This window comes from Coregonus lavaretus, assembly GCF_964263955.1.
Source record: "Coregonus lavaretus genome assembly, chromosome: 26".
In the NCBI taxonomy this organism is placed as follows: Eukaryota; Metazoa; Chordata; class Actinopteri; order Salmoniformes; family Salmonidae; genus Coregonus; species Coregonus lavaretus.
The window spans coordinates 38,846,179-38,915,445 of record NC_140013.1 but is presented as its reverse complement, the minus strand read 5'-3'; the positions used below and the strand labels follow the sequence as shown (position 1 = coordinate 38,915,445).

General features: G+C 43.7%; 1 protein-coding gene and 1 pseudogene across 2 annotated transcripts; one reads left to right on the top strand and one right to left on the bottom strand.

The window, feature by feature from the left end:
* The first annotated feature begins 1,177 nt into the window (after window positions 1-1,177).
* On the top strand, window positions 1,178-6,937 carry LOC311101346 (extracellular calcium-sensing receptor-like; annotated as a pseudogene). Its single transcript has 11 exons — window positions 1,178-1,406; window positions 1,506-1,797; window positions 2,049-2,291; window positions 2,457-2,555; window positions 2,724-3,039; window positions 3,123-3,295; window positions 3,451-3,681; window positions 5,582-5,705; window positions 5,800-5,993; window positions 6,111-6,389; window positions 6,509-6,937. The product of its transcript is annotated as an extracellular calcium-sensing receptor-like (transcript).
* Window positions 6,938-41,939: 35,002 nt separating this feature from the next.
* Window positions 41,940-60,969, bottom strand: LOC311102033 (uncharacterized protein; the record flags this gene model as incomplete). The annotated part of the gene is made up of 20 exons (XM_084143250.1): window positions 60,857-60,969; window positions 60,471-60,765; window positions 59,611-59,697; window positions 59,367-59,474; window positions 58,635-59,261; window positions 57,979-58,209; window positions 57,470-57,593; window positions 56,911-57,383; window positions 56,383-56,805; window positions 50,103-50,335; window positions 49,702-49,993; window positions 49,167-49,409; window positions 48,909-49,004; window positions 48,425-48,740; window positions 48,169-48,341; window positions 47,783-48,013; window positions 47,530-47,653; window positions 47,242-47,435; window positions 46,846-47,124; window positions 41,940-42,368 (listed from the first exon to the last, which is right to left on the bottom strand). Exons 1-20 carry the CDS (start codon window positions 60,943-60,945, stop codon window positions 41,940-41,942), a joined length of 5,067 nt encoding a protein of 1,688 aa, XP_083999376.1. The 5' UTR covers window positions 60,946-60,969.
* Between the last annotated feature and the right edge of the window lie 8,298 nt (window positions 60,970-69,267).

Here is a 69,267-nt window from a genome sequence, read left to right as displayed (position 1 = left end):
CTGTACAGACTACAGAGTCATGAGAGGCACTAAGAATAGCTTGCTGTTTGCAATTATATCCCACCACCACCTGATGTAACTGGTACAGCTCAGAGAACACTGAATGTTTAGAGGAAGAAATCTCTCCTCTCTTCTCTCTCTCTCTCTCTCTCTCTCTCTCTCTCTCTCTCTCTGTCTCTGTCTCTGTCTCTCTCTCTCTCTCTCTCTCTCTCTCTCTCTCTCTCTCTCTCTCTCTCTCTCTCTCTCTTTCCTCTCTCTCTCTCTCTCTCTCTCTCTCTCTTTCTTTTCTCTCTTTCTTTCTTTCTTTCTTTATTTATTTCTTTCTTTCTTTCTTTCTTTCTTTCTTTCTTTCTTTCTTTCTTTCTTTCTTTCTTTCTTTCTTTCTTTCTTTCTTTCTTTCTTTCTTTCTTTCTTTCTTTCTTTAGTTCTCTCTCTCTCTCTCTCGTTCTCTCTCTCTGTCTATATCTCTCTCTCTCTCTTTCTCTCCATGCATTTCTCTAATCCATCTAATCACAATTTCACTTTTTAATTTAAGGAAATCATTCATATTACAGTATGATGTAACATCTGTCCTCAATGGAGCCATCAGATGTTGTTGAAGAACAGATACTGTATCTCCTGTGCTATTACATTACCTTCAATAACATCAACCTCATAGGCTTTCTCCAATTACCCCCAATTACCTGTTCCCAAAGTTATCCTCCAATAACAAGCCCCAATTTAACACCATCCTGCCCCTCCCGTCCCTACAAGCACCCCCTGGTGGCTGTGTACTTGTTTTTTAGCCGGGGGCTCATTTTTCCCTATATCAACAGCTCCCCTTCTCTCCTCTTCCTCTCCCTCTTTCACTCTCACACTCTCTGAAGGAGATGACAGACTGACAGACATTCCATCCTCTCTCTCTCTGTCTGTCTGTCTGTCTGTCTGTCTGTCTACAGGATCAGGTTTACTGTTGCTAGGTAGGGCAGAGGTAGAACAAGGTTTTGTGTGTCTATAACTGTTGTTTCATACATGTCTGGTGACAGGTGTCTGTGGTGTATGGTGTATCTCTTCATTGATAGCCACTTTTTGTTCATGTCATTCTATCTACTCAGTGTTCTGTCTGTAAGGTCTTGGTTTGATCTCTCCTCCAGGTGACGGTACTCTCCCAGTCCTCGGCCTTGTCTCTCTCCAGGTGATGTGCCTGTGTGGCTGGCTGGGGCTGCTCTACTGCCTCCATGTCCCTGGGTCTGTCTGGGGTCTGGCTGGAGATGGAGGGGGGGCTTGTCGGCTGATGGCTAAGCCCGTCTCCGGCAGTGTTTATCGGGCAGGAGATGTTGTCATTGGGGCCTGTTCCCCATCCATGTGGAAGCCCCTCTGCCAGAGCAGGAGTTCAGGAGCATTACGGGAAATGCTACATGTACAATGTACGCAGCTTGTGTGATAACAGCTTTGTGTCATTGTGTTTTCACTTGTGTACAGTGTATTCAGTTACCTCCTATCTTCCCGTTTCTTCCGTCTGTCAGTTTCAACCAGCGTGCTTACCGCTGGCTCCAGACTATGATCTTTGCAGTGGAGGAAATTAACCGTGACCCAACCCTCCTGCCTAACCTCACCCTGGGGTTCCTGGCTGCTGACACATGTCTGGCAGAGGGCACCACCCTGGGGGCAGCCCTAGCCATGGTGACCGGCCAGGAGGCCTCCGTGGCGGGCACAGAGTGTGGCGCAACCCCTGAGGTTCCCGTCATCATCGGGGATGCCCGCTCCTCAGCCTCCATTGTGGTGGCACAGACCCTCGGGCCATTTGATTTACCCATGGTGAGGCTTAGGGTTGGATTACAGACTGGGTTGTGATGAGATGATGACGCTCTTCATGTTACATACATCTAAATGACTCTCTCTCTAACGTTTACTTTCCCACTCCCTCTGTTCTATGCTCTCTGCCTCCTACAAATGACAATTATCCTTGACACTCTCTCTCTCTCTCTCTCTCTCTCTCTCTCTCTCTCTCTCTCTCTCTCTCTCTCTCTCTCTCCCTCTCTCTCTCTCTCTCTCTCTCTCTCTCCCAGGTGAGTTACTTTGCCACCTGTGCGTGTTTGAGTGACAACTGGAGGTACCCCTCGTTCTTCCGTACGGTACCCAGCGATGCCTTCCAGGCTCTGGGCATGGCCAGGCTGCTGCGTCGGCTGGGCTGGGTGTGGGTGGGGCTGGTGTCTGGGGATGGTGACTATGGCAAGTTTGGGGTTCAGGTGCTTCTCCAAGAGCTCCAGGGGTCTGGGGTGTGTGTCGCCTACTCTGAGGTCATCCCCAAGGTACGACCTCACTCTGATGATCTGACAATATACACTTTCTTTTGCGCTCTCTTTCTCTCTCTCTCTCTTTTACTCTGACCCCCCCTCTCTTCTAATCTAACAGAAACCCTCTCTCTGATTTTCTCTGACTCTCTTCCCTCTCTCTCACTGATGGTCATCCCCAAGGCACCGTCTAAGAGACAGATCAGGCACATCGTGGACACCATCAGAGGATCTACTGCCAGAGTGGTGGTGACATTCGTAGGATTCACGGGTGATTCAGGGGTGAGCAGTGACTGGTCAGAGTATTGTTCATTATTTGTTAAACAGCTGTAGCAGTGTCCTTGTGTCTTACCATGTATTGATGCCCTTTATAGACACAAGCATTTCCTAATTGATAATCTTGTATTTCAGCTGAACTGTCTTGATCTTTTTAACCATCTCATTCTCCAGGCCTTGATGGAAGAGGTTATCCGTCAGAACATAACAGATAGGCAGTGGATAGCCTCAGAGGCCTGGGTAACCTACTCTACTCTCTCCACCCCTAAAAACCTGCCCTCTCTTGCCGGGACGATCGGTTTTGCCCTGAAGAAAGCTGTCATTCCCGGCCTGGGGCCTTTCCTAACACGCCTCCATCCTGATGGGGACTACCAGAAGTCTGATCCCTTCCTGAGGGAATTGTGGGAGGAGATGTTTGGCTGTTCTCTGGGGGTTGAACTCAGCGTGACCCAGTCGTCCAGGCGACAGTGTACTGGGTCAGAGGTCATACGTGAGGGAGAGTTTACACCTAAAACTCTGTTTTTGTGTCCTGATTCCCCATGTTGTCTCAGTAAAATAAAGTGTCAATCCTAGGTGAGGGGGAGAGCCAGTACGCTGACGTGTCTCAGCTGAGAGCCACCTATAATGTGTACAAGGCTGTGTACGCCATCGCTTACGCCATACAGGACATGTTGGCCTGTCGACCAGGGGAGGGAGCCTTTAATGGTGGACAGTGCCCTGATATCAGGAAGCTTCAGCCCAGCCAGGTGACAATGCCATATTAATCTGTTTTCATGTTAACAGCACTAATGTTTCCAGTCAGGATACAGTGAAAACACTTTGTAAGGTTTGAGTACTAAAGGCCCACAGCCACAGTTGGTTCTATCTCTTAATACTGTTCCAATGCCCTTTTCTCTTTGAGATTGTTCATTATCTGAGGGGAGTGAACTTCAGCACTCCTGTGGGGGAATCTTTCCACTTTGACATGAATGGTGATCCGCCTGCCTCTTATGACATCATCAACTGGCATGTAACCCCCAAGGGGACGGCAGAGTTTGTCCAGGTCGGCCATTTTCTGACCTCTGAGGGATCGGAAGGCCAGTTTCACATCGATATGGAGAAAGTGGTGTGGGGTGGGGGCAGCGGAGATGAGGTGAGAACTGTTCAGTTTGGTTTCTCTGAGGCAGAGAGGAGTGTGTGTGTGTGTGTGTGTGTGTGTGTGTGTGTGTGTGTGTGTGTGTGTGTGTGTGTGTGTGTTTGTGTGTGTGTGTGTGTGTTTGTGTGTTTGTGTGAGTGAGAGAGACTTATTTAGTATATCACCATGAGGCAGACATACAGCAAAGAAAGAGACAAAAAAAGACCAACCAAATAACAGGAGAATTTTAGCTCTGTCATCAACATGATACTGAATGTTAGCTCAGAGAGAAAGCTCTGTCATCAACCTGATACTGAATGTTAGCTCAGACAGAAATCTCTGTCATCAACATGCTACTGAATGTTAGCTCAGACAGAAATATCTGTCATCAACATGCTACTGAATGTTAGCTCAGACAGAAAGCTCTGTCATCAACATGCTACTGAATGTTAGCTCAGACAGAAAGCTCTGTCATCAACATGCTACTGAATGTTAGCTCAGACAGAAAGCTCTGTCACCAACATGCTACTACATTTACATTTACATTTTCGTCATTTATCAGACACTCTACTGAATGTTAGCTCAGACAGAAAGCTGTGTCATCAACATGCTACTGAATGTTAGCTCAGACAGAAAGCTCTGTCATCAACATGCTACTGAATGTTAGCTCAGACAGAAAGCTCTGTCATCAACATGCTACTGAATGTTAGCTCAGACAGAAAGCTCTGTCATCAACATTTTTAGAAATTGCGTAATTCAAATCTGGTATTGGAATAAGAGAAAACATAATCAAGAGATATTCAATCCAAGCTAAATTTATTATATGCAAAATGTATGTATAATAAGTATGAAGGTTCGTATACGGGCTCACTGAAAAACCACACAGGGCAGACAGAGAACTAAAACATTGTTTACAGGTTCTTTCTCAAATACTCTGACAGAGAGTTTTCACCTCTTCTGTTGGCCAATCAGAGTAAAGGACTGAGTGTGGTTTAGACTTTACTCAGCCAATCCGTTGGCGCACGGGTTGGTCCCAACCCCTCGGCGCTCCACCCCTTGGCGCTCCACCGTTCCCAGGCATAAGTTGAACCTGCAGAGTCAGCACTTTTTTGCAGTACCCATGTCCTTGGAAGGTTCACAGATCACAAATAAGCAGTGTTCGTATCTATGAGAAATACAAGTCTTATCTATCCTTCCCCTAATGTTCCTTACATGAATCACAGCCTGTTATGTGAAACAATTTATATCAGTACAGTTCAAACCTATGCTCCTCATTAATGCATTCCTTCTAAGCTATTCATCACATACAGATCCAATTATGAGAAAAATAGAACCCAACAACATGCTACTGAATGTTAGCTCAGACAGAAACCTTTGTCATCAACATGCTACTGAATGTTAGCTCAGACAGAAATCTCTGTCATCAACATGCTACTGAATGTTAGCTCAGAGAGAAAGCTCTGTCATCAACATGCTACCAAGTGTTAGCTCAGACAGAAATCTCTGTCATCAACATGATACTGAATGTTAGCTCAGACAGAAAGCTGTGTCATCAACATGCTACTGAATGTTAGCTCAGACAGAAAGCTGTGTCATCAACATGCTACTGAATGTTAGCTCAGACAGAAAGCTCTGTCATCATCATGCTACCAAGTGTTAGCTCAGACAGAAATCTCTGTCATCAACATGCTACTGAATGTTAGCTCAGAGAGAAAGCTCTGACATCAACATGCTACTGAATGTTAGCTTAGAGACAAAGCTCTGACATCAACATGCTACTGAATGTGAGATATTTGTGTGGTCATATTCCTGACATAGTCTCCAGAGGGGCCCAGCGAGCCTGCCTGTGTGTGTGTGTAATGATGATGATGATGATGATGATGAAGATGATGACTGCATCCCCTCCATCCTCTGGTAGGTCCCTGTGTCTGTATGCAGTGCTGCCTGTCCCCCTGGTTCCAGGCATGTGGTACAGAAGGGGAGGCCTGTGTGCTGCTTCGACTGTTTGTCCTGCACTGAGGGAGAGATCAGCAACACAACAGGTAGTCTATCAACGGTTCTGATTCCAATTCATATTTTTCCTGAATCCTGACTGGTCCTGATTTGGAACCCTTCTTCTTCTTCCTTCTCTATCAGGGTCAGTTGAGTGTATTAGGTGTCCAGAGCGGTTCTGGTCCAACCCTGACCGTACGGCCTGCATACCCCAGCTGGTGGACTTCCTCTCCTACAGCGACACCATGGGTGTCATCCTGTCCGTCATCTCAGTTTCCGGGGCAACACTCACAGCCGGTGCCCTGGCCACCTTCCTCTACCACCGTCACACGGCCCTGGTGAGTTGAATCATATGATCATATATAGAGGTACTGGACAGAGATGAGATTGTGTCATATAAGGAGGATATTTCTGATGTAACTCAGTCTAAATTATCTTTCTCTGTCTCGTTCCAGGTGAAAGCCAACAACTCTGAGCTCAGCTTCCTGCTCCTGCTGTCACTCAAGCTCTGCTTCCTGTGTGCGCTGGTTTTCATTGGCCAGCCGAAGCCATGGACGTGCATGCTGAGACACACCCTGTTTGGTATAAGCTTTGTGTTGTGCATCTCCTGCCTGCTCAGCAGGACTGTGGTGGTGCTGGTGGCCTTCAGGGCCTCTCTGCCTGGAGAGAACCTGATGAGATACTTCAGCCCCGCCCAGCAGAGGATGGGTATCTCACTCTGCACACTCATCCAGGTGAACATCTAGTTTTTACTATATTCTATTGGAATGTAATTGTTTCCTTCACTGACCATATTATTTGTTGTTATGGTAACTGCGCTTGCTATTTCCTTCCAACACTTTACCTTCCACAGGTGCTGATCTGTGTGCTGTGGCTGACCCTAGCTCCACCCCGACCTGCTGAGAGAGGGGGCAGAGAGGGTCGGGGGCCGAGAGTGGTCCTGGAGTGTGAGGTGGGCTCTGTGGTCGGCTTCTCTCTGGTGCTGGGCTACATCGGCCTGCTGGCCTCTATCTGTCTCCTCTTAGCCTTCCTGGCCAGGAAACTCCCAGACAACTTCAACGAGGCCAAGTTCATCACCTTCAGCATGCTGATCTTCTGTGCCGTGTGGATCTCCTTCATCCCAGCCTACGTCAGCTCTCCTGGGAAGTACACAGTAGCTGTAGAGATCTTTGCCATCCTGGCCTCCAGCTTTGGGCTGCTGTTCTGTCTGTTTGCTCCAAAATGTTTCATCATCCTCCTGAGACCAGAGAGAAACACCAAGAAACACATGATGGCTAAATAGAAAACACCAAGAAACACATGATGGAAAAATAGAAAACACCAAGAAACACATGATGTCCAAATATGAACGTACACATGTTCATATCATGATTTAGGGCCCGTTGATATTCAATTCAACAGGGGGAATGTCCTCTGTTTGAAAACATTAATTTCCTGCTATATCTTCACTATATTGCTTTGTTAATATTAGTATGTGTTCTTATAATGTGTCAGAATGAAATACGTCTATATAAACTCAACAATACCAATAAAGATGACATAGTGTCTACTCATGGTGGAAGAGTTAGTATTGTGTCTGACAGTCTGACAGCACTGACAGACCCCCTACACATGATTCCTTCATCACCCAGTCAGTGTGTGTGCGTGTTTGTGTGTGTATGGGTGTGTGTGTCCGTCATCATACACTAAAATGGATTCAGGCACATTCTACAGTCTGCTTACCCACTGTGGGAGCCCCTCCTCTCTCCATCTCTCCCTCCTCTCCCCATCTCTCCATCTCTCCCTCCTTTCCCCATCTCTCCCTCCTCTCCCTCCTCTCTCCATCTCTCCCTCCTCTCCCTCCTCTCTCCATCTCTCCCTCCTCTCCGCATCTCTCCCTCCTCTCTCCATCTCTCCCTCCTTTCCCCATCTCTCCCTCCTCTCCCCATCTCTCCCTCCTTTCCCCACTTCTCCCCATCTCTCCCTCCTCTCTCACTCCTCTCTCCCTCCTCTCCCCATCGCTCCCTCCTTTCCCCATCTCTCCCTCCTCTCTCCCTCCTCTCCCCATCTCTCCCCATCTCTCCCTCCTCTCTCCTTCCTCTTCCCATCTCTCCCTCCTCTCCCCATCTCTCCCTCCTCTCTCCCTCTTCTCTCCAGCTCTCCCTCCCTCCTCTCTCCATCTCCCTGCCTTTCAACCACAGAGCCCCCCCAGAGACACAAGCGCTCCCCTTGTCCTGCTACCTCGGTACACATACAGTGGGGCAAAAAAGTATTTAGTCAGCCACCAATTGTGCAAGTTCTCCCACTTAAAAAGATGAGAGAGGCCTGTAATTTTCATCATAGGTACACGTCAACTATGACAGACAAATTGAGAAAAAAAAATCCAGAAAATCCCATTGTAGGATTTTTAATGAATTTATTTGCAAATTATGGTGGAAAATAAGTATTTGGTCACCTACAAACAAGCAAGATTTCTGGCTCTCACAGACCTGTAACTTCTTCTTTAAGTGGCTCCTCTGTCCTCCACTCGTTACCTGTATTAATGGCACCTGTTTGAACTTGTTATCAGTATAAAAGACACCTGTCCACAACCTCAAACAGTCACACTCCAATCTTCACAATGGCCAAGACCAAAGAGCTGTCAAAGGACACCAAAAACAAAATTGTAGACCTGCACCAGGCTGGGAAGACTGAATCTGCAACAGGTAAGCAGCTTGGTTTGAAGAAATCAACTGTGGGAGCAATTATTAGGAAATGGAAGACATACAAGACCACTGATAATCTCCCTCGATCTGGGGCTCCATGCAAGATCTCACCCCGTGGGGTCAAAATGATCACAAGAACGGTGAGCAAAAATCCCAGAACCACACGGGGGGACCTAGTGAATGACCTGCTGAGAGCTGGGACCAAAGTAACAAAGCCAACCATCAGTAACACACTACGCCGCCAGGGACTCAAATCCTACAGTGCGAGACGTGTCCCCCTGCTTAAGCCAGTACATGTCCAGGCCCGTCTGAAGTGCATTTGGATGATCCAGAAGAGGATTGGGAGAATGTCATATGGTCAGATGAAACCAAAATATAACTTTTTGGTAAAAACTCAACTCGTCATGTTTGGAGGACAAAGAATGCTGAGTTGCATCCAAAGAACACCATACCTACTGTGAAGCATGGGGTTGGAAACATCATGCTTTGGGGCTGTTTTTCTGCAAAGGGACCAGGACGACTGATCCGTGTAAAGGAAAGAATGAATGGGGCCATGTATCGTGAGATTTTGAGTGAAACCCTCCTTCCATCAGCAAGGGCATTGAAGATGAAACGTGGCTGGGTCTTTCAGCATGACAATGATCCCAAACACACCGCCCGGGCAACGAAGGAGTGGCTTCGTAAGAAGCATTTCAAGGTCCTGGAGTGGCCTAGCCAGTCTCCAGATCTCAACCCCATAGAAAATATTTGGAGGGAGTTGAAAGTCTGTGTTGCCCAGCGACAGCCCCAAAACATCACTGCTCTAGAGGAGATCTGCATGGAGGAATGGGCCAAAATACCAGCAACACTGTGTGAAAACCTTGTGAAGACTTACAGAAAACGTTTGACCTGTGTCATTGCCAACAAAGGGTATATAACAAAGTATTGAGAAACTTTTGTTATTGACCAAATACTTATTTTCCACCATCATATGCCAATAAATTCATTAAAAATCCTACAATGTGATTTTCTGGATTTTTTTTTCTAATTTTGTCTGTCATAGTTGACGTGTACCTATGATGAAAATTACAGGCCTCTCTCATCTTTTTAAGTGGGAGAACTTGCACAATTGGTGGCTGACTAAATACTTTTTTTCCCCACTGTACACACCCCAACGGGAAGAGTTACTACCCAGTAGCACCACCACAACGGGTAGAGTTACTACCCAGTATAACCACCACAACGGGTAGAGTTACTACCCAGTAGCACCACCACAACGGGTAGAGTTACTACCCAGTATAACCACCACAACGGGTAGAGTTACTACCCAGTATAACCACCACAACGGGTAGAGTTACTACCCAGTATAACCACCACAACGGGTAGAGTTACTACACAGTATAACCACCACAACGGGTAGAGTTACTACACAGTATAACCACCACAACGGGTAGAGTTACTACCCAGTATAACCACCCCAACGGGTAGAGTTACTACCCAGTATAACCACCACAACGGGTAGAGTTACTACCCAGTATAACCACCCCAACGGGTAGAGTTACTACCCAGTATAACCACCCCAACGGGTAGAGTTACTACCCAGTATAACCACCACAACGGGTAGAGTTACTACCCAGTATAACCACCACAACGGGTAGAGTTACTACCCAGTATAACCACCACAACGGGTAGAGTTACTACCCAGTATAACCACCCCAACGGGTAGAGTTACTACCCAGTAGCACCACCACAACGGGTAGAGTTACTACCCAGTATAACCACCCCAACGGGTAGAGTTACTACACAGTATAACCACCACAACGGGTAGAGTTACTACCCAGTATAACCACCACAACGGGTAGAGTTACTACCCAGTAGCACCACCACAACGGGTAGAGTTACTACACAGTATAACCACCACAACGGGTAGAGTTACTACCCAGTATAACCACCACAACGGGTAGAGTTACTACCCAGTATAACCACCACAACGGGTAGAGTTACTACCCAGTAGCACCACCACAACGGGTAGAGTTACTACCCAGTATAACCACCACAACGGGTAGAGTTACTACACAGTATAACCACCACAACGGGTAGAGTTACTACCCAGTATAACCACCACAACGGGTAGAGTTACTACACAGTATAACCACCACAACGGGTAGAGTTACTACCCAGTAGCACCACCACAACGGATAGAGTTACTACCCAGTATAACCACCACAACGGGTAGAGTTACTACCCTGTATAACCACCACAACGGGTAGAGTTACTACACAGTATAACCACCACAACGGGTAGAGTTACTACCCAGTAGCACCACCACAACGGGTAGAGTTACTACACAGTATAACCACCACAACGGGTAGAGTTACTACCCAGTATAACCACCACAACGGGTAGAGTTACTACCCAGTATAACCACCACAACGGGTAGAGTTACTACCCAGTGTAACCACCACAACGGGTAGAGCTCCACCACAACAGTCCACATTTACGTCTCCAGACAGTCTGCATCACAAAGATTCACTCTTTTACCTCTAATACAATACAGTGTATCAGCTTATCTTAGATATCCATGTTCAGAACAGTAGCAGCATTCTGGGTCCAGTAAGATATCAGGGCCTCAGGTCATTATCAGGGAAGTTTCTCTGTGCCATCAGAGGCCCCATCCATTAGAGAACCAATTAGAGAACCCATTAGAGGCCCCATTAGAGGCCCCATCGGAGGCCCTGGTATCACTATCAGTCCTACAGGGGGAACAGTACACACTGAGCCCAGGTGAATGGTCTTATTGTCTTTCACCACAGTGAACAGGTGAAAGAAAGGAGGTAAAGAGACTTGCGAAGAGATGATCATGTGGGAGAGGAAGGAGAGACATTCCTTGGTTGCCCTCGCACCCCAACACATAGATCTACAGTCCCTACACAGTTCTACCGAGCCTATGCAATGGCTGTCTTCGATTGCGAACAGCTTAAGGCCAGGAACACATTTAACTGTTTATGAAATCTCTCAAGTCATATTACAAGACATTCAGAAAGTTCTAACATCAATAATGAAAGATTATCTCTCAATGAATGATTCATTTCATGGAATGTGGATTAAGGATCCCCTCCTTCTCCTCCTCTCATCCTCCTCTCTGTACTCCCCAGTTTAACTCATCAGATCAACTCTAGGGTAGATGATGTTCTCTTCCCCTCTCCTCGTCTGAATCAAACCAGCTCTATGGGGTCTGATGGACTACTCTACCAGCTCTAGGGTAGATGATGTTCTATGGGGTCTGATGGACTACTCTACCAGCTCTAGGGTAGATGATGTTCTATGGGGTCTGATGGACTACTCTACCAGCTCTAGGGTAGATGATGTTCTATGGGGTCTGATGGACTACTCTACCAGCTCTAGGGTAGATGATGTTCTATGTGGTCTGATGGACTACTCTACCAGCTCTAGGGTAGATGATGTTCTATGGGGTCTGATGGACTACTCTACCAGCTCTAGGGTAGATGATGTTCTATGGGGTCTGATGGACTACTCTACCAGCTCTAGGGTAGATGATGTTCTATGTGGTCTGATGGACTACTCTACCAGCTCTAGGGTAGATGATGTTCTATGGGGTCTGATGGACTACTCTACCAGCTCTAGGGTAGATGATGTTCTATGGGGTCTGACTCTACCAATCATCATTAGCTCAGGAAACGATGGATATGTTGCTGATATAAGCAATGTGGGTGGAGCCTGGATAGTGACGTAAATCTGATTGGATGAGCTCTATGACTGATGACAGATGATCTTGACTGAATGACCCTCATTGGAGCCATACTGTACATCTGAGATCTCACGGAACAGAGGTCAAGTTAGGGGTTAGGGTCAGGGATTTGGTCAGCATCAGGGTCAGGGTCAGTCGCAGAATTTCACTGCTGTCAGACTGTTAGTGAAGGAGAGGTCATTATATGGTTAAATCTCTGTGTGAGAAATATCCAAAACATACCTCTCGCTCATTCATTTGGGCAAACACTAAATTATCCAAGAGGTAAACAAACACATTTTTCCACTGAACCCCTTTTCCCAGAACTTCCTAACACTATGGACAGTGTGTTTCAGCTTTGCATACAGTACATACCTCCTCTACAAGGACACTACAGTACCGACCTCCTCTAAAAGGACACTACAATCACAGCTGATTCCCACTGTTAATTGCATTTATTATATTTGCCTGCGGCTGCAATTGCTACAGTTGGCTTTACACAATTCAACATCTTGGAACAAAGCTGAACCTTGATTACATCTTATGTGACCCTTATAGACTAAATTAAAGTGGGCTGACGTGCATTTTCTGAAGTTGCTCCTGTATTTTCTACATAATTAGATGACAATAATGGTTGCTATTTTCCCATGGTTTAAACAATGACTTTTCCATTTTAGTGCCCTATTAAGTTTGTGTGCTGCACTGATCATATTTTGTTTAAATACTGTACCTTCTGGTTCAGGTTAGGAACCTGGAATGGTTTATAAGTCCAGTATGGTATAGTATGTACTCCTGAGTGGCGCAGTGGTCTCTAACTGTGCCACTAGAGATCCTGGTTCGAATCCAGGCTCTGTCGCAGCCGGCCGCAACCGGGAGACTCATGGGCGACACACATTTGGCCCAGCGTCGTCCAGGGTAGGGGAGGGAATGGCAGGGCAGGGATGTAGCTCAGTTGATAGAGCATGGTGTTTGCAACGCCAGGGTTGTGGGTTTGATTCCCACGGGGGGGCAGTATAAAAAAATATGTATTCACTAACTGTAAGTCGCTCTGGATAAGAGCGTCTGCTAAATGACTAAAATGTAAATGTAGTACTGTATGTGTTGATGTATAACTGTAGGTCATACTGGGATATCACTGCCATCTGCTGGAGAGATAGGTGATACTGCTCCCTGCTGGTGAGATAGACATTACTGTTCCCTACTGGTGAGATAGACATTACTGTTCCCTATTGGAGAGATAGACATTACTGTTCCCTACTGGAGAGATATACATTACTGTTCCCTGCTGGTGAGATAGACATTCCTGTTCCCTACTGGAGAGATATACATTACTGTTCCCTGCTGGTGAGATAGACATTACTGTTTCCTACTGGTGAGATAGACATTACTGTTCCCTGCTGGTGAGATAAGCATTACTTCATGAGAGGGTAACTACAATATTATGATACACTTTATTACACACGTATACACACACAAACAGGAAGCTCTTCGTCACCAGGACACCCACCCACACACACACACATACCACACATCAAGAGACTAAAGAGTTCATCATGAAAGTGATTACTAAAGGTTAATTTACAGTTTTTTGTAATCGCTTTGGTACTATTTTCACAACTCTTAGTACAAAACTCCAAACTGGTCACACTTGTAACACAGCCAATTTTTCATTCAAAACCTGTCATAATTTTTTACATTTTACATTTTTAGTCATTTAGCAGACGCTCTTATCCAGAGCGACTTACAGTTAGTGAGTGCATACATTATATATTTTTTTCATACCATTGATTCAAAATATAAGTTTACTGTGAAATGTAATGAGAACATTGGTTTAATCATCAAAACACAACCTAATGATATATTTTCAATTTAATCATTTTAACTACCAGTTAATCCAATAGCAAACAATGCAATATACGTGTTTCAAATCACCCTTAGAAGTCCTGAAAGTAATATACTACAGTACTGTAAATTACAGTAGATTAAACAGTTTTCATATTAGGCAATACACTTACATTACCCAACAAAATGGACAGAAAATCTATAATTTCCATAACATCTATCCAATGTGTAATCAAAAGTGTGATCAATCAATCATACATGCAAAAAAAACATTACATTTTTCAGATATAATTGCAACATACAGTAGGTGTACTGTCTGTAATCAAATGTAAAACATTAAATTAAACAAATTAAATGAATGAAAATAAACATAGCTTTTAGCACGCATTAATTTGCATTAAAACTGTCTTGAGCATTTGGCCATAAATTCTCATCCACATCACAGTGAATGTCCTCATTGTTCATGCATCGGCGGGATGGCCAGAAGGAGGGTGGCACAATCATGGGTATGGCGATCGTACACCTTCCACCTCCATGCTGAACACAATTGTGGTCCTCTGTAGCATGGCGCTTGTAACGCCAGGGTAGTGGGTTCGATCCCTGGGACTACCCATACGTAAAAATATATTCGCACATGACTGTAAGTCGCTTTGGATAAAAGCGTCTGCTAAATGGCATATTATTATTATTAATTCTTCAATATGGTTGAGGAAAGAAGAGTATGGGGGCAGGTAAAGGGTCACGAATCGGGGATGGGCCCGAAACCATGCCTGAACCACCGCTGCATGGAAGAACCTGACATTGTCCCACACAATGACATAGGTGACCCCTTCACCTTGACAGGCCTGCTCAATTTCATTTAGAAACACAATGAGGTGTGCAGGTTGTAGGATCCAAGTTAAGGCCTACGTCCTAATCGGGCTGTTATGGTGACCGTATTACCACCACACCGGCGGTCACGAGTCATGATGGCAGTCAAATTCCACATGACCGTTTAGTCACAGTAATTAGGCTTCTCCAAGCTATGATGCTGCTGATGGTCATTAGTAGCCTACACAACTTTCTTTGAACAAATCTAATCAAACACTTCATGAGAGTCCATGAGCTCATGTTGCACAACATTTCTATAGGCTATGCAATTGCATGAGAAAACAGAGTTTTGATGGCCTCTATTAAAAAGAGGAGGATCCCATAAGGTTTACATAGGCTAGGCCTACTACATTTTATTAATAAACGTTCCTAATATTAAGGACATTGCTTCGCTTTAACACAGGAACATAGCCTACCTGGCTGGTATGAAAATGAACCATGGGAAAAGCATCCTCCATTCGCTTTTTTAGTGCATAGATGACATGTATTTTTTTCCCATGCCCCTGTGGTGCATGATAATGGTCCATTCTAAATCAAAACGCATTTCACACATACATTATTTAGTATATGTAAATACAACATTAAATTAAGAATAGTCTGATGGGTGACAATATTAGCCTATCACTTGTGAATTATGTATTATCACTTGTGAATGATGCCCAGCTTGTGCATTAAGGCAAGAAACAGCTCATACCTTTTTTTTTGCGACTTTCTCAAATCATAGTCACACACCTTCTGTATCCTTGCCCATAGGCCTATATGCTTTGATACGTTTTGTATCACAACTAAAGTGGCCAAATAACTTCTTAAAATTAAGCACATTCAGTGGTGACCCGTCATCAGGGCAGAAGGGGCCGAGCCCCAGCTGTTTTGAGCCCAACCTGTTTAGCAAAAAAAAAAAACGAAATTATGTTTTGTTTCTTTTGCCTGTTTTGCCTGTTATTTTAGCATTAATACGTGTCACATTTCAGTTTGCAAACAATGTAAAAAATAAAATAATTGAGTTAATAAAGCTGCATACAAACATGGTCTCTTTTTTGCTTTCTTGAGTAAGGCAGCTCCAAAATGCAGGTGTTCTGTTCCCATGTTCTGAATTGTGTCGCTGTACATTTCAAAAGTGCTGAACAAATATTGACTACGTCCGTCCTAGCTCGCTCATTAATGACTTAATCCAAATTACGGATTACCTCTTATCCTTATCCACTCATCGTCCCCTTATGCCATAGTTTGCACATCTCAATTGTCAGTTGAAACCACGTTTGTTTAAGCAAGTCAGTCATATCAGCTATGTTTTATTTTAAAGGCAGTAAATGAGGCTGAATGAACTGTTTCGCTGCCAGACCAGGCTCCGCTGATAGCCAGGTGTAGCAGTGGTAATGTGTTGGGACTGCTGTTGGGACTCTGCTGTTGGGACAGCTTTATGTAGGCCCGAACAGGTTGTGGGCACCATTTGTCACCGTTATAGTGCAACTAATGTATTGTTTCGTGTTGTGTTATGTAGTGTAGTGGCTTTGCGGGCATGCATCCCAATATTTTTTTGGGGAGTTTGCCCCACCAAGATTTTTACATGCTAAAATCGCCACTGAGCACATTAATCCGCTTTACAATGGGTGTAGAGCCTAACTGGCATTCATAGGCTGCGTGTGAGTTTCAAGTTTGGCAAAGATAATTTTCACCATAAAAATGCACCTTTATAATGCTAATTTATTGCATTTTGGAACATTCACGCTTATACCTACTGCCGTGTGCGCATCGCTTCGCTTATAACGTGGAAAAATACCCTAATAGTTTATCTACATTTTAAGCTAAACGATCAGCCTCATTGCTTTTTTAGAAGGTTTTTTAATGCGAGTGGTTGTGTTAATTTGGGATCTATCGCATCCCACAGCTGTCGCAGAGTATGTTTGGAGTATTTATTTCTTGCACAGAATAGAATAGGTCAACTTTTGTATTATGGGGGATAGTAGATTGACATAGGCTAGTGCTTTTGCTGTTCGTTAGGCCTACTTATCTTGTTGGCTGACGACAAGTAGGCTAAATGTGGGCAGTTTGAACATCTTCAATACGCGCCTCGGAATTCAATACGAGGGACATGCAGTTGTTTCCTGGATGTGTCAGTCTTCATTCACTTGTAGCCTACTTCTTAGCTGAAACGCCTGTGAGAAGGACCCGATCACGTGAAGGGCATTGGCTACAACTGAGAGAGCCATGTGAGTAAGAGGTGCTTTGGAGCACGCCAGCCTGGAGAAGGGATAATTATTATAAAAAATAATTATTATATAATAATTAATTATATTCAGCCCAAGGGCACAATAGCCACTTTGGCCACAAAAGGCATGGATTTGTTATGGGGCATTAACTATATATTTGTCTGTCGTGACAAGGTGGATGCCGCTGGGAAATTCGAGGCCTGGTGAGAATATTATCAAGTGCTTGTCAAATTGTGAATGAGAGACTGATGAAGTGTGTGCTATAGCAATATTGATGTTACTCATATTGATGTTCCACAGGAAACAGAAACCAATTGTTACTTACTGTCTTCATGTACTTGATGTGCTGGTTAACAACATGCATAGTAAAGTTTGCTTAACTATATATCTTTGTCTGTCGTGACTACAACACAAAGCATGTTGAAACATGGTGGCAGCGGTACTCAAAATAACCTGGATCTCATCGATGTAAATTAAGAATACATCCCAGGCGGCAGTTTGGAAAAGTGCCGCGTTTACAAGCTAGTCATCGCGCCGAACGTCAACGCTAGCTGGCCATCGTGAGTGACTCTATGCTAAAAGCTAACTTGCTATTGGACACAAGCAGATTCATGAGTAGCTAACATTCCATTCTACAAATATATCGCCATGGAAAATGCACTGAAACCTCCAGGAAAAATATTAATGATTGTAATTTAGCACTGACCTGGAAAAGATGGAAAGAGGAATTAAATGTGTACATGGCTCTTACAATGGGAAAAAAAACCTGATGACTACAAAGTGAAGCTACTGTATTATCTCATTGGGGAAAAAGGCAGAGAGATTTGTGAGACTGTGTAGGGCAGTACAAAAAACAATCTCTTTGTTGAGGAAGTAATTGCAGCACGATGCATTTTGTGATCCGAAGAAAAATTAAACAATTGAGAGATATAATTTTTCCATGCGAAGTCAGGGCCAAGAGGAGAATTTAGACAAATATCTCACTGAATTGAGGACTCTAGTGGCCTTTACATTGGAGTAATCACAGACTCTCTTATCAGGGACAGGATTGTGTGTGGCACGTGTTACCCACACTTAAGAGAGCGCTTACTCACAGAGACTGATCTCTGCATTCAGATTGGAAGAGCTGCAGAACTGTCCAGACAGAGAGCTAAAGTCATAAATGTGCAGGACCCTGTAGCAGTGCATGCAGTAACACAGAAAGAGAGACAGAGAGGGAGAGGAGACCCTACAGAAGGACAGAGCATTATACAATGCAGATACTGTGGACGGACACATGAGAGAAAAAAATGAAAAATGCCCTGCATATGTACAAAAATGTAAATCCTGTGGAAAACACAATCACTTCTCTACGGTTTGCAAAAGTGCAGGGGCCAGCAAGAGAAACAGAGTCCTGGCAATGGAAAATGCATCAGCTGACGCAGAGAGCGGTGAGGATGTTCTCTGCATCACACTAGGGCCAAAGTCAAAGAGCATCAACGTGGTACAGGAGAAAACCACAGACCCCACAATGCAGCTCTCTTTGCAACCATGCTGGTCAACAAAAAGTCAGTCAGATTTGAGCTAGATTGTGGTGCTAGTTGTAATGTTATCCCTAGACTCCCGAGTGGCGCAGTGGTCTAAGGCAGCTGTGCCACTAGAGATCCTGGTTCGAATCCAGGCTCTGTCGTAGCCGGCCGTGACCGGGAGACCCATGGGGCGGCGCACAATTGGCCCAGCGTCGTCCAGGGTAGGGGAGGGAATGGCCGGCAGGGATGTAGCTCAGTTGGTAGAGCATGGTGTTTGCAACGCCAGGGTTGTGGGTTCGATTCCCACGGGGGGCCAGTATGGAAAAAAAAAATATATATATAATGTATGCACTAACTGTAAGTCGCTCTGGATAAGAGCGTCTGCTAAATGACTAAAATGTAAATGTAAACCTCACAGAAGCCAGTCACCTAGAGCCCTGCAGTCAGCTATTGGTGATGTATAACAAGAATACTCTGACGCCACTGGGGATGTGCACACTTAAAGTGATCAATCCACGCGATAAGAAAACCTACCGAGTTGAGTTCATCGTAGTATACAAGAACTTGCACAGGCCCATTCTAGGCAGTAAGGCTATCCAGGCAATGGAGTTGATTACAGTGCAGCATCACAACATCCTGGCCATCGAGAAAACAACAGGATCCTGGACTAAAGAGCAAATAAAACAGGAGTACGACGCTGATGTATTCCAGGGAGATGGATGCTTACCCGGCAAACTGAAGCTGGAAGCGGATGAACACGTGGAGCCTGTCCAGCTGTCAAAGAGGAGAGTGCCAGTAGCACTATATAAACCACTCAGAGAGACACTTGGTGGTCTAGAGAAAAGGAGGATGTTGAAAAAAGCACAGATTGGATTAGCAGCCTGATCGTAGTGCACAAACCGTCTGGAAAACTACCAGTGTGTATTGATCAAAAACCTCTCAACAAGGTGATCAAGAGGAGCAATTACCCACTTCCCACTAGTGAAGACGCGCTGCCAGACCTGAACAGACTGTGTTTGTGATGTAAAAAACGGATTTTGGCATGTGAAACTGGAGGAGGAATCCAGCTATCTCACCACGTTCTCTACACCAATGGGACGCTACAGGTGGCTGCGCAAGCCAATGGGAATCAGTGCAGCCCCAGAGATCTTTCAGAGGAAGTTGAACCAGGCAATGGAAGGTCTTCCAGGAGTCAAAATCATTGCAGATGACATCCTGATTGCGGGAGAAGGAGGCAACTATGAAGAACCGACTCTGGAACATGACAAGAACCTGAGAATTCTCCTGGACAGATGATGAAGCAGCGACTCTGGACCATGACAAGAACCTGAGAATGCTCCTGGACAGATGCAGGAAGCTCAATATCAATCTGAATCCGGAGAAGCTGCAGCTCAGGCTGAAGGAAGTGCCCTACATTGGCCACCTGCTAACATCAGAGGGGTTGAAAGTGAACCCAGGAAAAGTGACAGCTATCAGACAGATGCCTAGGCCTACAGATGTGCAAGGGGTGCAGCTCTTCCTGGGCATGGTAAACTACCTAGCCAGGTTCTGCAGCCACTGTGACAGCTAACACACAAGGGCTCACTGTGGGAGTGGTCAGAGAGACATAAGCTGCCTTTCAATTAAATCAGGGATACCATTGCACAGACCCCTGTGCTGAAATACTACAACCAACAGAGCAGCTTGTACTAATAATATAATAATATGCCATTTAGCAGACGCTTTTATCCAAAGCGACTTACAGTCATGTGTGCATACATTTTTACGTATGGGTCAAATCCACTACCCTGGTGTTACAAGCGCCGTGCTCTACCAATTGAGCTACAGAGGACCACTACAACAATGTGATGCTTCAGAAAGTGGGTTAGGAGCAGCCTTGATGCAGGGAGGGCAACCAAAAACATACGCTATTAGAGCCCTGACAGAGACTGAAACAGATAGAGAAGAAGCTGCTTGCAGTGGTGTTTGGCATGCAGAAGTTCAACCAATTCACATATGGACGAACTGTGGAAGTGCAGTCAGATCACAAGCCTCTAGAACTGTGGAAGTGCAGTCAAATCACAAGCCTCTAGAACTGTGGAAGTGCAGTCAGATCACAAGCCTCTAGAACTGTGGAAGTGCAGTCAGATCACAAGCCTCTAGAACTGTGGAAGTGCAGTCAGATCACAAGCCTCTAGAGAGTATCAGCAAGGCTTAGGACTTTAAACACAAAACATCGTCTCCAGGAGACCCGCAAAGTAATGGGAAAGTGGAATCGGCAGTGAAAAAAGCCAACAGACTAACGGCAAAAGCAAAGAGAGCAGGTGCTGATCCATACCTGGCCATGCTGGATCACAGAAATACCCTGTCACAAGGAACAGACAGCAGCCCTGCAATGGCGCTCATGGGAAGACGTACAAAGACACTACTGATCATGAGTGAAAATCCGCTGGGACTGGTGATGACAAACTGTCAGCAGGAGAAGTTCAAAGAAAGACAGCAGAGACAGGCAAAGTACTACGACACCTCTTGTTACAGATACAGGTATCCTGTGTGTGTTTTTGTGTTTTTCCTCTCCTTCTGCCCTAATCACAGGTGTCCTTTATGTTCCTGATTGGTGGTCGTTGGTGTGTCCCACCTGTCCGACATCTGTTTGGCTGCTGATTGCTGAGGTGGACCAATCAGTGGACATTCCTCTGTATTGCACCACCTGTTTCTGGTTTTTCACTTACACATCCCATTGTTTTAAAAGCCAGTCAGTTGTGTTTGTAGAGAGACTATTTCCGTATGTGAGTATGGATACAGTGGTGTCCTGTGTTTTGTGTACTCACTCATTTGCTGGTTACTCTGTTTGGTAACTTTGTTGTGTGTTTCTGGGAAAAGGGGGATTTAAGCAAGTTGCCCTTGGGCATACATTACCCGTAGGAAGAAAATTGTCTAAAAACACTAGTTAGACCTGAGCGGACCACCCACTGTATTTTTGTATGATTAGCAGTAGCTTAGCGGTTCTTGAGGCAGGCAAGATCAGTTTAGTTTTTTTTTACACTATTGTTCCATTTCTTGGGACCTGCTCAGCCCTTTTTCCCAAACCTTTACCGTGTGTTCAAAATAAACATTTTATTTTTGACGGTAGCTTATGGTTGTCGGTGTATTTTTTGTTGTTGTTCTCACTGTTTCCATGTCACGATTCTAATTTGCATGAATTATGTTACGGGTCTCTTGTCCATCCACCCTAGACGTTTAAAGCCACGGGGTTCGTAACGCCTCTGCTAAGGATCTTACAGAGCTGCATTGAGATGACATGGTGAGAGTTCAGCCACTCACAGGACAGAAACAGTGGTGGCAGAGAGCCACAGTAGTCAGACCTACGAGCTGAAGACGGAACAGGGACAAGTCTTCAGGAGGCACCCGAGGAAGAGACCTAGAGGAGGATTTCCCCACTGCTGAGGAGCCTGGCACAGAGCCAGTAGACAGAGCACCAGCTGACGCCCAGCAGGGTACGGAACACAACCTAGAGGTGGACGCTGCACCTCGACAAGAAGATCCAAACGTCTCAGGTCAAGCACCTCCAGATGTAATCAACACTCCCCACACAAGGTCTGGTAGGGCCATCCGAAGACCTATACACCTGAAAGACTTTGTGTGAATCTACATTTTTAAACAAAATAATGTAATGGACAGTCAGACATTAAACAAACATTCAGTTCACATTGAAGTTTATTGCAGACATGGACAACAAGCCAACGTTAGGTGGAGAACATATTGATGTTAACTCATATTGATGTTACTCATATTGATGTTCCACAGGAAACAGAAACCAGTTGTTACTTATCGTCTTCATGTCCTCGATGTGCTGGTTAACAACATGCATAGTAAAGTTTGCTTAACTATATATCTTTGTCTGTCGTGACTACAATACAAAGCATGTTGAAACGTACAGCTTGTGACTTTTTTCAAATCATCATTAGAGTTGCGTCTTGCAGCCTTAGAATGTATTAAAAATCAAAACATATAGCCCAATGTTTGTATCACAACCAAAGTTACATAAACTCTAAATTAACCATTTAGGACCAGTTTCTTTGTTAACCGCTCAACACAGAATAGCTGCATGTGCGCACTTCGTTTGAAATCGTTTGGAGAAAAGATCCTTTCTATTTTATTAAGCTATGTTCAATTGTATTCTTCATACTAAAAAATAATTTTAAAAGAATGCCACGGAATTCTAAGCAAATCTTGTCTGCTAAATGAACTAGTGTAGCCCACAGCCATGTGGCATAGCCAGATCAGGGCTTAACATAAGGACAACTCAGAGTATGCTATTCTGTTCTTCTGAAATAGACCACATTTCTTCATATCATGTTTCTTTAGACCCGTCAAAAATAAAGAATGGATTTATTGTGATGGTGTAGGCTATATTAAATGGATTTATTAGACTTTTTAAAATCTAGGTGTACCAAAGGTCTGCAACAGTGGCTTGTAGGCTGTGTGGCGGCAGGTAGCTTAGTGGTTAAGAGCGTTGTGCCAGTAACCGAAAGGTCTCTGGTTCTAATCCCCGAGACGACTAGGTGAAAAATCTGTCGATGTGCCCTTGAGCAAGGCACTTAACCCTAATTGCTCCTGTAAGTCGCTCTGGATAAGAGCGTCTGCTAAATGACTAATTATTAATTATTTATAATTATATGTGTGGAAGCCTGGAGATGCTAAATGTATTTATGCTAATTAACGGGCAATTACAGTGAGACCGGCAGTTATTTGCTTGACAATCACCGGCTGACAAAATGTCATGACCGCCACAGCCCTACATCCTACCACACCGTCTTCAGAAATGCGCACATGGAGATGTTTCCCCCACGTTATACAGACTCCTGTTGACCGATGAGGTTCCGCCCACAGCGCCGAGTTTGGGCCAGTTTGAAGCCCACTTCATCAACAAAGATATACTTATGAAGGTTCACAGCAGCATCAAGCACCATCACCCTCTAAAAATATATTTTGGTTAGTTATTTTTACAGTATAGTTCCAACATGATATTGTGAAGTAGCATGTGCATCACATAGTAACAGTAATACAATATAGCGCTGCACCTGAACATACTCGGCCTACAGTTGTTTCACCCAGTCGTTGTTTCTCTCTAAAGGCACCAGATACATGGGTTTCATTGATACCTGGTGCCTCTTCAAAAGCCGGAGACCTCTTTGATGGGGCCCATGCCCACCTCTTTCACCTCTTTGAAGGGGCCCATGCCCACCTTTTTGACCTCTTTGAAGGGGCCAATGCCCACCTTTTTGACCTCTTTGAAGGGGCCAATGCCCACCTCTTTGACCTCTTTGAAGGGGCCCATGCCCACCTCCCTTGTCCACAAGCTCTTTGATTTCTTCCTCTCCCTTGCTGTCTATCCTGCTCCATGATTAAAGAAATTGCAAGCGTTCACACACATCCTTTTATATGGTGACCAATTGTGGTTACCACTATGTTAAATCAGTTAGCAATAACGAATAGTAATTATGTATGATTATCATGTATCATACATGTCATTTAGATGTTTATACTTTACAAACACACATTTTATTTCTGTAGTTCTCACAATCCATATATATAGTAGACAAACCAGTTTAAAATCTATAGGTTTACCAAATGGTTAAGTGATTAACCATTAAGCGCAGTTCGATGAAATGATGGTCAAATGTATTTCAATAAATGAGGAGAGAATCAAATGAAGAGTATTATGAGCGTTGCATTGTGAAAGGCAATTACCTTATTTGAAAGGTATTTCCAGATGAAACACTGATTAGGTTTGGTGAAAAAGTTACTGTGGGATTTGTGTGTTGTACTCAGTCAATTGAAAATGTGCTTAAAGTTGTGAATAAACAGCATTTTTGATCATCTGTTTTGAGATTTGTACTAAGAGTTGTAAAATCTTACCATATACTTGTGAAAATAGTACCAAAGCAATAAAAAAAAAACTGTAAGTACGGCTGTCCAGAAGGAGTTAATTGTGCCAGTTAAAACCGCATGCTTTCTGCAAGGAAGCACTACTGTATAACATTAATATTGTTTCACTATTTCACTGTAAATCAAACCCTACTGGTCACTATGTAATGTTATTGAAAACATAGAATTATACATAGAATCATTAGTGAATAAAAAATCAAGAATTCCAGGATTTTTCTTTATTTTTACTAATTTCTACATTGTAGAATAATAGTGAAGACATCAAAACTATGAAATAACACATATGGAATCAGGTAGTAACCAAAAAAGTGTTAAACAAATGAAAATATATTTTATATTTGAGATTCTTCAAAATAGCCACCCTTTTCCTTGATGACAGCTTTGCACACTCTTGGCATTCTCTCAACCAGCTTCATGAGGTAGTCACCTGGAATGCATTTCAATTAACAGGTGTGCCTTCTTAAAAGTTAATTTGTGGAATTTATTTCCTTCTTAATGCATTTAAGCCAATCAGTTGTGTTGTGACAAGGTAGGGGGGTATACAGAAGATAGCCCTATTTGGTAAAAGACCAAGTCCATATTATGGCTAGAGAAACGACAGTCCAGCATTACTTTAAGACATGAAGGTCAGTCAATATGGAACATTTCAAGAACTTTAAAAGTTTATTCAAGTGCAGTTGCAAAAACCATTAAGCTCTTTGATGAAACTGGCTCTCATGAGGACCGCCACAGGAAAGGAATACCCAGAGTTACCTCTGCTGCAGAGGATAAGTTAATTAGAGTTACCAGCCTCAGAAATTGCAGCCCAAATAAATGCTTTACAGAGTTCAAGTAACAGACACATCTCAACATCAACTGTTCAGAGGGGACTGTGTGAATCAGGCCTTCATGGTCAAATAGCTGCAAAGAAACCACTACTAAAGGACACAAATAACAAGAAGAGACCTGCTTGGGCCAAGAAACACGAGCAATGGGCATTAGACCGGTGGAAATTTGTCCTTTGGTCTGGAGTCCAAATTGGAGATTTCTGGTTTCTGTGAGACGCGGTGTGGGTGAACTGATGATCTCCACATGTGTATTTCCCACCGTAAGGCATGGAGGAGGATGTGTTATGGTGTGGGGGTGCTTTGCTGGTGACACTGTCTGTGATTTATTTAGAATTCAAGGCACAATTAACCAGCATGGCTACCATAGCATTCTGCAGCGATACGCCATCCCATCTGGTTTGGGCTTAGTGGGGCTGTCATTTGTTTTTCAACAGGACAATGACCCAACACACCTCCAGGCTGTGTAAGGGCTATTTTACCATGAAGGAGAGTGATGGAGTGCTGCATCAGATGACCTGGCCTCCACAATTCCCCGACCTCAACCCAATTGAGATGGTTTGGGATGAGTCGGACCGCAGAGTGAAGGAAAAGCAGCCAACAAGTGCTCAGCATATGTGGGAACTCCTTCAAGACTGTTGGAAAAGCATTCCAGGTGAAGCTGGTTGAGAGAATGCCAAGAGTGTGCAAAGCTGTCATCAAGGCAAAGGGTGGCTATTTGAAGAATCTCAAATATAAAATATATTTGTTTAACACTTCTTTTTTTTTACTATATGATTCCAAATGTGTTATTTCATGTCTTCACTATTATTCTACAATGTAAAAAATAGTAAAACTAAAGAAAAAATCCTTACATTGAGTAGGTGTGTCCAAACCTTTGACTGGTAGTGTATATATATATATATATATTTTGTTTATTTTTAAATTTTTAAATATAATTATTTTAGATCACACTTTATTTCACACTATACAGAAGTAAGAGGGAACAAAATAAATAATTATAAAAAATAAATGATTGAAAACATGCAGCCTACATTTAGTCATTTTTTTTAGCAGACGCCTTTAGGATTAAGTGCCTTGCACAAGGGCACATCAACAGATTTTTCACCTAGTCGGCTCGGGGATTAGAACCAGCGCCCTTTCGGTTACTGGCACAACGCTCTTAACCACTAAGCTACCTGTCACCCCTACATCTACTGGCCATTTGTCCACTAGTTCACTCCAAGGTGTAAGAGACCAGAGTGTCCACTAGTTCACTACATGGTGTGAGAGACCAGTATGTCCACTAGTTCACTACATGGTGTGAGAGACCCGAGTGTCCACTAGTTCACTACAAGGTGTGAGAGACCAGAGTGTCCACTAGTTCACTCCAAGGTGTGGAGCCTTGTCTGGCAGCGAAACAGTTCATTCAGCCTCATTCACTGCCTTTAAAAAAAACATAGCTGATATGGCTGACTTGCTTAAACAAATGTGGTTTCTGCTGACAATTGAGCTGTACAAACTATGGCATAAGGGGACGACGAGCGGATAAGAGGCAATCCGTAATTTGGATTAAGACATTAATGAGCGAGCTAGGACGGACGTAGTCAATATAACTATTTGTTCAGCTCTTTTTAAATGTACAGCGACACAATTCAGAACATGGGCCATTCTTACAGTATTCTCCCTGTACACCAAGTCAGAACCGCAGGATAAATAAAGGGGGCACGTAAGCAGTCAATGAAAGCTCTTACAATATTCGATCATTACATTTCTCTAAAACAGGCTATAGGCTACATGTAAACCACTAAGTCAGAACAGTAGACTAAATTATGAGGGGGAAAGGGACCAAATGATTAGGGTGAGGCACATGGGCTACTAACAGCTTACTACAGAACATACACTTAGTATTACTTTCTTAGCTACAGTATATTTACATTTTAGTCATTTAGCAGACGCTCTTATCCAGAGCAATTTACAGTTAGCACATACATTATTTTATCGAACCCACAACCCTGGCGTTGCAAACGCCATGCTCTACCAACTGAGCTACATCCCCTGCCGGCCATTCCCTCCCCTACCCTGGACGACGCTGGGCCAATTGTGCGCCGCCCCATGGGTCTCCCGGTCGCGGCCGGCTACGACAGAGCCTGGATTCGAACCAGGATCTCTAGTGGCACAGCTAGCACTGCGATGCAGTGCCTTAGACCACTGCGCCACTGTATACATATAGCCCTGGCATATTACATAATTTATGCAGCAGCATACAATACATTTTTGGACTCACGTTGTTGTGCTGTGCTCACTTGAACAGGAAGGTGGCGCGGCGGTCCTTTTTGTGGGCTCTAGAAAGAGGCCCGAAATCCCGACTTGGAATTCCAAGTTGGATGACCATTCAAAATTATTTTCTGTATCTTCCCAGTCGGACCTAGTTTTATTTGAGTTCCCAGTTGTCTTGAACTTACTGAAGTCTGAGATTTCCCAGTTCCGAGTTTCCAGTTGGTTTGAACGTGGCAGAGGTCATGCTGGATTGACAGCATGGGCAATGTATTCAAACTTTTCTGGCCCATGGTGTCAGGGGCGCAACTTTCACTGGGGACATGTCCCCCCCACATTCTGAAATTGCATTTTTGTCCCCCCCAGTTTTATCAATGTGATCCAAAACAAGGCAACGGTGTGCTTTAGGAAAATGCGGACACCTCCGAGCGGTCGGGTAGGCTGTTTGGAGTGTTTATTTGACTGGACTTTTATTTTTTATATGTCCCTCCCCCACTTCTAAAACCAAAGTAGCGCCCCTGTATGGCATTACCCCCTTTTTCTTGATATCCAATTGATAGTTACGATCTTTTTTTTTTTTTTTTTTTTTTTTTTTTTTTTTTCTTCTTGGGGGAATGGATCAGCTTAATATTGCAGATAGATTGTATCTTCTATCAATGTAATTGTCTGCATCACTTCCAATCCCCCATGTTTTTTATTTTTTTTTATTTTTTTATATATATATATTTTTTTATATATATACTCCCCTTTATTACTTTTCAACCCCACCATCCTTTCCCTACTTGGAGTAAATTAGTGAACAACAATGCCCAGGCCTCTACTTCCGGTCTATACTTACTATCTACACCTTATGGACACAGTTAATTTTACAATAATTCTATTATATATATACATATATATATACATATACATACATACATACATACATATATATCATTATTATTATTATTATTATTATTTATTTATTTTTTGCTCCTGAACTACTTCTACTCTCAACCTCTCCGATCGTTTTCATGATGTCCATCCGGTTTGCTTCTATATGCCATATCTTTCTAACTGTGCTCTTTCCCAAAAGCTCCCAACATACAGCCTATATACTTATTATGGACACAGTATGCTTTACATTATTAGCTATCTTTGTTATTATTTGTTGTTATTTGTTATTAGTCCCATCCTTCAACTCTATTCAATACCTCCCATCTATCTCTTAACACCATCCATATCGGATTTCTATTTGCCATATATATTTAAACCGTACTGTGATGTTTTACAAAAGTTCTGAACCTTTCTATTCTCATTGCTTCTACAGATTGAGAGTTAAAAATAAACAGCTTTGCTAAAAGTATTATTATATTATTGATTGATTGACTATGACTTTTCAGATCACCCAGTAATGCTATCTGCAAGGTTAGTTCCAGGTAAATATTGCAATCCTTTAGCCATTCCTGGACCAGTGTCCAAAAACAAGCTACAAATGGACAGAACCAAAACAAATGGTCCAATGATTCCGTCTCTTCACAGCAAAATCTGCAGAGCTGGGAAGATTGTATCCCCCATATAAATAACATTCTATTGGTAGCAAGGATTTTATATAATAATTTAAATTGAAAGATTCTAATTTTTGAATCCGGTGTCGTTTTGCGTGTCAGTTCATAAACACTATGCCATGGGATCGGTACATCAAAGATCTCTTCCCAACTATTTTGCAATCTATATGGGACGGCTGTCAATCCTTTGGTCCTTAAGTGAAACTGATATATTTTTTTATTTATCACAGTTTTCCTTAACCAATTATGTTCTTTAATGCAAGGCCGACAGACAAGTTCCTTACTTTCTCCCCCTTCCACTTTCCTCTTCCATTTTTGCGGTAAAGCTGCCATTATTTGGTTGTAATTTTGGGTAGAGCAGACATTTCCATATGTTTTTGTTAGCTGCATGTGCGTCATAACTCCACCAGTCCTACCGATGATATCATTTACAAAGATTATACCTTTTTTAAACATTCTGTCAAAAAATAAAGGTTTTTTGTCAATTAGTATATTTGAATTTAACCACAATATTTGTTGCATTATTTGTTCTGTCGTTTCTGGAGGATTAAATTGAAATTGCAACCAACTTTCTATGGCTTGTTTTAGAAATAGTGACATTTGGGAGATTATTTCCTTTTCAAATAACTGAAAGTGTGAGGTTGTAATCTGAATAAAGGGAAAAAGGCCTTTCTTGAACATTGGGTGAGACAATCTTACTAATTTGCTTGAGAACCAGTTCGGATTTAAGTATAACTTTTGTAAGACTGAAGCTTTTAGTGATAGGTCTAATGCTTTAATATTTAATAATTTCTGTCCTCCGAATTCATATTCATTATATAAATATGCTCTTTTAATTTTGTCTGGCTTGCCGTTCCAAATAAAATTGAATATTTTTTTCTCATATAATTTAAAAAACTGTTCGCTAGGCGTAGGCAAGACCATAAGCAAATAGGTAAACTGTGATAATACTAATGAGTTAATCAGGGTGATTTTTCCACAAATTGACAGGTATTTTCCTTTCCATGGTAGTAAGATCTTATCTATTTTTGCTAATTTTCTATTAAAATTTATTGAAGTGAGATCATTTATTTCCTTTGGGATATGTATTCCGAGTATATCCACATCACCATCAGACCATTTTATTGGTAAATTACATGGTAATGTAAAAATTGTATTTTTTAGTGATCCAATACGTAATATAGTACATTTGTCATAATTTGGTTGTAATCCAGAGAGGTTAGAAAATGTATCTAGATCCTCTATGAGGCTGTGGAGGGATTCTAGTTGTGGATTTTAAAAAAAACATGAATCATCAGCGTACAATGACACCTTTGTTTTTAACCCTTGTGCTTTGCTGGAAAAAAATGACATCCATTATGTTACGGGTCAAATTGACCCGCACAGTTTAAACACACTCAAGACAGTCAAAGAATTAAGTAAAAACAGAAACAACTTTATTTTGTCTTATCAGACATTTCAGAAAGAAGAAATACAATACTTTTTATTTTTTTTAAACAATATTTAAGAACTATTTGTTAAACATATTTCCTTTCTCACAAACAAGATTTTTCAGTTTCCCCAAGTAGGTTTTTTCCCCCCCTATTGGTCCATATTATCCCTTCAGTCTTTCTCTCTACATGTTGAACACAATGTGTGTGTGTGCTTTCTGCAGATGTATTTATTGCATTCTACACAAGTGGTGCTTGTTTTACTGTCTTGTCGAGGGGGGCAGAGCTGGCATCTTTTCCGTTTCTTGCCACTGCCTGTATCCACTGGATCCATTTCTGGTTGATTGGAGGCATGTGTTGATGGTCCAGCTTGAATTTTCTGGACGGCAGATGCAGCTGCTGTCGACCGAGGAGGCCGGACTCTCCTCTGGATCTTGGGAGTGATGAGAGCTTTGCCGAGCTCCTCTAGGAAAAGCCGGCGTCGGTACAATTTGCCACCATTCCATTGCTGGTTGATTTCAGTCCACAGGACATAGGCATTGTAAGCAGACACATCCACAATGTTGTAGAAAATCACCAAAGGCCAGCGGGCAGTCATGCGCTGACAACTATATGTTGCTGTGACTTTATCCAAATTGTCAACTCCTCCTTTGGTGGAATTGTAGTCCAGTATTATTTGTGGCTTGATGTCCTCTCTTGCACTCAGCGATGCATCTTTGTGCATTGTGCTCATTACAAGAACATTCTTGTTCTTCTTTGGGCAGTATGAAACAACAGTTGCATTTTCAGAGAAAGCAAATTTAGAGGAATGCACAGTTCTGCCCTGCATTTTCAGAAGCTCACTGGGAAGTTCAGGTTTGTTTTTTCTGATTGTTCCAACCATGGTCAGCTTTCTCTTCTGTAGTTCAACACCAAGGCGGTAGGATGTGAAGAAGTTGTCACACGTGATGTTATGACCTTGCAGCCCTTCACTCATGTCCAGCACCACCCGCATCCCCTGGTTTTTCTCAGGCACTCCGCCGGGTGGCTTCCCAGTGTAAACTTGCATATTCCATGCATAGCTTGATGTGGCATCACATGCTGCCCATATTTTGATGCCACATTTTGCAGGCTTGTTTGGCATATACTGTCTGAAGGGACAACGTCCTCTGAATGGAACAAGGCGTTCATCAACTGTAACATGAGGACTGGGATTGTACAGTAACGGTAGAATTTCCACCCATTTATCCCATACATCTCTGATTGCAGCTAGTTTGTCTCTTTCACGTCGACCCGGTCTGGTATCACGGTTATCAAAGCGAATCACCCGAGAAATTATGTGGAATTCTTGTAGAGACATTGTTGCCCGAAATATTGGCCTTCCATTCTCTTCATTCCACAGGCTGGCCGTTGCTTCTCCGTTTGACCGGTAGACTCCAGCTAATATGAGCAATCCAATGTATGCATGCAAGTCAATCCGATCCAGTGGCTTCCAGTTCTCTTGAAACACACGGCTCCCCTCCAAGTTGGTCATGTCCAGAACAATCTTCTCTATTGCTTGGGGTAAAAAGAGCTCAAAAGCTGATTGTATGTCATGGACTCGAGTGACAGCAAATCGTGTAGGTCCTGGAACCATTTTTATTACATTGGAAGCTGAGAGTCTACCTTGACCTCGTTGTGGTGACGGTGACCATTCAATATGACCATCTTTAGACTTCCATGTCTTCTCTTCTCTTGATGATGCTTGTTGCATGCTCTGTCTCTCATCTGATGTAGGGGATGGTACGGCAGACTCCTCCTCTGAATCCTCTTCAATGAAGACAAAATCTGGATCATCAACAGCATTGTCCTCTATCTCTGAAATATCCTCTGTCTCTGAAACCTCTTCTTCTTTTTCACTGTCACAGTCCAGAATTTGTGATAAGACTTCATTGATTGAAAATCTTTTGGAGCTCATTTTTGAGTGTCTGTGTCAGGGACCTGCTGCTCTCACACTGAGGAGAAGCTTGGGAAAGCCCTTTTTAACCCAAACACAATTCTAAAAGTGCAACCAGGACCAGTCAAAACAAAATAAATCAAAGACACTTTTTTGTTTTGCACCTGTGCAAATATATATACACATGAAAGCCTCCGGGTCAAAATGACCCACAACATCATGTTTGTATACAAAATGTACACAGACATTCCACAACACATCAGTGTGTCCACATTTTGCAGTTAGGTTCATGACCCTAAATGAGGAAAAGTCATGTAATTTCATGGCGAAAAAGAGTGGTTAACTAGTATTTTAGACAACGCAAAAGTGGAAACGGGTCAAATTGACCCACAACATAATAGGAGGGTTAAGGTCTTTATTTCTAATCCTCTGATATTATTATTAGATCTGATTTTAATCGCTAACATCTCGATGGCCACAATAAATAGATATGCCGATAGTGGACAACCTTGTTTCACTCCTCTTGACAGTTTAAAACTTTCAGAGAAATAGCCATTATTTACTATTTTACACCTAGGGTTACTATACATGATTTTGACCCATTTTATAAGAGATTCTCCAAAATTGAAATGCTCCAGGCATTTATATATAAACCCCAGTCGAACTTTATCAAATGCCTTTTCAAAGTCTGCTATGAATAGCAGGCCTGGTTTCCCATATTTTCCATAGTGTTCTAATGTTTCCAATACTTGCCTTATATTATCTCCAATGTATCTTCCATGTAAAAAACCTGTCTGATTAGAATGAATAATATCCGGCAATACCTTTTTAATTCTATGCGCTATACATTTTGCTAGGATTTTTGCATCACAACACTGAAGTGTAAGGGGCCTCCAATTTTGTAAATGGACTGGATCTTTATATTTTCCACTTGTATCCTGTTTCAGTAATAATGAGATCAGTCCTTCTTCTTGAGTGTCAGATAATCTACCATTTACATAGGAGTGGTTAAAACATGCTAATAACGGTCCTCTTAGTATATCAAAAAAGGTTTGGTATACCTCGACTGGTATGCCATCCAACCCTGGAGTTTTCCCAGACTTAAAGTCTTTAATTGCATCCAGAAGTTCCTCCTCTGTAATTTCACCTTCACATGAGTCTTTCTGTGTGGCTGTTAATTTGACATTATCAATAGAAAAAAAATCTCTACAATTAGCTTCAGTTAGAGGAGATGGAGGCGACTGAAAAGAAAACATATGCTTAAAGTACTTTGTTTCTTCCTTCAAAATGTCATTTGGTGAATCATGGGTGACTCCGTCAATTGTAACCAATTTCATTAAGTTCTTTTTGGTAGCATTCCTATGTTGAAGATTAAAAAAGAATTTTGTGCATTTTTCCCCATATTCCATCCAGTTTGCTTTATTTTTATAATATGTTACACTTGATCTTTCTTGAATAAGTTTCTCCATTTCTTTTTGTTTTTCCTCTAATTTATTCTGAGCCTCTATGTTACAGTTTTTATTGCCATCTGTCTGTTCTGTTAGACTTTCTATTTCCTTTCTTAGTATAAACTCTTTTGACCTAAATTGCTTTTGTTTTCGAGATGAGTACTGAATTGCATGGCCTCTAAAGGCACATTTAAAGGTGTCCCATACAATAAGGGGATTCGCTGTACCTATGTTATGTTGGAAAAAATCAGTTATAAATTCCTTTGTTCTAATTATAAATAAATTATCATCCAATAGGCTTTGATTAAATTTCCAATATCCTCGCCCACGTGGAAATTCAGTAAGAGTAATATATATGCCTATTACATGATGGTCTGACCGCATTCTGTCCCCTATCAACACTTTTTTTACTTTTGGTGCCAACGAGAATGAGATAAGAAAGAAGTCAAGACGACTAGCTTGATTCAGTCTCCGCCATGTATATCTCACTAGATCAGTATATTTAAGCCTCCATATATCTACTAGTTCTAATGTATCCATGACATTCACAATTTCCTTAAGAGCATGTGGGTGATTGTTTGTGGTGTGATTTCCTTTACGGTCCATTGAGCTATTTAAAACAGTATTATAATCCCCCACCATAATAATATTGTCTTGAGTTGCTTGCAGGCTTGATAATTTATTATATATATTGTCAAAGAATTGTGGATCATCATTATTTGGTCCGTAAAGGTTAATGAGCCATATCTGTTTATGGTCCAATAACATATTTAAAATAATCCATCTACCTTGTGTATCTATTTGTACAATTTGCACATTTGGATCGAAATTACTATTAATTAATATCATCACCCCTTTTGAATTTCTTTGCCCATGGGAGAAGTATATTACGATCTTGTCTCATCGCTGCAACTCCCCGACGGACGTCGAGATCCACTGCTCGCTTCTTGACACACTGCTCGCTTAACCCGGAAGCCAGCCGCACCAATGTCTCGGAGGAAACACTGTCGAACTGACGACCGAAGTCAGCTTGCAGGGGCCCGGCCCGCCACAAGGAGTCGCTAGAGCACGATGAGACAAGGACATCCCAGCCGGCCAAACCCTCCCCTAACCCTGACGATGCTGGGCCAATTGTGCGCCGCCTCATGGGTCTCCCGGTCACAGCCGGCTGTGACACAGCCTGGGATCGAACCCGGGGCTCCAGTGGCGCCTTAGCACTCATTGTTGAATTTGTGATTTCCAACTTGTTGTGTAATGTTTACAGTGCCTTGCAAAAGTATTAATCCCCCTTGGCATTTTTCCTATTTTGTTGCATTATAACCTGTAATTTAAATTTATTTTTATTTGGATTTCATGTAATCGACATACACAAAATAGTCCAAATTGGTGAAGTGAAATTTAAAAAATAACTTGTTTCAAAAAATTCGAAAAAATTAATAACGGAAAAGTGGTGCATGCATATGTATTCAACCCCGTTGCAATAATGCCCCTAAATAAGATCTGGTGCAACCAATTACCTTCAGAAGTCACATAATTAGTTAAATAAAGTCAACCTGTGTGCAATCTAAGTGTCACGTGATCTGTCACAAGATCTCAGTACATCTGTTCTGAAAGGCCCCAGAGTCTGCAACACCACTAAGCAAGAGGCACCACCAAGCAAGCAGCACCATGAAGACCAAGGAGCTCTCCAAACAGGTCAGGGACAAAGTTGTGGAGAAGTACAGATCAGGGTTGGGTTATAAAAAAATATCAGAAACTTTGAACATCCCACGGAGCACCATTAAATCCATTATTAAAAAATTGAAAGAGTATGGAACCACAACAAACCTGCCAAGAGAGGGCCGCCCACCAAAACTCATGGACCAGGCAAGGAGGGCATTAATCAGAGAGGCAACAAAGAGACGAGAGATAACCCTGAAGGAGCTGCAAAGCTCCACAGCGGAGATTGGATTATCTGTCCATAGGACCACTTTAAGCCGTACACTCCACAGAGCTGGGCTTTACGGAAGAGTGGCCAAAACGCATGTGGGAGACTCCCCAAACATATGGAACAAGGTACTCTGGTCAGATGAGACTAAAATTTAGCTTTTTGGCCATCAAGGATAACGCTATATCTGGGGCAATCCCAACACCTCTCATCACCCGAGAACACCATCCCACAGTGAAGCATGGTGGTGGCAGCATCATGCTGTGGGGATGTTTTTCATCAGCAGGGACTGGGAAACTGCTCAGAATTGGAGGAATGATGGATGGCACTAAATACAGGGAAATTCTTGAGGGAAACCTGTTTCAGTCTTCCAGAGATTTGAGACTGGGACATAGGTTCACCTTCCAGCAGGACAATGACCTCAAGCATACTGCTAAAGCAACACTCAAGTGGTTTAAGGGGAAACATTTAAATGTATTGGAATGGCCTAGTCAAAGCCCAGACCTCAATCCAATTGAGAATCAGTGGTATGACTTAAAGATTGCTGTACACCAGCGGAACCCATCCAACTTGAAGGAGCTGGAGCAGTTTTGCGGGGGGGGGGGGTAAATCAAATTATACAAACCCCCCAAAAATCCATTTTAATTCCAGGTTGTAAGGCAACAAAATAGGAAAAATGCCAAGGGGGTGAATACTTTCGCAAGCCACAGTATGTCCAATACATTTTATCTATAATTTCTCTTCCTATGACAAGTATTGAAAATGATTTGCCAGTAGATTGCCGACTTGATGCATGATGATGACTGCCTGTCTAGCTTGCTAGCTAAGATTTGGAAAGTATGATATTGACATGATCAGTTCAATCAAAGCTACGGTAGGTATAATGTGATTTGACGTAATTTTACCTGTGTCCAATGACCTTGAGCCTTCTTGGATTAGCACTTCTAATGTAAGTCTATGGCAGCACCACTGGGGCTTGAATTTTTTTGCTCTACCCGTAGATTTTGCGGTGAGGTAGTATCCCCATGAGTGACAGAACACTGTGCCAATCACGGCACAACTAGAGAACATTACCAACCCCTACGCTCAGTATTTTCCGCTGGCTGCCCAACCACCACAGAAAGCACTGAGCTAGGCTGAAACACCTGCATTTTGGAGCTGCCTTACTCAAGAAAGCAATAAATAGGACATGTTTGTATGCGGCTTTATTAACTCAAAGATACATTTTTTTACATTGTTTGCAAACTGATATGTGACACGTATTAATGCCAAAATAACATGCAAAACAGGCAACAAAAAAAGTAATAATAATCATTAAAAAATTGTGGTGCTCACTGCTACGAAATCACAAAGAATACACAAGTTGCAGCCAATGATCTAACAGCACCTCTTTGGATATTTTTTACTGGTGTCAGAAAAATGAGGCATTGATACACACCCTCCAGCCTCTCTCTCACAGAGAGGAGAGAAAAAGAGAACGCGAGTGAGCGATGTATTCAGACCCACATGGTCAGAGAGTATAATCAAAACATGTGTTTTGTGTCATTATGTAACCATAGCTTTTAACAATAACTGAAAGTGTACCCACGTTTTTTGTTATCTGTAATGAAAATTAGTGTCCCAATTAGTGTCCCGTTAGCTAGCTAGCCACTGTAACTGTTATTGTAGCTTTCTGTTTGTATGTAGCTTGCATCCCTCGAGGAGATTTTATTTTATATTTCCAACCAGGCAAAGTACTATGAAGGCACCACTGATCTCGACAAGAGTTGCAACATTCAGAGAAATTCACAATTCAGGGTAACGTTAAGCAGTTCACTTCTATTAGATAACTGGACGGATTTAGCTATGTAAAACAATTTTTCAACAACCATTTTCCATCTATCAAGTTGGTCATCTACATGTTGCTAGCTATACATATAGTCATATGTCTGTCATATTGGGGTATCTAGCTATAAGTTAAACCTGATCAATCAAATGGATAGTTGTAAGCAATTATGGTAAATCCAAATGCTCTTAACTAGGTGTCTTCGCTAGACAGACACAGACAGAGAGAGGGGAGGGGGGAAGAAAGTGAGAAAGAAAGGATGAAAGTGAGAGAGGGAGCGAGGGAGCGAGAGAGATGGGAAGAGAGTGGAAGACAGAGAGAGAAATGGAGTGAGAGAAACAGCTTGTTAGGCAATCACATGTACCTCCGGGGGAAGGATGGCCAGCCACACAGGAGGATGGCCAGCCACACAGGAGGATGGCCAGCCACACAGGAGGATGGCCAGCTACACAGGAGGATGGCCAGCCACACAGGAGGATGGCCAGCCACACAGGAGGGTGATTTTCACTAAGGAGGAGAAGGAGGCCGTGCTGACCGAGATGCATGCTGGCCATTTCGGAGTGAAGTGCCAAAATCAACCACTGCCTCTTCTGAAGGGGAATTGTCAAGGAGGTGGACAGCTGGGCAAGTGAAATAACCTTTTGTTTATCAATCACATTCTATTATATCAGAAATTATTGTGATTTCAATGAATGTCATATCAGAGAGCACACAATGTTTCAATTGGTCACTTTGTGCTTAAAGGTCAGTACCCTGTCTAGCCTGCCAGAAGTTTGAGAGTGTGAAGACTGTGGCGCCGGAGTTGAAGCCCATCAAAGTTCTTTCACCATGGCACATGATCGGTAAGTGTCCCAATTCAAATTTTGCCCTGATAAGTTGTTTTGTAATGGTTGCTTTATTTGACCACAGAGTTCAATATTATATAATGTGTGTGTGTCAGTGTCCTTAACAACATGAAAATCTGCATACTGTATGACACAGATACGGGTAAGAATAAAGTAATCTTCTCTCTAACACTTTAAATGTTAGGGGTGGACCTCATCGGACCCTTCATGAAATCCAGGAATGGCAACAGCTGGTGACTGTTGGCGACCGATCACTTTACCAAGTGGGTGGAGGCAATACCCATTAAGGTCAGTAAAGGAAGAGAACGTGCTTAACTCTAAATTCCCTTCTGTAACCCATTAAAAAGGATGATTGGAACCAAAAATTGATTTTAGTTTTGTATTATACCCATCAAGGATGAGACTGGCGAGGCCACCTCCGAGGTCATCTTGAGTGACCAAGGTCATGAACGCTGGAGCAAGGTACGGATGTTATAGGTTATATTCTCTCACCAATGGTTTGTTTTATTTATTTTTTACAACTTGTTTTAGTTTTTTGTTTTTCCATGGTACATATTATATATTTCAATATCTTAATTTGTCTATAGATATGGCTTTCCTACCCCTTCCTCCAGACCCTCAAGACTGCCATGGGCAAGTCCCTTGATGGGTACCAGGAACAGTGGGAGAACAACCTGAAGGTAATTTTCTTTGCATACAACAGCAGCGTCCAGGCCTCCACCGAGTACGGATGGGAGCTGTAGCTGTTGACTGAGGTAAACAATGAAATTGTATATACAATTATTGCATATACTGTAGTATTTAACATTTGTGATTGACTTAGTGTTGAGGTTGTTTGTCTATTGCTATTTTTGTATAACGTACTTTCAGATCACTGAAAACCGACCTGATGTGGTGGAAATTGTCGAACCAGATCAGAACGCCTTCGAGGACCACCTTCAGGCACGGACTGAGAAGGATGTGGAGGTTTTTGACAAGGTAAAAATGATTGTCCGCTGTTAATTTATTTTCTGGCCCTCTAAGAGATATGTAAGAAATGTATTTGTAATATGACATATAATTGCATTTATTCCTGTTATCAATCAAGGTGAGACTGAACATCGACTAGGCGCAGGAGAAACAGAAGGAGAGCTACCGGAGGAGAATCAAGAAGGGGACCAAGTGCTTCGACATCCAGGCGAATGACTTGGTTTGGAAGAAGGACGAAAGGAAGGCGAGACCTGGGAAACCTCGCTGCTCTTTCACTCCTAGCTGGGGTCACCATCTGTTAAGGTGAATATAAAACATCTCAGATAATAACTATTTGCATTTGCACACAAAATAACCTGAAGCTAGTTTTAGTTTCCCTAACACTGATATTTTTCTCTTTGTCTTCCAAGGGTTACCTCGGTGGAAGCCAACAATCTTCTCCAGTTGGAGCAGTTGGACGGTCGACCACTGAAAGCCCTGACGCCCTACACTTCAGTGAAGCCCAATAGACAAAGTATGTTAAGCTTTGGTTGACATTTGAGAAAGCAAGAAATGATAGTTATGCTGAGCTTATAAAAATGTACCTCTTCAATTTACCTCTCCAAATGACTTTAGGACCATCGACTGCCCGAGCCCCCCAGGAGGTATCCCATCCACCAGAGCCAGTGAGTTTGGATCAGTCTGATTCTCTGTGCTCTGAGTGGGAGGGGGACCAGCTTCAACCAAAACTGTTGAAAAGTACATATCTCCAATTTTATAACACTGCACTAATCCATAAAATGTTCTCCCAGTAAAGTGTAACCTGTGTGTTTGCTTCTTAAGATAAGAAAGTTTTCTTGCTCTATCATGCTGGGCACATAATATGTGAGATACACAGATTAACTAAAAACACTAGCACAGCAAACACTCAGAACAAAGAGAGCAGCAGTGCCTGGACTTTGCAGTCTCCCTCTTCAAGTCCCGTTTCCAAGACTGGCTGCCTGTTGAGAACAAGTGACAGGCAGAACCTCCCGCCCACACAGCAACCACCTCCTCTATATTCCACACACCAGAATTCAGTATTTTAATGTATGATTGACATGTGAGTGTACAGAAAATCTGAACAAAAAAAAAATCAAAGTTTATATATTAAAATCTCAAATACTGCCAGGTTAGTTTTCACATCTGTTTCACAAGGTGTTCATTATTATACGTTTTAAGGTATCCTTTGGTGGTATTTATTAGTTTGACATTATTCATTGTTGTATCCTAGGATTTACAATAGATACATATATATTCAACCACAAGGGGGTACTAATGAGCTATGTGAGATAGAAAAAAATGAATAACAATAGAGGACTACTGAAATTATATTATTTCAGTGTAGATAAGGGAAGGGTAGGTTAAAATATAAACATGACAGCCAGACAAGCCAGAGTATAAATCAAATGGATTTGCATATGAATGGAGTGGAAATTAGCTGACTTTGTGATCTGTAAGGTAAGTAGCATTAATGTGTCAAACAGACCACATTTTCTTTGCTATTTCCGAAATGTAGCAACGTTTAAGACATGGATTTCATGTTGTAATGTTAACAAGGTACGCAAAAGTAGTTCGAAGTAATATTTTCATTTTATTAGCTAAACAAAACTCGTTTAAACAGTGAAATTGTCGTGGAAATCAGCCTTGTTTGCATAGAGGGATGAAAATAATGTCATTTAGGCTGTAAAAATGATCTCCAAAATTCGAATCACTAGGTCATCACACCGTTGATATAGCAATGGACGCTAATAGTTTAATCGAATCCCATTGTGACGCGGGGGAGTGGGGACACTTTTTGGCTGGGGGACTTTATTTGGCATGGCAGGCCCCATATCCTTCCATAACTGGAGTCACCCCCCCCCCCCCCCCCCCCCTGCGGGGCCCCATATCCTTCCATGTCGTCTGAGCGCCTCAGCAGGAACAGCAACAGATCAATCAGTGCTGGCTAATCGATAGCAGCAGGGCGGCAGCGTCCAAGTGGAAAAAGGGCTGACATTCTAGTTTGTTTTTGCAGGGGACATCCAGGCATGCTTACATGGTGTGTTAGAGCTCCAGAAGAGGAACGTTTAATGATCGAATGACAGCCTGTCACAGCAGAGAGCTCTGACACTCTTGTCCCTCTCATCACTCTGGCCTCTCTCAGCACCATGCCTTCAACCACATTTTTCGGATCAAGCATAAATAGGCTATTACACCCATCCAATCCTATCAGATCAGGGGCCCAAGGTCTAGGAGGCAGCCAGAGGTTGATTTCTGACTGAGCAGTGAAAGAGGTGGAGAATGAAAGTTTGTGGACCTGCAGTGAGAGAGAACTCTTATTTTATTAGGATACCTGTCAAACACCACAAAGTTCTGAGAGTGGTGTCAGAGGACAATCTGAGTGAGGATCAATGTAAAGATGAAGGATATTTCATTACAATAACTGACTTTGAGGAGGCACAACATCACACTCCTGTGGTCAATACATATGTTTCTATTTGGACATCATGTGTTTCTTGGTGGTTTCTATTTGGCCATCATGTGTTTCTTGGTGTTTCTCTCTGGTCTCAGGAGGATGATGAAACACTTTGGAGCAAACAGACAGAACAGCAGCCCAAAGCTGGAGGCCAGGATGGCAAAGATCTCTACAGCTACTGTGTACTTCCCAGGAGAGCTGACGTAGGCTGGGATGAAGGAGATCCACACGGCACAGAAGATCAGCATGCTGAAGGTGATGAACTTGGCCTCGTTGAAGTTGTCTGGGAGTTTCCTGGCCAGGAAGGCTAAGAGGAGACAGATAGAGGCCAGCAGGCCGATGTAGCCCAGCACCAGAGAGAAGCCGACCACAGAGCCCACCTCACACTCCAGGACCACTCTCGGCCCCCGACCCTCTCTGCCCCCTCTCTCAGCAGGTCGGGGTGGAGCTAGGGTCAGCCACAGCACACAGATCAGCACCTGTGGAAGGGAAAGGGTTGGAAGGAAAAAGCAAGCGCAGTTACCATAGCAACAAATAATATGGTCAGTAAACAAGTTTCCATCCAGTTTTTAAGCGAGTAAAGTCATGCCGTATAATTTTTTTTACGACAGCTGTGATGGAAACAGGCCGTTTCGGTACAATTTTTTAAAACGCAGACAGATAATTGTTCGTTCGACAAAGTGGGATCTTTTTGAGTCGAGAAATGGTGGTGGAAACAACTTTATTTGCAAATATTGATATAATAACCATCATATCAAAGTAAACTTGGAGTCACTCGATTACGTGGTGTGTGGTCCTCCATGTAGTTTATTAGGCTACAGATAAAATAAGTTATGATGAATTTAGCTAGGACTGTCTGGGAGTGGTCTGAGTGGGGAGGGGAAAACTGAAAACTAGATGTTATTGGCTGAGAGATTCGGAGCTCTCTTTCTTTATGGTCTAGCAAAGTTGATGTCCTCGCCCCCGTGGAAATCGAATTAACATTATTTTTTTAAAACTAAAAATCTGTCTGTTTAAGCTAGCAGTTTTTTTTGCATGGGCTGCATCTCAATCCACAGCATCCGCCAATGGTGGCCGTCCACATCTGCGGTGGAAGGTGGCCGAGCTACAGCGGTGTTTGACACCCCAATAATCTGTATTTTCACAAAAACATCTGTAGCATCACGGGACTCGTCTGAAGTCTGTACCACCGATCTGCCAACTTCTGTCTGTAGCTGCCAAATTCTGTAGCGTCTGAACAGTTTGGGCTACACACTAATATGACCGAACACATACAGTGGCTTGCGAAAGTATTCACCCCCCTTGGCATTTTTCCTATTTTGTTGCCTTACAACCTGGAATTAAAATGTATTTTTTGGGGGGTTTGTATCATTTGATTTACACAACGTGCCTACCACTTTGAAGATTCAAAATATTTTTTATTGTGAAACAAACAAGAAATAAGACAAAAAAACTAGAAAACATGAGCGTGCATAACTATTCACCCCCCCCCCCCCCCCCCCCTCCAAAGTCATTACGTTGTAGAGCCACCTTTTGCAGCAATTACAGCTGCACGTCTCTTGGGTATGTCTCTATAAGCTTGGCACATCTAGCCAGTGGGATTTTTGCCCATTCTTCAAGGCAAAACTGCTCCAGCTCCTTCAAGTGGCGCAGTGGTCTAAGGCACTGCATCGCAGTGCTAACTGTGCCACTAGAGATCCTGGTTCGAATCCAGGCTCTGTCACAGCCGGCCGCGACCGGGAGACTCATGGGCGGCGCACAATTGGCCCAGGGTAGGGCAGGGAATGGCCGGCAGGGATGTAGCTCAGTTGATAGAGCATGGCGTTTGCAACGCCAGGGTTGTGGGTTTGATTCCCACGGGGGGCCAGTATTAAAAAAAATATGTATTCACTAACTGTAAGTCGCTCTGGATAAGAGTGTCTGCTAAATGACTAAAATGTAATGTAAGTTAAATGGGTTCCACTGGTGTATAGCAATCTTTAAATCACACCACAGATTCTCAATTGGATTGAGGTCTGGGCTTTGACTAGGCCATTCCAAGACATTTAAATGTTTCCCCTTAAACCACTCGAGTATTGCTTTAGCAGTATGCTTAGGGTCATTGTCCTGCTGGAAGGTGAACCTCCAACCCAGTCTCAAATCTCTAGAAGACTGAAACAGGTTTCCCTCAAGAATTTCCCTGTATTTAGCGCCATCCATCATTCCTTCGATTCTGACCAGTTTCCCAGTCCCTGCCGATGAAAAACATCCCCACAGCATGATGCTGCCACCACCATGCTTCACTGTGGGGATGGTGATCTCGGGGTGATGAGAGGTGTTGGGTTTGAGCCAGACATAGCGTTTTCCTTGATGGCCAAAAAGCTCATCTGACCAGAGTACCTTCTTCCATATATTTGGGGAGTCTCCCACATGCCTTTTGGCGAACACCAAACATGTTTGCTTATTTTTTTCTTTAAGCAATGGCTTTTTTCTGGCCACTCTTCCGTAAAGCCCAGCTCGGTGGAGTGTACGGCTTAAAGTGGTCCTATGGACAGATACTCCAATCTCCGCTGTGGAGCTTTGCAGCTCCTTCAGGGTTATCTTTGGTCTCTTTGTTGCCTCTCTGATTAATGCACTCCTTGCCTGGTCCGTGAGTTTTGGTGGGCGGCCCTCTCTTGGCAGGTTTGTTGTGGTGCCATATTCTTTCAATTTTTTAATAATGGATTTAATGGTGCTCCGTGGGATGTTCCAAAGTTTCTGATATTATTATTAACCCAACCCTGATCGGTACTTCTCCACAACTTTGTCCCTGACCTGTTTGGAGAGCTCCTTGGTCTTCATGGTGCCGCTTGCTTGGTGGTGCCCCTTGCTTAGTGGTGTTGCAGACTCTGGGGCCTTTCAGAACAGGTGTATAAATACTGAGAACATGTGACAGATCATTTGACACTTAGATTGCACACAGGTTGACTTTATTTAACTAATTATGTGACTTCTGAAGGTAATTGGTTGCACCAGATCTTATTTAGGGGATTCATAGCAAAGGGGATGAATACATATTCATGCACCACTTTTCCGTTATTTATTTTTTGGGATTTTTTTAAACAAGTTATTTTTTTCATTTCACTTCACCAATTTGGACTATTTTGTGTATGTCCATTACAAGAAATCCAAATAAAAATCCATTTAAATTACAGGTTGTAATGCAACAAAATAGGAAAAACGCCAAGGGGGATGAATACTTTTGCAAGACATTGTACATTTAGGTTGTTTAGTTCTAGGACGCCTACAAGCCTCACAAGACTCGTCTGAAGGTAGTCGGGTCAAAAAAGTGAATGGAAGTATATATGGAAGTAATTTAGTGCCCCAATTTTATTATTATATGGTCAAATAAATATGTATAATTTCCTGAGCTTTCTTAAATCGCTCAGATATAGGACAGACACTTTAAAACAAACTTACTTTGATAGATTTTTTGTCTGTTTTTCCATTTATGAATATATATATTTTTATACCTAAAGTTCAAAGTACTAAAATTCTAAATAAAATAGATAAATTATACTTGATATGACCATCTTATAACAACTCCACGTGTTAGCTTTGTAGACCCCCCCTCCTCCTCCCCCCCCCCCCCCTTCCAGTGGCACTGATTTGAGTGTCAGTATAAAGTGGAACTGACAGTGTTTTAGCAACATGAAATCTTATTAAAATCTCTTCATATACACCTCCAGGAAGAATACGACACCTTTAAAAAAAAAAAAAACATTTTCTGACAAGCCAGCACTTAGATATGGGCGTTTTCATTTGTGTGTGGGAAAGCGGCCGGGCGTTTGGACAATTAATAGACACTGCAGAAAATGAAACCTAATAAAAAACATCTGTCTTGTTCAGGACCAGAGTTTATGAAGACCGGTGCGCCATTGCCAATCAGAGCTACAGTAGGCATATTTGCAAATAAGCCATTCGCCACACGGGCCTGCCATCATTCACTTTGAACTGGACTGTGTTTTTACAGGCAGTAGCAACAGCACAGCTTTAGATCATTAGAAAGCATTCGCCAAAAGCCACAAAATACACATGAATACATTTCTGCAAATATGTAAATAGCACAGGAGTCCTCTTTCATTTGGGAACTTCACAGTCCTATTGATCAAACAACCATGAACAGGTAGGCTCTCTCTCTCCCTCAGTTGCCTATGCACATCAACAACGACAAGATCAACAACTAATGCTAGCCAGAGCAAGATAAACTAAAATCTAATGAGGGAACATTAGATAAACTTTTTAAGGTACTTTTCTGCAGCTTGATTTTTGATTGTCTGTTTGTTTCATATCTGCTAAGTAGTCAATAGGTGAGGGAGAGTTTACGCCTAAACTCATGGCCCAGCGTCGTCCAGGGAGGGAATGGCTGGCAGGGATGTAGCTCAGTTTGTAGAGCATGGCGTTTGCAACGCCAGGGTTGTGGGTACGTTTCCCACGGGGGGCCAGTATGAAAAAAATTGTATGCACTAACTGTAAGTCGCTCTGGATAAGCGCGTCTGCTAAATGTAAATGTCAAAAAATTTCAACGTCAAGGGTTGTGGGTTCGATTCCCATGGGGGGCCAGTATGAAAAAATTAATTTATAATAATAATAACGTATGCACTCACTAACTGTAAGTTGCTCTGGATAAGAGCGTCTGCTAAATGACTGTAATGTAAATGTTAAAATGCTGTCAGTTCCACTTTAAGGATGAACTCATTTACCACCTGGTGATGTCACCAGGCAGGCCAAAACTCCATCCCACCAAAATCGACTGGAATTTCAGCATTTTTTTTTAACATCACTTACACTAAAAGGACATTATCATCATTCACACAATTTCACAGTATGATTCCAACCTCATAGTGTGGAAATGTATATAAAACACAGGAAAATCTAGTTTTTGACTGCACTGGGCCTTTAAATTCCAATAGAATATAGCAAAAACTAGATGTTCACCTGGATGAGTGTGCAGAGTGAGATACCCATCCTCTGCTGGGCGGGGCTGAAGTATCTCATCAGGTTCTCTCCAGGCAGAGAGGCCCTGAAGGCCACCAGCACCACCACAGTCCTGCTGAGCAGGCAGGAGATGCACAACACAAAGCTTATACCAAACAGGGTGTGTCTCAGCATGCACGTCCACGTCTTCGGCTGGCCAATGAAAACCAGCGCACACAGGAAGCAGAGCTTTAGTGACAGCAGGAGCAGGAAGCTGAGCTCAGAGTTGTTGGCTTTCACCTGGAATGAGACAGAGAAAGATAATTTAGACTGCGTTACATCAGAAATATCCTCCTTATATGACACAATCTCATCTCTGTCCAGTACCTCTATATATGATCATATGATTCAACTCACCAGGGCCGTGTGACGGTGGTAGAGGAAGGTGGCCAGGGCACCGGCTGTGAGTGTTGCCCCGGAAACTGAGATGACGGACAGGATGACGCCCATGGTGTCCCTGTAGGAGAGGAAGTCCACCAGCTGGGGGATGCAGGCCGTATGATCAGGGTTGGACCAGAACCGCTCTGGACACCTAATACACTCAACTGACCCTGATAGAGAAGGAAGAAGAAGGAGGAGTCCAAATCAGGATCAGTCAGGATTCAGGAAAAATATGAATTGGAATCAGAACCGTTGATAGACTACCTGTTGTGTTGCTGATCTCTCCCTCAGCACAGGACAAACAGTCGAAGCAGCACACAGGCCTCCCCTTCTGTACCACATGCCTGGAACCAGGGGGACAGGCAGCACTGCATACAGACACAGGGACCTACCAGAGGATGGAGAGGATGCAGTCATCATCTTCATCATCATCATTATCGTCATCATCATTACACACACACACAGACACACACACACTCCTCTCTGCCTCAGAGAAACCAAACTGAATGGTTCTCACCTCATCTCCACTACCCCCACCCCACACAACTTTCCCCATGTCGATGTGAATCTGGCCGCCCGATCCCTCAGAGGACAGAAAATGGCCGACCTGGACGAACTCTGCCGTACCCTCGGGGGTCACATGCCAGTTGATGATGTCATAAGAGGCAGGCGGATCACCGTTCAAGTCGAAGTGGAAAGATTCCCCCACAGGAGTGCTGAAGTTCACTCCCCTCAGATAATGAACAATCTCAAAGAGAAAAGGGCATTGGAACAGTATTAAGAGATAGAACCAACTGTGGCTGTGGGCCTTTAGTACTCAAACCTTACAAAGTGTTTTCACTGTATGCTGACTGGAAACATTAGTGCTGTTAACATGAAAACAGATTAATATGGCATTGTCACCTGGCTGGGCTGAAGCTTCCTGATATCAGGGCACTGTCCACCGTTAAAGGCTCCCTCCCCTGGTCGACAGGCCAACATGTCCTGTATGGCGTAAGCGATGGCGTACACAGCCTTGTACACATTATAGCTGGCTCTCAGCTGAGACACGTCAGCGTACTGGCTCTCCCCCTCACCTAGGATTGACACTTTATTTTACTGAGACAACATTGGGAATCAGGACACAAAAATAGAGTTTTAGGTGTAAACTCTCCCTCACCTATGACTTCTGACCCACTGCACTGTCGCCTGGACGACTGGGTCACGCTGAGGTCAACTCCAAGAGAACAGCCAAATATCTCCTCCCACAATTCCCTCAGGAAGGGATCAGACTTCTGGTAGTCCCCATCAGGATGGAGGCGTGTTAGGAAAGGCCCCAGGCCGGGAATGACAGCTTTCTTCAGGGCAAAACCGATCGTCCCGGCAAGAGAGGGCAGGTTTTCAGGGGAGGAGAGAGTAGAGTCAGTGACCCATGCCTCTGAGGCTATCCACTGCCTTTCTGTTATGTTCTGACGGACAACCTCTTCCATCAGGGCCTGGAGAATGAGATGGTTAAAAAGAACAAGATAGTTCAGCTGAAATACAAGATTATCAATTAGGAAATGCTTGTGTCTATAAAGGGCATCAAGACATGGTAAGAGACAAGGACACTGCTACAGCTGTTTAACAAATAATTAACAATACTCTGACCAGTCACTGCTCACCCGTGCATCCTTTGTGATAGCGAATGTCACCACCACTCTGGCAGTAGATCCTCTGATGGTGTCCACGATGTGCCTGATCTGTCTCTTAGACGGTGCCTTGGGGATGACCATCAGTGAGAGAGAGGGAAGAGAGTCAGAGAAAATCAGAGAGAGGGTTTCTGTTAGATTAGAAGAGAGGGGGGGTAAGAGTAAAAGAGAGAGAGAGAAAGAGAGCGCAAAAAAAGTGTATATTGTCAGATCATCAGAGTGAGGTCAAACCTTGGAGATGACCTCAGAGTAGGCGACACACACCCCAGATCCCTGAAGCTCTTGGAGAAGCAGCTGAATACCAAACTTGCCATAGTCATCATCCCCAGACACCAGCCCCACCCACACCCAGCCCAGCCGACGCAGCAGCCTGGCCATGCCCAGAGCCTGGAAGGCATCGCTGGGTACCGTACGGAAGAACGAGGGGTACCTCCAGTTGTCACTCAAACACGCACAGGAGGCAAAGTAACTCACCTGGGAGAGATAGAGAGAGAGAGAGAGAGAGAGAGAGAGAGAGAGAGAGAGAGAGTGAGAGAGAGAGAGAGAGAGAGAGAGAGAGAGAGAGAGAGAGAGAGAGAGAGAGAGAGAGAGAGAGACAGGGAGAGAGAGAGAGAGAGACAGGGAGAATTATAATTTTTAAGCGACAGAGAGCAGAGGGTGAGCGAAAGTAAATGTTAGAGAGCGAGTCATCTAGATAGATATTCAAATGTAATGTGTAAGAGAGTCATCATTTCATCCCAACCTGTAATCCAACCCTAAGCCTCACCATGGGTAAATCAAATGGCCCGAGGGTCTGTGCCACCACAATGGAGGCTGAGGAGCGGGCATCCCCGATGATGACGGGAACCTCAGGGGTTGCGCCACACTCTGTGCCCGCCACGGAGGCCTCCTGGCCGGTCACCATGGCTAGGGCTGCCCCCAGGGTGGTGCCCTCTGCCAGACATGTGTCAGCAGCCAGGAACCCCAGGGTGAGGTTAGGCAGGAGGGTTGGGTCACGGTTAATTTCCTCCACTGCAAAGATCATAGTCTGGAACCAGCGGTAAGCACGCTGGTAGAAACTGACAGACGGAAGAAACGGGAAGAAACGGGAAGATAGGAGGTAACTGAATACACTGTACACAAGTGAAAACACAATGACACAAAGCTGTTATCACACAAGCTGCGTACATTGTACAGGTAGAATTTCCCTTAATGCTCCTGAACTCCTGCTCTGGCAGAGGGGCTTCCACATGGATGGGGAACAGGCCCCCAATGACAACATCTCCTGCCCGATAAACACTGCCGGAGACGGGCTTAGCCATCAGCCGACAAGCCCCCCCTCCATCTCCAGCCAGACCCCAGACAGACCCAGGGACATGGAGGCAGTAGAGCAGCCCCAGCCAGCCACACAGGCACATCACCTGGAGAGAGACAAGGCCGAGGACTGGGAGAGTACCGTCACCTGGAGGAGAGATCAAACCAAGACCTTACAGACAGAACACTGAGTAGATAGAATGACATGAACAAAAAGTGCTATCAATGAAGAGATACACCATACGCCACAGACACCTGTCACCAGACATGTATGAAACAACAGTTATAGACACACAAAACCTTGTTCTACCTCTGCCCTACCTAGCAACAGTAAACCTGATCCTGGTAGACAGACAGACAGACAGACAGAGAGAGAGAGGATGGAATGTCTGTCAGTCTGTCATCTCCTTCAGAGAGTGTGAGAGTGAAAGAGGGAGAGGAAGAGGAGAGAAGGGGACCTGTTGATATAGGGAGAAATGAGCCCCCGGCTAAAAAACAAGTACACAGCCACCAGGGGGTGCTTGTAGGGACGGGAGGGGCAGGATGGTGTTAATTGGGGCTTGTTATTGGAGGATAACTTGGGGAACAGGTAATTGGGGGTAATTGGAGAAAGCCTATGAGGTTGATGTTATTGAAGGTAATGTAATAGCACAGGAGATACAGTATCTGTTCTTCAACAACATCTGATGGCTCCATTGAGGCAGATGTTACATCATACTGTACTAAATACCCACACCAGTAGAAATCCACTTGTTCAAGCTGAAAGATGCCCAGAACTTACCCACGATGTTGCACAACGATGTAAGTCAATAAGTTATCGTTTTAGTCATCCACCCGGCAAAACTCATCTTGACCTTCCAGAACACAACACACACATTCTCCACTGCCAGGGAAGCTCAATACTTTTTTCGAGAATCACATCAAAGCCAACACACAAGGGTACGAGTCGAATGATGGAACCCCATTATGACTGGCTCAATATTCCGGTACGTTATCCACGTACTATCATGCAGCTTAGCCTATGGCTAAGACGCTGCCCTCAGCGTAAGACAAGACACTGCTTTGATTGGTATAACATTAGCTAGAAACCACAAGTGTCTATTCAGATAATGAAAAGGCACCTGAAGAAATTAAATTCAAGGAACTTACAGTATAGTTACATGTCATTTGGGGTGTGCATGATCGTAAGCAAAGTCATTGTAGCCTTTCATTTCACTTCCCCTGTGAGAACCATTAGCACGGGCTGACTTGGCTTCGCTGTACCACAGCCGAAGCCTGCCAGCAGCCTACCTACCAAAGGTTGCACCGTGTCTATTACAATGTAGAAAAATGCATATTAGCTATCTTTCAATAGTTTTCCATATTACCGGAACTTCATCTTATTCCTTGTAACTATTTCTATGGCTGATCCACGGCTGCATTTTATGGAAGATGCCAAAACATTGGAGATAACAATAGATGGGGAAGTCAAAGATACACTAGTGGTTTCCATCTGTGGGGAAGTCAAAGATTGGCCAGTGGTTTCCATCTGTGGGGAAGTCAAAGATAGGCCAGTGGTTTCCATATATGATGATGTCAAAGATAGGCCAGTGGTGACATCTGTGGTGAAGTGAAAGATAGGACAGTGGTTTCCATCTGTGGTGAAGTCAAAAATAGAACAGTGGTTTCCATCTGTGGTGAAGTCAAAGATAGGCCAGTGGTTTCCATCTGTGGTGAAGTCAATGATAGACAAATGGTTTCCATCTGTGGTGAAGTCAAAAATAGAACAGTGGTTTCCATCTGTGACGAAGTCAAAGTTAGACCAGTGGCTTCCATCTGTGGGGAAGTCAAAGATAGGCCAGTGGTTTGAATCTGTGGTGAAGTCAAAGATAGGCCAGTGGTTTCCTTCTATGGTGAAGTGAAAGATAGACCAGTGGTTTGCATCTGTGGGGAAGTCAAAGATAGGCCAGTGGTTTGAATCTGTGGTGAAGTCAAAGATAGGCCAGTGGTTTGAATCTGTGGTGAAGTCAAAGATAGGCCAGTGGTTTCCTTCTATGGTGAAGTGAAAGATAGACCAGTGGTTTCCTTCTGTGGTGAAGTCAAAGTTAGACCAGTGGTTTCCATCTGTGGTGAAGTCAATGATAGACAAATGGTATCCATAGTGGTTTCCATCTGTGGGGAAGTCAAAGATAGGCCAGTGGTTTCCATCTGTGTTGAAGTAAAAGATAGGCGACTGAAAGTTTCTTCAGTTGCTCTTCACCAACTGCATCCTGCAGCCTTTACTTGCATTGTGGGAGGCACTAAAGTCAACTAATCATTAGGGTGTTTTTGCAAATGTGACCAAAGACTTGACTGAAACAGGAATCAACTTTGCCACTATTCAAGTATACAGTGGATATATACAAATTAATATGATATTGTGGCTCTCTCTCACCTATTGATTGTACAATGCACACACATGCAGGGCTGGACTCACTCAATACTCTTGCCCCTCTCATCACTCTTGCCCCTCTCATCATTCTGGTCCCTCTCATCACTCTGGCCTCACTCATTACTGGCATCTCTCATCATTCTGGCCTCTCTCATCATTCTGGCCCCTCTCATCACTCTGGCCTGTGCTAGCCTGCAGGGCTACCGGAGGCAGGCAGGGGTGGATTTCTGACTCAGCAGTGAAAGAGGAGGATAATTCATGTTTGTTCTCCTGCAGTGAGAGATAACTCTTATTTTATTAGGATACCTGTCAAACGCTACAAAGATCTGAGAGAGGTGTCGGAGGACAATCTGAGTGAGGATCAATGTAAAGATGAAGGATATTTAATTACAATAACTGACTCTGAAGAGGCACAACAGCACACTCATGTGGTAGATAACTGGCTCTGAGGAGGGACAACAGCACACTCCTGTGGTAGATAACTGGCTCTGAGGAGGGACAACAGCACACTCCTGTGGTAGACAACTGGCTCTGAGGAGGGACAACAGCACACTGTACTCGAGTAAAGGCTGAACTGAATGAAGAACAGAAAGAGAATGCAATATGGAATTGTATTAAATAGTTTGCAGCATGGCCTCCAAGGAATGCTCCTCAAAGTTAGATGCCTTTGTTGGGCAGCTGCAATCGAACCCCCCCCTGCACTCTAGGGAAAGGAGTTCCAATGACGAGCATTTCAGGCTATTATAACAGTCAGTGGTGGGGAGGTGGACGGTTGTCGAAAACTGTTGCTGAAATACAGCAGGTGAGAGAGCATGGGTAAGTTGACATATACAGTGAGGGAAAAAAAGTATTTGATCCCCTGCTGATTTTGTACGTTTGCCCACTGACAAAGAAATGATCAGTCTATAATTTTTATGGTAGGTTTATTTGAACAGTGAGAGACAGAATAACAACAACAAAAATCCAGAAAATCAAAAATGTTATAAATTGATTTGCATTTTAATGAGGGAAATAAGTATTTGACCCCCTCTCAATCAGAAAGATTTCTGGCTCCCAGGTGTGTTTTATACAGGTAACGAGCTGAGATTAGGCACACACTCTTAAAGGGAGTGCTCCTAACCTCAGCTTGTTACCTGTATAAAAGACACCTGTCCACAGAAGCAATCAATCAATCAGATTCCAAACTCTCCACCATGGCCAAGACCAAAGAGCTCTCCAAGGATGTCAGGGACAAGATTGTAGACCTACACAAGGCTGGAATGGGCTACAAGACCATCGCCAAGCAGCTTGGTGAGAAGGTGACACAAAATAACTGTCAATCTCCCTCAGCCTGGGGCTCCATGCAAGATCTCACCTCGTGGAGTTGCAATGATCATGAGAACGGTGAGGAATCAGCCCAGAACTACACGAGAGGATCTTGTCAATGATCTCAAGGCTGCTGGGACCATAGTCACCAAGAAAACAATTGGTAACACACTACGCCGTGAAGGACTGAAATCCTGCAGTGCCCGCAAGGTCCCCCTGCTCAAGAAAGCACATATACAGGGCCGTCTGAAGTTTGCCAATGAACATCTGAAAGATTCTGAGGAGAACTGGGTGAAAGTGTTATGGTCAGATGAGACCAAAATCGAGCTCTTTGCATCAACTCAACTTGCCGTGTTTGGAGGAGGAGGAATGCTGCCTATGACCCCAAGAACACCATCCCCACTGTTAAACATGGAGGTGGAAACATTATGCTTTGGGGGTGTTTTTCTGCTAAGGGGACAGGACAACTTCACCGCATCAAAGGGACGATGGATGGGGCCATGTACCGTCAAATCTTGGGTGAGAACCTCCTTCCCTCAGCCAGGGACATTGAAAATGGGTCGTGGATGGTTATTCCAGCATGACAATGACCCAAAACACACGGCCAAGGCAACAAAGGAGTGGCTCAAGAAGAAGCACATTAAGGTCCTGGAGTGGCCTAGCCAGTCTCCAGACCTTAATCCCATAGAAAATCTGTGGAGGGAGCTGAAGGTTCGAGTTGCCAAACGTCAGCCTCGAAACCTTAATGACTTGGAGAAGATCTGCAAGGAGGAGTGGAACAAAATCCCTCCTGAGATGTGTGCAAACCTGGTGGCCAACTACAAGAAACGTCTGACCTCTGTGATTGCCAACAAGGGTTTTGCCACCAAGTACTAAGTCATGTTTTGCAGAGGGGTCAAATACTTATTTCCCTCATTAAAATGCAAATCAATTTATAACATTTTGACATGCGTTTTTCTGGAACAACACTCTGATGATATGTATGTATTCATTCCCACTATGCTTATGATGATGATACGTCTGTATTCATTCCCACTATGCTGATGATATGTGTGTATTCATTCCCACTATTCTGATGATATGTGTGTATTCATTCCCACTTTGATGATGATATGTGTGTATTCATTCCCACTATGCTGATGATGATATGTCTGTATTCATTCCCACTATGCTGATGATGATATGTCTGTATTCATTCCCACTATGCTGATGATGATATGTCTGTATTCATTCCCACTATGCTGATGATGATATGTCTGTATTCATTCCCACTATGCTGATGATGATATGTCTGTATTCATTCCCACTATGCTGATGATGATATGTCTGTATTCATTCCCACTATGCTGATGATGATATGTCTGTATTCATTCCCACTATGCTGATGATGATATGTGTGTATTCATTCCCACTATGCTGATGATGATATGTCTGTATTCATTCCCACTATGCTGATGATATGTGTGTATTCATTCCCACTATGCTGATGATATGTCTGTATTCATTCCCACTATGCTGATGATATGTGTGTATTCATTCCCACTATGCTGATGATATGTGTGTATTCATTCCCACTTTGATGATGATATGTCTGTATTCATTCCCACTATGCTGATGATGATATGTGTGTATTCATTCCCACTATGCTGATGATACGTGTGTATTCATTCCCACTATGCTGATGATAAGTGTGTATTCATGGGTATTATGTTATGCTTCCTGGATAACGTTAAACGAACATTCAGACTTCCTGATTGAACTTTTGGAAGCTACATTATAATTTCCACACAATCTAAATCAGGGAGGGGCCACATAAAATCTGAACTCATGTGTGGCCGCAGTGGCTTGCGGGTCTGCCTACCCACATTCATGCCCACACATGCAGTAAAAGCCGGCCCTAACCTTATTTAGGGTCCTAAGCTACATTTTGTTGGGGGGGCCCCCCTCCCTGCTAGCAAAACATTTTAGCAGCCCCACTCTTGACAGCAGAGAGAAAAAGTTTTAGATTTAATTTCCTGCATATCTACACAAGTTTTAAAGCAAGTTTTCTGCAATTCTACACATTTAGCAATGCTATAACTAATTTCATGCAATTCTACTCATTTTGCCATAGGTTGTAGTATATTCCGTTTTGAATATGATATCTGAGTGAGAGTGGTAATTTGACCATGATTACTACAAGTTTAGATAGCTGGCTAGACCAATCTAGAAAATGTTAGCTGACATGGGTTAATTGAGTGGCTGTCAGTGACTGACATAACAAGAGGAAAATGCTGATGCACAGCCACATTTCTAAATATGACCTTGTGTATTGTACTATTCTAACTCTCAACAGTAAAGTAATCCGCGGGCCTGCAAAAGGGAGGCGGGCGGCCAGTTGCCCATCCCTGATCCAAGTTATAGAAGTTGTAAGATCAACTATAACGTCTTGTCAGGTGCAGACTTGGCCATGAGTTGTTTCCTGTTGTTCTTTCCAGGCTTCAGCAGGATGATGTAACATTTAGGGAGGAAGAGGCAGGTCAGCAGGCCGTAACTGGAGGCCAGGATGGCAAACACCTCCGTGGCCGTGGAGTACTTCCCAGGAGAGCTGACGTAGGCAGGGACGAAGGCCACCCACACGGCACAGAAGATCAGCATGCTGAAGGTGATGAACTTGGCCTCGTTGAAGTTGTCTGGGAGTTTCCTGGCCAGGAAGGCTAAGAGGAGACAGAGAGAGGCCAGCAGGCCGATGTAGCCCAGCACCAGACAGAAGCCCAGGGCTGAGCCCTCATCACACAGGAGGATGACACTGGCACTCTCACGTGTCATCAGTCTGCGCGGGGTGGGAGGAGCCACAGCCAGCCACACAGCACAGATCACCACCTGGGGGGAGGAAAATAATTGTAATGTTGATAGCTAACAGTCCAACCAGGGTGCATGATACAAAGAGAACAACCGGGTCTATAAAAGATGATACAACGTTTCTACCTGGACCAGAGTACAGAGTGAGATGAAGGCTCTCTGCTGTGGAAGCCCAAACCATTTCATGACATTACTGCTTGGAAGTGTAGCCCTGAAGGCCATCAACACCACTATTGTTTTCCCCAGAACACAAGAGATGCAGAGGACGAAGGTGATCCCAAACGCTGTATGGCGCAGCATACAGGACCACTCAGAGGGCCGGCCAATGAAAGTAAGAGAACACAGAAAACACAGAGTCAAGGAGAAGAGCAGCAGGAAGCTCAGCTCAGAGTTGTTGGCCCTGACGATGGGTGAGGCGCGGTGACAGGCGAATATGAGGACGACCGTGGCAGTGCAGAAGGACCCCAGGAGGGCCACGGAGAGCAGAGTGATACCCATTGTGTCACCGTAGGACAGGAAGTCAACTTGCTTGGGGACGCAGGCTGTGCCCTCCTCATTGGACCAGAACTCAGGCAGGCAGCGCACACACTCTATAGCATCTGGAGAAGAGAATACATATTTCTCTAGTGAGGCTGAGTTATGACAACACACTCTCTCATCCATACACGTTGTAGACTGCACTCACCTGTCTGATTGGTCATCTCCCCTGCTGCGCAGACCACACAGTCAAAGCAGCAGATGGGGAAGTGAGGCCTGATGGCCCTCCGAGTCCCTGGGGTGCAGCTTCTACTGCACACTGACAGAGGGACCTGAGGGGAGGGAGATCACACACTACTCCAGTCAGAATTAAACACACCCACATGAATGCACAGGAACACACACACAAGAGCAACAGAGATAAAAAAATAAATAATAATAATAATAATAATACAAATTCGACTTAATTAATGTATTATTTGACCATATTCTATGATCATGTGATTCAAAAGAATAAATCTGAAATGGAAAACGAAACTATGAAATGCAGTTTCTTACAAAACAACATTTAACAGACATTATAGTTGGATGATGTTGACTGAAATGAATGTTCTCTGTTGCATCCATTCCCTCCAGCTATTCTTTGCCTCCCCATTTTCTAAGAAATACAATTTTATTTTTCCAAAGAAGAAGTTCAGACATTTATGAGAGCCTTACTGTTGTCTGGTTTCCATTCCAGATGATGTCCGTTTCCTGGATGTGTAGTTTCTTCCTGCCAAGGCTGGTGGTCTCGTCAAACCTCCCCACTGTGACAAACTCCACCTGGCCCTCTGCCCCTAACTGCCAGTTCACTAGGTCATACTCAGCCACTGGGTCCCCGTTCACATCAAACTTAGTCTCATCTCCAAACGAGTTAGAGAACTCCACCTGCTTCAGGTAATGCAGGAGCTGAGGAGAGTCAGCGACAATCGGGCGTGCATTCAGAATGTTTAAAAGTAACCATTTATCTTGTTTAAAACTATATTCAAAAGTAACTATTTTTCTTACTTAAAATTATATATAAAAGTAAAATAAATGTTTGTCTAAAACTATATTTAAAAGTAACAATTTTTCTTGTTTAAAACATCAGTACATTGAGCTAAGCAGTGCCAGTCCAAAACTATATTTAAAAGTAACTATTTTTCTTGTTTAAAACGTCAGTACATTGAGCTAAGCAGTGCCAGTCCAAAAGTATATTTAAAAGTAACTATTTTTCTTGTTTAAAACGTCAGTACATTGAGCTAAGCAGTGCCAGTCCAAAACTATATTTAAAAGTAACTATTTTTCTTGTTTAAAACGTCAGTACATTGAGCTAAGCAGTGCCAGTCCAGTACCTGCCATGGCTGTATGACGCCAGTATCTGGGCAGAGTCCTCTTCCTGTCTCACAGCTCCTCATAGCCTGCAGTGCGTGGGCGATGGCGTACACAGCCTTGTACACGTTATAGGATATCCTCAACTGAGACACGTCAGAGTAGATGTTCCTCACACTGCCCACGTCCTCAGACCCAGAGCACAGAGGTTTACCCCCACGACCACCTACACCCCCAACACCCTGCAGGCTACACCCAAACATCTCCTCCCAGAAGGGGCGTAGGAACGGGTCCTTGGAGGCGTCTTGGCTGGAGGGGTGCAGACGCAGCAGGAACTTCTGTAGCCCAGGGATGTGTACAGCTCGGCGGATGGCAAAGCCCATGGAGCCCTGGAGGATGGGGAGGAAGCGGGGAGGGGTGGAGAGGACTGAGGCTGTACTCCAGGCTTCGCTGGCCAGCCACTGCACCCCTGTCAGACCCTGCCGCAGGGCCTCGTCAAACAGAGCTCCAGCATCCTGCTCCAGGGCAAACACCAGAACCACCCCTGCCCCGGAGGACCGAATACGGGCCACGATGGAGGCCATGGCCCCCTCCGCGTGGTTTTTGGGGATGATTTCATGGAGGGCCACGCAGGCACCGAGCTTCTGGACCTATAATGGTATACTATGGTCACTTAGCAGACACTTTAAGCCATAACACATTCACATTGTATATTCCTCCACACTGGACAAAATAATACACCATATCCCACAAACCTCCTCAGAAAATATCTGGGCTCCCCCATGACCATAAGCATCGTCCCCGGCAACCACACCCACCCATGTCCAGCCAAAGTGCTGGACGAGCTGCACCAGAGCATCCACCTGGGAAATCAGACAGGGATTCACTTTTTCCCCACGCTCAATTGCTACCAAACCGGCTAGAGTACAGATTAGATAGTGATTTATACCAGAGACAGAAAGTGGATGAGTTAGAGAGTTACATGGAATGAGAAGTCACCTGGAAGAAGTCACTGGGCATGGTCCTGAGGAAGGCTGGGAACTCTGCCTTGTTACTGAGACACGCACAGCTGGAGAAATAACTGACCTGAGAGAGAGAGAGAGAGAGAGAGAGAGAGAGAGAGAGAGAGAGAGAGAGAGAGAGAGAGAGAGAGAGAGAGAGAGAGAGAGAGAGAGAGAGAGAGAGAGAGAGAGAGAGAGAGGGAGAGAGAGAGAGAGAGAGATGGAGAGAGAGAGAGAGAGAGAGAGAGAGAGAGAGAGAGAGAGAGAGAGAGAGAGAGAAGAGAGAGAGAGAGAGAGAGAGAGAGAGAGAGAGAGAGAAAATAGAGCGAGAGAGAGAGAGAGAAAAGAGACAGAGAGAGAGAGAGAGAAAATAGAGCGAGAGAGAGAGAGGATTAGAGGAGAAAGTAGCTCCTCAATGTACTTCTGTTAGTAACATCTTAAAATTGTGAAGTGGGAGGAAGGACTTAAAAATTGTCAAAGTCTCCAGCCACCCTAGTCATAGACTGTTCTCTCTGCTACTGCACGGCAAGCAGTACCGGAGCAAAAGGCTTCTTAACAGCTTCTACCCCCATTATAAGACTCCTGAACAGCTAATCATGGATACCCGGACTATTTGCATTGCATATAGCATCCCTACTGTTAGTTTATTTTACCGCTGCTCTTTAATTATTTGCTATTTTCAATTTTTTACTGATACATTTTTTACTTAACACTTTTTTTATTTTCTTAAAAACTGCATTGTTGGTTAAGGGCTTGTAAGTAAGCATTTCACTGTAAGGTGAACCTGTTGTATTCGGCACAAAATTTGATTTGATTTGATTAGTGTATACTGTTGATGTGAGTGGTCAGTCTGCCTACCTGAGGCACTCTGAAGACTCCCAGGAAGCGAGCCACCACCAGAGACAGAGTGGAGCCTCCATCCCCAATGACCACCGGTACCATGCCACGACAGGACCCCCCCTCCCCCTCTCCTTCTCCCTCCCCTTCTCCCCCCATCAGTTCCATAGAAGCCCTCAAGGCTTGGTAAGGAGTACTGCAGGAATCATATATCTTATATCCCAGAGTGAAGTTGGGGAGCAGATTATCATCTCTGTTGATCTCCTCGATGGCAAACATCATGGTCTGCATCCAGCGGAATGTCCGGAAGTTAAACCTGCATGGGAGAGGAGAGGACAGAGGGATGAGTCCTACACTGAATCCTTACATGGTGATGGCCGCAGTCTAGGACTAGCTCAGACCCTCACCCGGTGCAGCGTGTGGCGGCTGGTTTGGAGTTGAAGGAGAGGTCAGGCTCTAGCACCATGTCATGGAGGGAGAAGAGGCCCCCAAGCATCACATCCCCCTCCCTCTGTAGCACGGGCAGGGCAGAGGGACCCGCTATCAGACTACACTGCTGAGGCTGGGACTGAGGCTGAGGCTGGGAGGAGATTAAACAGAAGAACTCCAAGCACAGCACTGTCACACAAAGGAAAACTGACCTCTTCATTGTCTCCGTACTGTTTGGTCGCAATACCCACACAACCAAGTGGAGAGAGCCCAACGAACAGGAAATGCTGACGTCTTATATAGTGGTCCTAAAAATGCTTAGTCATGGCTGGTTCCACCCCTCCCCGTTCAAATCAGGAGCTACCTTGTTTTCTTCTTGTGGCTATGTGTATCAGGTCATAGCGCACAAACAAGTGATAACGTTAGCTCCGTTACTACTCATCTCTCCACACAGCTGCACCCTTGGAAGATAGTAAAAGACAGGATGAACTGAAAAACTGTGGTCACTCTGAGGCATAACGTAAAAAAAACTCAATATCCCAACTCTCTAAACACATGTCTCCGCTGTAAACCTGTGTAATGACTCATTAAGGCCCACTTTGTGTAATAATCTGCTGTGGTGTTGGGGAACCGATCATTAAGACTAGCGCTGCAGGCTATGTGAGGGCAGAGAGCGAGAGAGCGAGAGATAAAGAGATGTAAACGGAAATAATGAGTGTTATGTCGCCTCAGGCTATAGTTTGGCTCCTCTTAACTAATACCTCCCTTTGTGAGAAAGAGAGGGGAGGGAGGGGGGAGGGGGGAGGGAGGGAGGGGGAGTGATGGAGAGTGATAAAGAGGTAGAGAGGTGTGTTGTGGCGCTCCAGGCAACAGTTTCCCCTCCTCTCCTCTAATACCTCCCTGAGACTACCTTTGCTTAGTAAGTAGGGTCATAACAAGATGTCCCAGGGTGCACCTCTCTCAGAGGAGGACCTGTTCAGCTGATAATGAAAACAACATGGTGAGAGAGAGAACAACACTGAGGAAGTTACTGTATCACTGAGCTCCTCCAGGGAAGAGGCAGGAGGCACAGAGCAGAGAGATTTAATCACGCAGTGTACAGATGCAGTCAAATACAGTGAGGGAAAAAAGTATTTTATCCCCTGCTGATTTTGTACGTTTGCCCACGGACAAAGAAATGATCAGTCTATAATTTTAATGGTAGGTTTATTTGAACAGTGAGAGACAGAATAACAACAAATAAATCCAGAAAAACGCATGTCAAAAATGTTATGAATTGATTTGCATTTTAGTGAGGGAAATAAGTATTTGACCCCCTCTCAATCAGAAAGATTTCTGGCTCCCAGGTGTCTTTTATACAGGTAACGAGCTGAGATTAGGAGCACACTCTTAAAGGGAGTGCTCCTAATCTCAGCTTGTTACCTGTATAAAAGACACCTGTCCACAGAAGCAATCAATCAATCAGATTCCAAACTCTCCACCATGGCCAAGACCAAAGAGCTCTCCAAGGATGTCAGGGACAAGATTGTAGACCTACACAAGGCTGGAATGCATCGCCAAGCAGCTTGGTGAGAAGGTGACAACAGTTGGTGCGATTATTCGGAAATGGAAGAAACACAAAATAACTGTCAATCTCCCTCGGCCTGGGGCTCCATGCAAGATCTCAACTCGTGGAGTTGCAATGATCATGAGAATGGTGAGGAATCAGCCCAGAACTACACGGGAGGATCTTGTCAATGATCTCAAGGCAGCTGGGACCATAGTCTGCTGCAACTTGCCCATGCCCCCCCCGCTTCTCCTTCACACAAATTCAGACAGCTGATGTTTTGAAAGCGCTGCAAAATCTGGACCCCTACAAATCAGCTGGGCTAGACAATCTGGACCCTTTCTTTCTAAAACTAGCCGCCGAAATTGTCGCTACCCCTATTACTAGTCTGTTCAACCTCTCTTTCATAACGTCTGAGATCCCCAGAGATTGGAAAGCTGCCGCGGTCATCCCCCTCTTCAAAGGGGGTAACACTCTAGATCCAAACTGCTACAGACCTATATCCATCCTGCCCTGCCTTTCGAAAGTATTTGAAAGCCAAGTTAACAAACAGATCACCGACCATTTCGAATACCACCGTACCTTCTCCGCTATGCAATCCGGTTTCCGAGCTGGTCACGGGTGCACTTCAGCCACGCTCAAGGTCATAAACGATATTATAACCGCGATTGATAATAGACAGTACTGTGCAGCCGTCTTCATCGACCTGGCCAAGGCTTTCGACTCTGTCAACCACCGCATTCTTATTGGCAGACTAAATAGCCTTGGTTTCTCAAATGACTGCCTCGCCTGGTTCACCAACTACTTCTCAGATAGAGTTCAGTGTGTCAAATCGGAGGGCCTGTTGTCTGGACCTATGGCAGTCTCTATGGGGGTGCCACAGGGTTCAATTCTTGGGCCGACACTTTTCTCCGTGTATATCAATGATGTCGCTCTTGCTGCTGGTGACTCTCAGATCCACCTCTACGCAGACGACACCATTTTGTATACATCTGGCCCTTCATTGGACACTGTGTTAACAAACCTCCAAACGAGCTTCAATGCCATACAACAATCCTTCAGTAGCCTCCAACTGCTCTTAAACACTAGTAAAACTAAATGCATGCTTTTCAATCGAACGCTGCTGGCACCCGCCCACCCGACTAGAATCACCACTCTCGACGGGTCTGACCTAGAGTATGTGGACAACTACAAATACCTAGGTGTCTGGTTAGACTGTAAACTCAACTTCCAGACTCACATAAAGAATCTCCAATCCAAAGTTAAATCTAGAATCGGCTTCCTATTTCGCAACAAAGCCTCCTTCACTCATGCTGCCAAACATGCCCTCGTAAAACTGACTATCCTACCGATCCTTGACTTCGGCGATGTCATTTACAAAATAGCCTCCAACACTCTACTCAGCAAATTGGATGTAGTCTATCACAGTGCCATCCGTTTTGTCTCCAAAGCCCCATACACTACCCACCACTGTGACCTGTACGCTCTTGTTGGCTGGTCCTCACTACATGTTCGTCGTCAAACCCACTGGCTCCAGGCCATCTATAAATCACTGCTAGGCAAATCCCCGCATTATCTTAGCTCATTGGTCACCATAGCAGCACCCACCCGTAGTCTGCGCTCCAGCAGGTATATCTCACTGGTCATTCCCAAAGCCAACACCTCCTTTGGCCGCCATTCCTTCCAGTTCTCTGCTGCCAATGACTGGAACGAATTGCAAAAATCTCTGAAGCTGGAGACTCTTATCTCCCTCAATAACTTTAAGCATCAGTTGTCAGAGCACCTTACCGATCATTGCACCTGTACACAGCCCATCTGAAATTAGCCCACCCAACTACCTCATCCCTATATTGTTATTTATTTTGCTCTTTTGCACCCCAGTATCTCTATTTGCACATAATCTCTTGCACATCTAGCATTCCAGTGTTAATACTATTGTAATTATTCTGCACTATAGCCTATTTATTGCCTTACCTCCATAACTTGCTACATTTGCACACACTGTATATATATTTTCTGTTGTATTTTTGACTTTATGTTTTTTTACCCCATATGTAACTCTGTGTTGTTTTTATTGCACTGCTTTGCTTTATCTTGGCCAGGTCGCAGTTGTAAATGAGAACCTGTTCTCAACTGGTTTACCTGGTTAAATAAAGGTGAAATAAATAAATAAATAGTCACCAAGAAAACAATTGGTAACACACTACGCCGTGAAGGACAGAAATCCTGCAGCGCCCGCAAGGTCCCCCTGCTCAAGAAAGCACATATACAGGGCCGTCTGAAGTTTGTCAATGAACATCTGAATGATTCAGAGGAGAACTGGGTGAAAGTGTTGTGGTCAGATGAGACCAAAATGGAGCTCTTTGGCATCAACTCAACTCGCCGTGTTTGGAAGAGGAGGAATGCTGCCTATGACCCCAAGAACACCATCCCCACCGTCAAACATGGAGGTGGAAACATTATGCTTTGGGGGTATTTTTCTGCTAAGGGGACAGGATAACTTCACCGCATCAAAGGGACGATGGACGGGGCCATGTACCGTCAAATCTTGGGTGAGAACCTCCTTCCCTCAGCCAGGGCATTGAAAATGGGTCGTGGATGGGTATTCCAGCATGACAATGACCCAAAACACACGGCCAAGGCAACAAAGGAGTGGCTCAAGAAGAAGCACATTAAGGTCCTGGAGTGGCCTAGCCAGTCTCCAGACCTTAAACCCATAGAAAATATGTGGAGGGAGCTGAAGGTTCGAGTTGCCAAATGTCAGCCTCGAAACCTTAAGGATTTGGAGAAGATCTGCATAGAGGAGTGGAACAAAATCCCTCCTGAGATGTGTGCAAATCTGGTGGTCAACTACAAGAAACATCTGACCTCTGTGATTGCCAACAAGGGTTTTGCCACCAAGTACTAAGTCATGTTTTGCAGAGGGGTCAAATACTTATTTCCCTCATTAAAATTTTGACATGCATTTTTCTGGATTTTGTTGTTGTTATTCTGTCTCTCACTGTTCAACTAAACCTACCATTAAAATTATAGACTGATCATGTCTTTGTCAGTGGGCAAACGTACAAAATCAGCAGGGGATCAAATACTTTATATTGGAACTCTTGCATGATTCACTATTACTTCTAAAATAATCGAACATGTTTGGTGTTTACACATGCATTTGTTTGATTTACAACTGCTCAGAACCAATTTAAAAAAAAAGATTTTTCACTTTAAAGTAAAAAAAAATGACCTGGACTAAATTATTCAACATTTTAATTCATTTGGTTGGAGGTAATGATTCTTGTTTACTGTGTAATGTATCTTACGTTATGGTCAATTGCATGCTCCTACAGGGTAGAAATTGCCATTCAACCACTGTAGAAAAGACTAAACTGAATATTCTGCTCCATTGCACTCCATTGTAAAGTGCAAGGGTGCCAATAACTTTGTGTCTGTAGGCTATGTCTAAATACAGGATACTGATAAAAAGTTTGGTAGCTAACACTGAACTTGACCAGCTGTCATGACTATTGATGAATTTTGTCATATCATCAACATAACACTGATTTGGACTAGGTATATAGAACACATAAAAAACACCTTGAAAAGATACCTAACTGGCCTCTTGGAGAGAGGCCCGTTATATCATAATCAGACAGCACCAAATGTTCTGTAAACACCAGCCCGAGAGGCTTGCAGGAAGTCAAAACAAATGTTCTGTAAACACCAGCCCGATAGGCTTGTAGGAAGTCAAAACAAATGTTCTGTAAACACCAGCCCGATAGGCTTGTAGGAAGTGAAAACAAATGTTCTGTAAACACCAGCCCGATAGGCTTGTAGGAAGTGAAAACAAATGTTCTGTAAACACCAGCCCGATAGGCTTGTAGGAAGTGAAAACAAATGTTCTGTAAACACCAGCCCGATAGGCTTGTAGGAAGTCAAAACAAATGTTCTGTAAACACCAGCCCGATAGGCTTGTAGGAAGTCAAAACAAATGTTCTGTTAACACCAGCACGAGTGGCTTGTAGGAAGTGAAAACAAAAAGACAGTGACTTTTTTTAGCTGCTACAGAATCCCACAGTAGCTAGCGACAGTTCATTATGCAAATATTCTACAATCTGCCAAAAAATTTTATTTAAAAATCCCACCAGAGTTGTGTTTCCAGCAAACGAATTTGTTGCGGATAAAAGTCGGTGCGTGATGATGTATTGCACATAAAAATCACTTTTGTGGTTAAGTTCCCATGTACAGAATCAAATATATCAGTTAAATGGGTTTCCAATCGCATTTTTAACTCTACCAATGGTTTTGTCACAAAAACTGTTGCGATGGATAGCAAACTTGCCCGATCTGGTTTTGTCCCAGAGTCCACTGATAAAGTGTGATGAGATATGGATGAGAGCAAGAACCAAGCACCGATCATCATGTCACCAGCTTTCAAATAATAGCCTACCCTCGATATTTAGCTCTGCATGATCACTGTGCACTAACCACCATGTGAAGTTCATGATCACTTATGTCATCTGCCTATAAACTTTTCATGCTATTCCACGTGGTGGTGGTAGACCGACAACGTAACATATAATCGCGTGACTACAAGTTTACTTTGATCTGATGGTTATTATATCAATATTTAAGCATAAACGTGTTTCTATCGACATTTCTCGCATAATTAATATTTCCAGCGCAAAAAGATCCCACCGTGTCGAATGAACAAATTGTCGGTCGACGTTTATGAATTTGTACTGGGATTTCCTATTTCTATCAGCCCTGACATTACTTTTCTATACGTAAGTGAAGTTATCGTCATGAAATGGTTGTATGGAAACTTGGTTAGTGTTCACAGAATGTCATCAACTCAATGGAACAGTGAATAATCGGTGTGTCCTTGGTCCTTGGACCTCCAGTCTGGCATCAATCACGATCAACAGACATGAGAATAATCCATAACATTCAGCACGTAGTGGCCATCAACCCACATAGAACACTAGAAATAATGTGTCACAAAACTCTAAATATGTTGAACGTTGTGTTGATCACTCTAAACTAAATATTTGTGATCTTAAAATGTCCCCATTACAGATGGAAAAATCATACATTTGTACCACTCGGTTATTACAATTGCACTGAGTCCATTGAGAGCACTAGTTGCCCTGTGACAGAGATGTGGTTCTGAGAGATATTAATCCATTATATGAAAGGTGAGGCCTGGCAGAGAAAGAGAAAGAGAGAGAGAGAGAGAGAGAGAGAGAGAGAGAGAGAGAGAGAGAGAGAGAGAGAGAGAGAGAGAGAGAGAGAGAGAGAGGGTGTTCTTTCAGATTTTGTTGTAACACTGTACAACAATGCATCTCACTTCAGTAAAGCATATTGTACATGTGCAGCCGTATACCACACATTAGCTCTAGAGTACAGGTAAACAAACAGGCCCTAACTTATTTTAAGGATGAGCTGTTCTTCTTTTTGACATTCAAAATCCCCCCTACCGTTTAATGAAAAGCATGTGGGTGGAGACGCCAACCATAAGACGTTCTCTCCCTGAGCTGCCACAGTTTTAGTTGAGGGCCTCTAAGTGGAAAACACCACTAACTGTAGCAGACTGGCAAAGAAAAACAATTACAGAGAGGCTTCCCCAGAGAGAGACAGGGAGGGTTGTTGTGAACTTAGAGCACCGGAAAATCACCTGTGTGCGTCTGCGATGTCCCAGCCTTGCCTGGAGCACTGTTTTAACGAGCCGTGTTAGGCCAGATGTAACGAAGCATGACAAAGACTCGCTGAAGCGGTTAAACGTGGCACTTAGGGATGGGCACCGGTGAGGAGACCTTACCCCAGACCTGCCAATTTACGGTAAGCCCAGGGGGTACAGGAGGAACGGAGAGGCCGGGCGGGCAGGCGGGGGCAGGTAGGTGTTTCATACACAGGTGATGACATTTGGGCCAGGGGCGATGAGGCGACGGTTCACCAGGTGTGGCGTGGAACCATAATTAGTCTCCAGGTCTGGCAGAGGGATAGGGGAAGTGATTAGGAGATGTATTAGGAGATGCAACAGGCTGGCAAGGTGCACTCAGAGGGGTAACTGTTGCTCTGTTCAATGATCAAAACACTTATTAACTATGGCCTGGGAAGGCCTGCACACACCACAGACCACAGGAGCACACCTACGTTCTATGTATACAATAAACAATGTTATATGTGCTATAGAAATGGAGAGATGAAGTAACATTTCTGAAGACGTTGAAATATCCATATCCTTACATATTGAATGATAATAGAACAATATTGTAAGGATGACAGTCAGGTGTGTAATGATAGATCACAATGGCTGATGCTAGGCTGATGTACAGATGGGCTTGTGTAACAGATAGGGTCTTTCCAGGAACCAGGTCATCAATATGGGCTGAGGTAGCCTGCTGTATGAGCACACATCACAACGTTTAAAACAAAATCTACCGTTGACATCACTGCACGATTTACACACTAATTTATCTAGTTAGGAATTGACCCTCTCTATCTTAAAGGGGCAATCTGCAGTTGACACAGTAACAAAGTGGTTACCCCGACTGTTTTGGTAAAAGGCTAAGGGATAGGCCTGGAGAAATGTAACCACTCTCAAACTCATAGACAGAGCTATGGATGCAAGGACTGACCATCCATGATATTAACAATTATAGTTTTAACCATGTTTTGAGGCTGTATAGTGTATGTTTACATTTGTATTGTTTACAAACATTGGAGTAAAACAAGTTTATATTTTTTTCTGATGTGGTAGGACTCTTGAACTAAAGCTCATGAGGTATTTATAAGTTATATTCTTCAAGAATCAAATTGGTATATATCATTAATTTATGAGTCCAAAAATGG